Here is a 72,089-nt window from a genome sequence, read left to right as displayed (position 1 = left end):
ACATGGATACAGATATGTATTATGTCCCGTCATAGCATTTTAACCTCTTACAGGTGACCAGAAGAGCAAGAGAAGGATCCGAACCACCTTCACCATGGAGCAACTCCAAGAGCTGGAGAGGATATTCCACTTTACGCATTACCCAGATGTCCAGACACGAGACCATCTGGCTGCAAAGATCAAACTCCCAGAAACACGTGTGCAGGTAACTGGCTTCCGAAAGCTTCACAGTGCCTATAAATGAACTCTTAAAGTCTGCACGTCGCCAGCTCTAGCTCAACAAAGTAACAAGAAATAATCATAAAGGAGGTGTAGCAACATTTTTGCAAAGAAGTATTTTTGGTCTTTGTATGAAGGTTATTGGGACATTAAGTGGACACTTAAAGGAGGAGCAATCCTCCCTAGATGCCTATGAGTTTAACTCATATGTTAGTATCTTGCTTAACCACCCAGTGTTTTTCAACCACGGTGGGTTCCCGGGAAACCCTAAAGGGCTCCCTGTAATTTTCAGGTCATTTTAAAATTGTACCAAATGCAAAAGAGTTTACAATGCTTCTGATCTCAGACGCGCTATTAGAGAGGGTTGAGGTTCCTTACAATGCATCTGATCTCAGACACGCTATTAGACAGGGTTGGGGTTCCTTACAATGCTTCTGATCTCAAACCCACTATTAGAGAGGGTTGGGGTTCCTTACAATGCATCTGATCTCAGACACACTATTAGAGAGGGTTGGGGTTCCTTACAATGCATCTGATCTCAGACGCGCTACTAGAGAAGGTTGCGGTTCCTTACAAAGCATCTGATCTCAGACGCGCTATTAGAGAGGGTTGCGGTTCCTTACAAAGCACCTGATCTGAGACGCGCTATTAGAGAGGGTTGCAGTTCCTTACAAAGCACCTGATCTGAGACACTGTATTATTAGAGGGTTAGTTAGAATTTCACATTGGGTTCCTTAGCCAAAAAAGGTTGGAAACCACTGACCCAGGCACTTCATATTTAAACCACTTAAATCACCTGAACGGAGCATCATAATTTAAAAATAAAAACAACATTGGAAAAGACAAGGAGAGATCTGCTAATGTAAAGAGAGAGCGAGAGCGGATACAAATATTGACTTGTGCAAACTGCTGCTTTAAAGAGGCAATCCAAGTATGCAATTTTGTTTGCATATTTTGTTTACATAGGATTGAAGCAGGGGCGTATCCAAAGCTGAACCACATTAATTTCAGCACTGGGGGACCCCCTGCTTCCAGAGATATAAACCTACATAGGGGGTGCCGGTAGCCGCTCCGCTCGGCTACCAGCGTTCATGTAGTGGCGGAGTTTCAAAGCTCCAATGCCAAGCGGGCCACGAGGGAGCCATGACACGTAAGCTTGATGTCGGTGCCTGTGCACCGAGCCCTGTGCTTACAGAGACCCCCGCGCTCTTCCCCCACAACCATGAAACATGACATAGTGGCGTCCCGCTGCCGTGACATCGCACTGTCATACGAGGCGTGACATCATCAGGTTCGGTTTCCTATTGTCCCACATGACGCGGGAGCTTTAAACTTTGCAGAGATACCGGCGCCCCCCTTTGTAGGTCTGTGCCTCGGGAGGCAGGGGGTCCCCAAAGCTGAAATGAATGGGGTTCAGCTTCGGAGACCCCTGCATCAAACCTATGTTACAAAATAATAAATACAAAAGTGTCATTCTTTAAGTCATTACTCAATATACTAGGAAGCTGCCTTTCCCTTGTGGGCAAGGTTTCACCACTTTCTGGAGCTGATATATTCCCAAGCAAGGGGAAGATGGCTTCACAGCATACTGAATAGGGACCTTTAATCCCGTGTCTCACAGCATCAACGTATCAAAGTACTTTGCACTGACTTTGTCCCATGTGGATCGGTTAGGAAAGAGTTAAGCAACACTCATATTATTAAGGGAATGTTTCCATCTTTCTTCATCCTTCATTCTTCTCAGCATGAAAAAACCCCACCAGGCCAGCGATACAATAATCCTCCCTGTTTAATGATCTGTGTTACAAATAAGCTTCTTACATTTTCTGCAGCTGTGAGGCGAAATTTATTTTTAAAATTGCTGTGTTTAACCCACTTTTTCTTGGTTTCGTGCACAGAACCGGGTTACTGGGTGAAGAATTCAGTAAAAAGCTTGAATTTCATATCCATAAAGAGACAGCCAACAAGAAACACATTCAATAACGTATTCATGTACCATATGTGCCCGATTATAGGGCGACCCTGGATATGTGGCGACTCCTTCATTTCAGTAGTAGCTGGAAAGAAAAATATTTACACACACACACACACACACACACACACACACACACACACACACACACACACACACACACACACACACACACACACACACACACACACACACACACACACACACACTGTGTGTGTGTCTGTCTCTCTCTGTCTCTCTCTGTCTCTCTCTGTCTCTCTCTGTCTCTCTCTGTCTCTCTCTGTCTCTCTGTCTCTCTGTGTTTTTTCTTCCTGTTTTTCTCCCTGTCTCTGTGCCTGTCTCACTCGGTTTGAGCTTCCTGCCACAAGCAACATGGCTGCTTCAAGCCCCCAGGGTGGAGCTTCCTCCGTTTTATCTTCCTACCTTATACATCCGACTGCCGGTTGGCTCACAAAGTGGGCGGGGCCTGATTATAAGTGAGTATGTACTTTTCAACTTAACTATTGAACAAAACCTCATCTTATAAATCGGGCAAAACGGGTCATTGTCTTCTTCTGGACACTTTTAAACGGAAACTTTTATATACTTGTCTCCTGTGAAAATTAAATGGGTTTTGATATTTATTGTGCAATTCTGAGCTTCAAGGATACTTGTTGTTCTGTTCTTCTATATGTTTAACTAATGACTGCATCATTGTACATTACACCAGCGGTGCGCAAACTGGGCCAGGGGGGGAGCAAGACTTTATAGAGGGGCCGCGGCGGTTACAGAGGCCCGGCGCTGAGAGCGTGAGGCTTCTGTAAATTTACTAACCGGCTTCAGTCCACGTGTCTCCATGGCAACATGGTGTCACATGACACCCGTTACCATGGAGACATGACATCAAATGACGCCGCGGGTCACGTTACTTGGAGGTAAGGGGGGGGGCGCGACCGAGTAGGAGAGGGGGTGGGAGGGGGTGCAGTGCAGGAAGTTTGCACACCCCTGCATTACACAATACAACAGAGTGAAAAGTTGCAATTCACAACTTGCCTGCAGAAATATATCTCTAAATAAATTCATAAATTAGGAAAAGAAAATATTTTAAAAATATCCAAAGAATTTGGTTACCACAGAAACACAGAGTTTAAACATGATTTCAAAATACTTATACTGGTCTTGGGTTTTTAATGTGCCAATCACCTACATAACATTCATCAAGCCTTTGCATTAGTCCACTTTGGTCCCAGGAAAGACTGCACATGTTTGCATTATTTTGTGAGGAATGCTGTAGTGTTGAGTCCAAATTTCAGCTCCCTGCGACGTTTAGAGAGACATCAAGCACTGAAATTGGACTGTAAGCTCTCTGTGTTATATTTCAAGTCGAGCGCAGTAGGGAGCTTGAGCCTAGTCTGAAAATGAAAGCATCTCAGATACTTTTTAACACCTGGGCACAGTGAACATACGTCTGGTGGGTGATCTCGGGTGGTAAATGAGGTGTGCTGTAATGAGCAAGCTGCTCCAATTTTTTTTGTATGATTCATGGAGAACTCAATTCCTTGCTGCTTCTTGCCCAGGTTGTAACAACATAACTCTTAATAACATGGTCTAGTACCTTCCAAGCCTATTGTTTAGAGAAAGGCACTTTGGACTATGCTTTAGGAAATGTTATTCGCTGCTCATACTGTTCCCAACGCATGCGCACATCCTATACATGCATTTTTTTATTCTTTAACAAACAAGCTTCTCCTCCCTTCTTTGCTCAATAAATGATTTTTATGCTTATTGCAAATCACACTGTATATCCTGGGATCTGCTCTGTTCACATTCCTTTCTTTCTATCACAGGTGTGGCCATGGGCAGTCCAAAAATTGTTCCTGTGTTGCATTTACACTCGTTTTTTTTTGTTTTTTTTTAATCCTTATTACCTACCAACGTCAATGATATAAAATGATATCTTTAAGAATCTTAATGGTAAAAGTTCCCTGTTGGGAGTTTCCCAAGTGATACTTTGTAACGCATCCTTAATCATTTCTGCAGCATTTGTTATTCATTTAGCTCAGTGGTTTCCAACCTTTTTTCGGTTAAGGAACCCTATGTGAAATTCTGAGGAACCCCAACCGCCTCTAATAGCGCGCCTGAGATCGGATTTATTGTAAGGAACACCAACCCTCTCTAATAGCACATCTGAGATCAGATTCATTGTAAATTCTTCTGTATTTGGTACAATTTTCAAATGACCTGAAAATTGCAGGGAACCCTTTAGTGATGCCTGGGGAACCCAAGGGTTCCTAGGAACCCTGGTTGAAAAAGACTGTATTATAGTGTACATAGCTTTCCAACCCTCACATATGGGCATGTGAAGAAGATAGCTGTAAGGATTCGAAATTTCTGTATATACAGTAATTCGCCTAAAATATTTCATATTAATATATAATTTAATCTAGGATGAAATCTCATGTTGGTTCATTAAAAGGTTCCACAAGATACACTGTGACAAATCTTTTAATGGAATAACATAGGTGCTGTCTATGTTTTGAAGAACGTGAGAGTAATTTTTTAGCGGTGAAGAGTTTGTAGGACATGGAACACTTGTGTATAACTACAGTTTAAAAACTCTCCCAAGTTACTTTATTAAAAGGCATCACAAACATCAACAAAACTGCACTTTGAGGACCAATATGAATCTTAAACCTATAAACAATTGTGTTTTTTTTTTATGTTTTCATCTCTGTTCATTTTTATTTTATTTTCCCAATAAATCCAGATTTGGTTTCAGAATCGACGGGCAAAATGGAGAAAATATGAAAAACTTGGTAATTTTGGAGGCCTGCAGCATCTTACCGCAATAGACATGGTCCCTGCACCAAAGCCAGATGTCATGGTAAGAAGATCTTGAGTCAATGTAGCTCAAATAGATTCACTCTGAGGCTTATGGTCGTCTGACCATCACCATCATACTATTCCCGTGATCTGATTGCTGTTACTGAAGTCAGGAAGGAATTAATTGTTTCTTCTTATAAAACATCACTGGATAATGTTTCACTTGGGGTTTTTTGTTTGCCTTCCACTGGTTCAAAATACTGTAAATACAAATATAGGATAAATATCTATCTTCTAGATTTAATGTAGGTTGAACTCAATGGACATATATCTTTTTTTTACCTCATTTACAATCTAACTGTGTAACTATGATAGAAAATGGTTAGTTTGGACATATCTTGAGGGAGTAGGTATGGATGTGAAGAAGAACAAGAGGAAAAGTTACAGCAGACCCTTGATCTCTTTCAAGTTGTTGTTCTTAGATTATTGTATGTCGTTTTGTTTCAGTGAAAGTCCAGAAAAGGGTATCTGGAGCTCAAGAGTGTTCTAACAACACCAGAAAAAGTGTACAAACAACTTTTCTTAATGAGATCTTCTTAGTAATTAATTGAGAGAGTGTTCCTTTAAATTATCCAAACACAGCATAAGAACCATAACAAGCAAAAGGATATGGGGCTGGTTTTGCATGAAGATAACGGCTACCTGGATTTTCTCTCAATAGAGCATACACCTCCAGGAGGATAGCACAAACATTTCTTCTCAACCTCCTTGAATATAAAGGCTTTGCCCCCCTTAGTTCATGCAAACAATCTACTCAATTAAACTATGTAACGCACTTGTTGCTGCTCTGGCATGTCCTTCATTCGATAAGGTTTGACATTGTAGCAGGAATCCTCGGTGTGCGAATCCGCCGAGTGACAAATGCAGGAAAACTGAAAAAATAGATCATGTATATATTTAAATGGATCATGTGAAAACGAACAAGCTACATGTTTCTAAAGCGCTTAGCGCGAAACATGTAGGTCATTCGTTTTCACATGGTCTATTAAACCTTTTATATTTTTGGAATATTGAGTGGTGGCGCGTCGCAATTTTTTTCCGTTTTCCTATCGTTTTGTTTAATCCTGATTTTTTTTTTTTTTCATACCATAGGATTTCAGTTTGCAGTCCAGGAAGTCACCCATCGCAGACCTACCATTGAGGTATTACTCACCTGTTCAAGGTCACCTTACATCTGTACTGGTGCCCAACATGGTGGCCTTAACTCCACCTCAACCACTGCTATTTCCGATGAAGCTACGTCCGTACTACATTCCTCTTGCCCAGAGAGTCAACTACAGCAGTATCTGTGCTGCTCCCACCTAGCCTAAGAACTGAATTGTTACCAACTATGACCATACTAAAATGGTGTATATATACTGTATTGCCCATGGTGTGCTTTGTATATTTTGTTCAGAGATCCTTCTAAATTGTGCACCAGATGGGAACTGCACTTCAGCAGTAGAAGGAAACCACTCTGAAATTTACAACGGGCGTTAAATCTCCCCCCCTTGAGGATGAGAATAGCTTGCTTGTTATAAGCAGCCATTCGTCTGTTGTTCAAGAATTGCATAGAGACAATCAACATCAAAGCCAAGAACATAATAACAATTAAAATTCCTTATCATTTATTTATGACACTAGCACAGACATAGCCGAAAATGGGAGACGTATGAGCAGATGTTTCTCAAGTCCATTTAACTTGCGTTCATGGGACTACTTAAGAAGAAGAGCTTAGCTGTTGGTACCGTGAATTGATCTGGTTGGGAAGCAGAGCCTGAAATAGAGGACTATCACTACAGAGAGACCACAGTTGGCAAAAAATGAAAAGCGCTTTCCAGAGACAAATTTCCAAGATGTACTGACGCATCGTGTTCTACCTCCAGGCTCCCATCGACTAGGAGGATCACTATTGTTTTATTGGAATGCTGGACGTATTTCTATTTTATATCTTTATGTTAGAGCACCATATCATTAGCAAAGAGTAAGTCGTTGAGAGTTTCCTGTTGCACTGTCAGCATAACCTGTGCAACGAATGAATGGTGACATCCCTGCTGCATTTATAAGTTGTGCTGGTTCAGTAGCATAGTTGGTAGCTGTTGGTTATTTCCATCCCAAAGAATGAGTGAGCTTGTGAAATGAATGAGAAGGTACAGGTGCAGCGGCCGTTATCCGAATATTTCACGAAGCCGTTTTCGTGCTGTATTCCACGCGGCATTCACTCGTTATTCTTCTGTGAATGCCGCCAGTCACACCTATCCCAATCAAGCAATGTGCCAGCGCCGGCACTAGTAAACACGCGTCTTAGCGCGGGAAAGATTGAAGAAATCATGCGGCACAACCTGGGTATGCCCAGGAATACAAATCGTGAAATGTTCGGATAACGGCCGCTGCATCTGTGCAGTATCTTTATTTATACCGGAGACGCTGCCTGGGACGGAATTTCTCCTACATGCTCCCTTTTTGTCTTGTTTAATTCCAGAGCAAACTTATGGATATTTAGCAGACATGCCGCACGCTTACGAGAAAAAGACTGAAATGTATTAAACACACATGCACTAGGTATATTACAGCCAAACATAGATTGTAAGCTCCACGGGGCAGGGAACTGTGCCTGCAAAATGTCTCTGTAAAGTGCTACGTAAAACTAGCAGCGCTATGCAACAACATGCTATTATTAAGGTGCATCTACCGGCAAGGCACAGTGTCTCATGGAAGATTGATACAGTTCTTTCACCATGGTCAGACATGTCATTTAATGTTCTTTATTAACTTATTTATCTAATTGCTAATGCCCAAATCCCACAAACAAAGTTGCAAGTGGTACATACCTTACTCAAAATAAATGCTCCCCGGCTCCAGTAGCAGTGTCTGTGTGCCTGCATCAGCAAGTGCCGCAGCTGCTCTCATATCTACATGTACACAGATGTAGCATACAGTACCAGTCTCATTTGTATTAATAAAAGTTTCTTACTGTATTCAGGTCAACGTTTTGGTGTTCCTTTCACACCTTCATCAGGACTTGATAGACACGGAGGTGTGAAAGGAACACCAAAACATTGACTTGAATAAAGTATGAATCTTTTATTAATACCACGAGACTTGTGTGCTACATATGTGTACACGAAGAATGCTAAAATGCCAGCACATCTTGAGTTGGTCACTTTGTTGTCACGCCACACCAGTACTGTAATTACAATAATGAATACATGCTTAAGACATACAAGGACATACAAGGAGAACCCCACATATTTAGAAAGATGCCTGTGATCAAAAAGTGCGTTACAGTAAATAGACTTTATGAGATCTTATATGGCGCCCGAGGAACAGAATGTAGCCTCTCGCCGGGCAGCTGACACTCAGCGTGAACTAGAAGAAAAACCCACAAGTGCTTTCAAACTAATTGGGACCTTCTCGCTGAATGTGAAGCTTGTTGTGCAGCGGAGGGCAAGAGGTGGGGGAGAATTGGAGTCTCATTAATCACACAGAGGCACTCGCTGAAAACAAATGCACAGGCTGCCTGTGATAAAGTGACCGAAAGTGTTATCATAACAAACACAGGAGCGCTGTGCAGTGACCCCGTACGCTGAAGTTTCTATTCCTCTTGCACAGTGTGTGGAAGATGGAATTTTTCTCTTTGGTTCCCAGGTGGTGACACCTTTAGGTCAAAGATCGTTGGCTTGTTTTATGTTTTCAGAATTTCGCTGGTGAGGCTGGAATAAAAAACTATTACATGAAAGCAAATGTACACTGTGAGAATGATTCGAAAATGCCTGGGTGTTATGCAGCTTTCTGTAACCTAGCACCGGTTATAAAAGTTACGATTTTTTTTAGCCAGAGCCCAACACAACTACCAATAAAATCAACCAGCAAATAGGAATTGCGTTTCCACTAACAGAAATGTTAATCAAGTTTGTCCAAATTATATCACTGAAGTGTAACCGTCCTCGCCCGGCTCTTAAGAAGTTTACATCAGTTGACTATATACATGGCTTTTCTCAGTCTCTCTTACCTTTGTCAGGGTGCTGGATCAGCGCAGGCAGGCCGGAGATATACTGATGGAATAATGAAGGGCGCCAGAAATTTTTACAGTACAAACAGGAGCTTTATTAACAGCCATTGATAATGTTCTTCATTTTTAGACACACCACTCTATTAACATTTACTGATATATTTACAGTGTTTGTACTATTTACTTCTTCCCTAGGTAGCCTCGTCTCAATACGCTAGTGAGGTACTTTGGCTTCTTTCTCTTTGAGTTAGCTGAATCGTTCCACTTCTGTATAGCGTCCGAACTGTCCCATTACTAGTGAGCTCATTGCGGGCATTGGCCGGCATTCTATTTCCTGGGTCTGTGTTGGCTACGGACATTCCGATTAGGGCATTGTCTGATTGGCCCAAAGTTCCTATCTGGGGAACCTCTTTTGGGCATAGGCTTCCTTGTACCTGAATAAATGGGTTCATAATGGCCATTGCTACGGACGCTGTAGGGCACTTTCACTAACAATAAAACAACAAACATGGACAGATCAATCTGGTTCACATATCTATATACAGAAACATTGACATTATTCACAGTGAGGCTCCTCCAACTGTCACTTCCAGGAACCTGGTTCTAGAACATTCAGGGGAGCTATACTGTATATACCCTCCCATCTCCTTATGATGACATCACTGGTCACGAGACCTACTGGCCAGTGACTATCCTTTCTGCATGTCACCCTGCATCATATGATGGGGAGGCGAGTGTCACGGGAGACCAGGACTATAAAAACAAATAAACCGGCGCCTCCAAAAAGAAATATAAATATAGCCTGACCAAATATAAAGTCCAATACGGCTGGGATGAAGTCCAAGGCAGATTCTTCAATGAAATCTCATGGAAAGACAAACAAACAAATAAGACAAAAAGAGAAAAAGATCATAGTGCAAACTAAAGACAACTTAAACAAAAAATCACTGATAAGGTTGACAAGAAAATAATTACAAATTTAATGCCAATGAATTAAAATATATATAAAAACAACAAACACTTGAATGTTAGGCTAGAGACACTCTCGGAAGCTTGTCCTATTACATAAATTGTTGGTCCAAATAAAAAAGGTCTCGCCTAATACTGAAGAACTAATTTATTCTGCACTATGTTTGTATGTAAATCTTTGTATAGCGCCATTAATGTACATAGCGCTTCACAGCAGTAATACACGTGACATAATAATATAACAAATAATACAAACACATAATGGGAAGAAGTGCTTCAGACATAAAAGTAACATTAGGAAAAGGAGTCCCTGCCCTGAAGAGCTTGCAATCTAAGTGATAACTAGGAAGAAAATACAGACACAATAGGAAGGTGTTCTAGTAAGTGTGTCTGCAAGGGGCCAAGGTCGATATATGAAGTGTATAGTATCAGCCACGGAGCTACCCATATACTTCGTTAAGGAGGTGGGTTTTAAGATAGGTCTTAAAGGTGGAGAGAGAGGGTGCTAGTTGGATATTGAGGGGAAGGGTATTCCAGTGGTGTGGGGCAGTTGGTGAGAAAGGTTGAAGGCGGGAGAGGGCTTTAGACACAAAAGGGGTAGAGAGAAGAAATCCTTGAGCAGAACACAAGAGTCGGAATGGTGCACAGCGAGAACTTAGGGCTGAGATGTAAGGAGTATAAAGCTTTAAATGTGCGGAGGAGAATTGAGTGTGTGATACAGGATTAAATAGGAAGCCAGGAGAGGAATTTCAGCAGGGATGATGCGGAGACAGATTTTGGAAAGAGTAAAGTTATTCTGATAGTAGCGTTTAGGATAGATTGTAGGGGAGACAGGTGAGAGGCAGGAAGGCCGGACAGCAGGAGAGAATTAGGGTCTGTGTCAAAGTTTTAGCAGTAGAGCAACAGAGGAAAAGGGCGTATCTTAGCAATATTGTGGAGGAAAAAACTACAGGTGTAGCCAGGTCACCCTTTGCCCCCTGCGACCTCCATCACCTCCGTGTCTAGGACCGATGGCAGGTACTGCTGGAGGCCAGCGGCAGACCCGACAGCCATTCCGGAGGGTGGGGGCCGAGGAGGGAGCGCTCAGGTGTGCAGGAGATCTCCGGCGGCTCTTGTGCAGGGCGCCGCCATGTCACGCTGGTTCGCGCATGCGCAGTAAGCCCCCGGCAGCCCGACAGAGTCGCGCATGCGCAGAAGTAGCTAGGGAGTTCAGACAGCCCTTAGAAAGTCGCGCGAGTGTAGGGACAGCAAGGGAGATGTTGCGGCCGCCATGGAGGATTCGCGCAGGCGCAGTGAGGGCGCGCACGCGGCCCCAATATAAGTGCAGCCTCCACGGGACTATGACTCCCATGAGGCTTAGGGACAAGCATACCAGGTGTATCAGTGTGGCCAATGAGGGCCAAGGATCTCTAGGAGAAGCAAAGGATACATTTCGCGGGCTTGCAGCACGTTGGTCATTGAGAGTCAGGAGCAGCCCAGGGAAGGAGGTAGGGTGCAGGAGTCAGGGACTCCCTGCACTAAGCCAGCGGCCCTAAGGTCCAAGTTAGCCCTGATTCCCCACTAGGTTAGTGAGTGTTGCCAGGGACAGCCCTCAGGTCAGGGACCCTGTCACTTACGTTAGTTAGAGCTGGGGAACAGAAAGGGAAGAAAGGGACAAGTGGGCTGAGTGTTAGTCTGCAGAGCGTTGCTGCAGGAATTAGAGGAGGTAAGCGACGTGAGACAACTGGGGGGGGGTTCATAGCGGTAAGCAATCCGGGGAGCCATAGCCCAGGGCCGCGTTGCGCGTAGTATGAGGCAACTGGGGGGTTCATAGCGGTAACCAATCCGGGGAGCCCAGGGTCCGTGTTACGATTAGGGTGGGTGCAGGGACCTACCTGCATAGGATAGGCAACCCCGCAGGCCCTAGGAGTTTCCTTAAGCCACCTAAGGATGCTGTGCTGTAGGGACGGCCTATAGTACAGTGTGTGTCACGTTGTTATAGTGTTAGATAGGGACTCAGCGGACGCTGCGGTTCCAGTGAAGGAGTTCGGGCTCAAGTCGTGGCCACAGAGAATATCTCCAGGTTGGGATCAGACGGAATCATCACACGTCTGACCCTTTGTGAAGTTGTTGCTGATCCGAGCACCGGAATGCTCGCCAGGTACTATACAGTCATAAGTGCACCAACGGGCCCTAAGTGTAATTGTGACTGCGCAGTCACCCATTGCCTCTCTCTGCAAGAATGCGGGACATTGAGTGGGATACTTGGACACTGGGTGGGATCACCTAGTGTTGGGGAAGCGTCCTGCGCGACGCCGTAGTAAGGGTCTCCTCTAGAGAGGGACATCTGTTATGATGGTATTGTTATGATATGTGTTATCTTACGTTCCTAAGTAAAAGGTATTAGTTATTACCCCTTCAGTTGTATGTGATTATTGTGATTTTCCTGCGAGGAACCACTCCCCCTCTGGTGGGAGCCATCGCAGGTGGAGGCGCTGCACCGATGTAAGTGATTACCCTAGTATAATTGCCCCTGGTTCCCCGTGGTGGAAGCTCAGCCCTCCTGCGAGCCAACAGGTAAAGCACCACACCTGGTAACATTGTATGTTCTCTGCACCCCCACACTATATCTGCGATTGGGGGGGGGAATACCCGTTACACAGGTTTTACTACATATTGAATGTGAGAGGAGAATGTGAGGGAGCAGTTGGGTGTGACCCCAAAGCAGTGTGCTTGTGATACTGGGTGTATGATAGTACTTCCAACAGATGTGGAAGGAGGTGGTAGGGCCAGGTTTAGGAAGAAATACGAGGAGCTCTGTTTTTGACATGTTTAAGTCGGCAGAGGGCCATCCAGGATGATATCGCAGAGAGACATTCAGAAACTTTAGTCTGTGAAGCAGGTGTAAGGTCAGGGGCTGAATAGTAAATTTGTCTGTCATAAGCATAGAGGTGATATTTGAACCCAAGAGATGTGATAAGGTCACCTAGAAAGAGTGTGTGAAGAGAAAAGAGGTCCCAGGACAGAGCCCTGGGGTACCCCCACAGAGTGATCGATAGAGGAGGAGGAGGTGTTAGCAAACGAGACACTGAAAGTACGATGGGAGATGTAAGAGGAAATCCAGGATAGAGCTTTGTTACGGATATCAAAAGAATAGAGTGTGAAGGAGAAGAGGGTGGTCCACAGTATCAAAGGCTGCAGAGAGAGCAGCATTGAGGTCATTAGTTATTTTAGTGAGGGCTGTCTCAGTAGAGTTAACAGTGCAGAAGCAAGATTGTAGAGGATCTAGGAGAGAATAGGTGAGAAAATGGAGCAAGCGAGAGAATACAAGGCGTTCAGAGTTTAGAGACAAAAGACAGGAGGGAGACAGGACGATGGTTAGGGAGACAGGTAGGGTCAAGGTTGCTGTTCATTAACCCCGGCTGTACTGAAAAAGCTATACAATGCGGCATGCATACACTCATAGGAGACCCTGTTAAAAGGGACATGAAGCAAAAGGTGACACTGTGTGCAAATTTGCATGTCATTACCCAGAATCCCTGGCTGCAGTGGAAACATTGTATGCTAAGAGATAATGAGAAAAGGCAGGGTTGCAAACCTGTCTGAGACATATGAATGTGCTCACAAGTGATAATTTTATTTGCTGTGTGTTTGAATAAATAGACATTATGGACAAACTACAGGTTTCTCGAATAATATATATCTGCCATCAAAGTCTCTGTTTTGACATTCTATGCAGATATACGGCAGCGATCATCGTAGATTCAACGGTACATTTTGACAAGCTTCCCAATCCTCCCCATGCTACCGACCAGCACTAAAGCAAGATGAAGGGAAGGGGAATTGAACAAGAGCTCCTTTGTAAAGCTGCTGTCAGTGAGAACTCAGTCGAAATCAAATTAGCACTGTACAGCCGCACAAGTGCAATCTTCAGCAATGAAAGGAGATGGGATAAAAGCTTCCAGACAAATAAATATTGGGTTCCTTGGCTGCTATCTTTTAATTAAACAATTGCCGTCTATCAGAGGCGTGGAGATTGGCCGGTGTAGAGCTGGATCCTGGAACAAGATGTCAGAGGGAGAGGCTTCTTCTGAAGCTCTGACTATCTGCAGATGTGGCGAGATTGTAGCAAAACTTTTCTTGCAGTTGAAGCAGCGCAGGTAGAGATGGACAAACCTGTCCGAATCCGATCCGTGGATTTTCCCCTGGGCTATTCCAGCCAAATCCTACCCGCCTGCTGATGCCCGAAGCTGGATTTCACCACCTTACCCCGCTCGTATTCTTTGAAATCCGTCCGTGGGGGCTCGGATTCTTGGATTTAATCCTCCTCCCCCTGTTATAATTTCGTTCGACGGATTTCGATTCAGTTTGCAGATTCAGATTCCAAATCCGTCAGACAGGATTTTCGGTAATAGGAAAAACAACAAACAAAAAAATCGGCATTTTAACACTAATCTGTGACTCAAAGGAACGGAGCAATTCGTGTCAGAGTCGGACCCAGGCGGAAAATTCTCCCATCTCTAATTGCAGGACACCTTTGGGGTGGGAAGGGTAACAATATCTAGCTGCCATTATTTGTATCTTCGTGCAGTGCAAGGATTTCTTTCTTATTACGGTGTGTGGGAATCACATATAAGAAAACGGCTCCTCACATTTACTGCAAAGTTCATGGCCGATTAGAACCGCCTGGCGCACTCTGTCTGCCTATTATCCTGCCTGCTGTGAAACTTCAGACCCTATTAGAGTCTTTGGCTTTCTTTCATATTTTAAATAGTCTTGTATCTATCTCAAGCGGTTTTGAACTTCATTACAATACAGCCTAAGGCCCGTTCTATAGTGCGGGCGCGCGCCACGCGCGTGCACGGCAAGGGGAGTGGAACCGGTCGACAGGAAGAAAGAAGAAAAAAAAGAAAGAAATCGCGCCGCTACCGCCGCTGAAAATGTGTGTATGAGTGTATATGAGTGTGTATGAGTGTGTATGAGTGTGTATGAGTGTGTATGAGTGTATATGAGTGTGTATGAGTGTGTATGAGTGTGTATGAGTGTGTATGAGTGTGTATGAGTGTGTATGAGTGTGTATGAGTGTGTGTGCATGTTCAACGTTATTAAAAAAATTATTACAGGTTTTATTTATTTATTTAAAAACACACATACACACACACACACACACACACACACACACAGTCGCGCACACAGTATACTCACAAAAAGCATGCGGCACGTACACGCACATTCGCACATGCACACGCGCGCGCACGTCCGCACACAGTATAGAACGGCCCTTAGCTTCCGCCGCCGCGGTTAGAGACTGTCCCACACAGTCTCCACTTGTTCACATTTCCCCGGAGCCTCACACCCTCCAGGTTCAGTGATAATCTCTTGCTTCTGCTCTAGCACAGGGACGGCTAACTCCAGGGCCACCAACAGTCAAGCTTTAAGGATATCCCTGCTTCAGCACAGGTGCTGCAGTAGAAGACTGAGCCACCTGTGCTGAAGCAGGGATAGCCTTTAAAATCTGACCTGTTGGTGGCCCTTGAAGACTGGAGTTGGCCACTCCTGCCCAGGCACTTCACTTTCACTCATGTGCTTCCATCCTGTACCTTGTTGATACTCTTGATATATTTAAAAGTGGAATGATGTAAAGATCTCTTAAGACATTCTACCACAGACTTGGTTGGTTGGAGTTAGAGGTGGTGTATAATACTTCACTATTACTCCTGCCTTAAATACTTCCTTAACCATTATCCGGATCTCTCGTTGACATGAGCATTGCTACAAGTGAATTTAAAAAAAAAAAAAAAAAACTATCTAAAATACTTGTGGAAATTGCCTAGATTTAAGTTCTTAAACATGTCATAGCCCTCTGATTCTAGGAGGGACTGCACTGTGCAAGTTGTGACTCAGCCTGTACATCATGAATACGCAGGTTACTGCTCTGCTGTCCCTGGAAGGCAGTGTTTTTCAACCAGGGTTCCTGGTTGAAACAAGGAACCCTTTGGTTCCCCGGGCATCAATAAAAGGTTTCCCTGTAATTTTCAGGTCATTTTAAAATTGTACCAAATACAGAAGAAGTTGCAACGCATCTGATCTCAGACGTGCTGTTAGAGAGGGTTGGGGGTTCCTCAGAATTTCACATGGGGTTCGTTAACCGATAAAAGGTTGGGAACCACTGCTGTAAGGACTGGGATAGTTTGGTGTGTTGTGAGACAGGCACTATGACCGCGTGCCCTCTCGTTATCATCTCACAGAGCCTCGACCGCTGCTCGACCTCAGCTGCTGTGTGAACGGGGAATGATCCTCCTTATCTTTGGGATACCATAAACCTATCTCACAGTAATTAGAAACCCAACAAATTCAAAGCCATTTACAACTGGCCCCAGCAGTTTCACCTGCCTTATCTCCTACGTACCTGTTGTTTTCTGAGCCCTCATAAAGTGGACAATGTGAAACCAGTCACGTCTCAAGTTGCTGAGCAAAAGCCGGACTGCTCCTGAAAGCATTTTACTCTCAGCTCACCTAACTTTCCAGAAAATGTTATTTCGCTATTTTATCATTCAGACATTTTACCAAGAAAGAGGCAGTATAAATCTCAAAAGCAAAGTGAAATGTACATGCGAGGCCAACAGCTTAAGCACTATGCTGCACCTGCTCCCCAGTCACATTCTTTGGTGCTATTGTTTATCAGATCAATAATTCTTTTTTTTTTTTCCTTACTACAGCGGAATATATATGTCTGATTTCTGTATCCCCAATTAGAAGCAGTAGTTAAGTAGGTCTTTTATACGTTGTCAAAATTAAATGGAAGTACCCTCCTACATGTACTCCAGGAATGTATATACACCAACTCCAGTCCTCAAGGGCCACCAACAGGTAGAAATGGGTGAATCCACCCAAATCCGTTACCCTGACTTTCTCACATTTTCCCCTCAAAATCCGCTTCGGGGTGTAAAATCCTCTTCGCGGTGTAAAATCCGCAAACGGATTTGGACGGTTTTAATCTGCACGGATTAATAAAAAACCTACCGTTGGATACAAAAACCCGTGGCCGGATTTGTAAAATCCAATCCGTGGATTCAGCAAATCCGTTGGCAGATTCATAAGCATTCTGAGGATTCTTAAGTATTGCTGAATCCGCGGATTGGGTTCTATAAATCTGTCCTCGGTTTTGCAGAATCGGGGAATGTATATAAATTATTATTAATAATATTATTAATTAATTATAATAATAATTTCAATTAAAAAAAAAAAAATGGCAAATACATGAATCGCCCTTTTTGACATTGACCCGCTGAAATCCGCAGACCAAGGGAGCCGGTCGATCCGCTGCGGATCCAAATTCCGCCCATCTCTACCAACAGGTCAGTTTTGAAGTTTTATCCTGCTTTAGCACTGGTGACTCAATCAGTGGCTCAGTCAGAATGACTGAAGCCGGGAAATCCTGGCAACCTAACCTGCTGGGGGCCCTTGAGGACTGGAGTTGGCCAACCCTTTCATAGGTGAACTGAATGAGTGCTCAATGCCTGGTAGGGACTGCAGCTGACAACAGCCATGCTTTCTTTGACAGGGGAATGCACCCCGGATTTGTATACATAAAATAAAAAATAAAATGTATTCTAATAGATGGTACTTGAATACGTGTTGGTTCAATGCCTCGCTCCGCATTTTTTACTCTCGTTTGAAGGCTGTTATGTGGATGAGTAGTTGCTGTTTTTTATGTATCTATAATATGTAATAAACATGCACAGTTACAAACAATCTCAAAATTCCAACCCTGATTGCCTCTGGTTTTTGTAACTATAATTCTGCCATGCTTCATTGAACAAGTTACTCAAAGGCAATAAATCAAAGGTTTGTTTTAAAATGGTTATACTTCCCCAATTATTGTTTTTTTAATGGTACTAATAACCTTGTTTTAACCTATTGAACGCACACTATGGTCAATACCTAAACCAGTGGAAGGATACTACTTTGTAACATAAGATTATGTTAAGTGGATGCAAAGTGCACATGTACAGACTCATTTGCACTTTTCAGACACCCTGTCCTGTTTGTAGCCCTGCAGGCTTGAGTTGTCAGTGATGTGTTATAGTTCTGAGGTTGGAGGTGAGTGGTCTGGAGAGACTGTAAGACAGAAATCCCTGGATCTGTAAAGAAGGGGCAACATGACCTAAGGTTCAATGGGCCCCACCGAAGGAGCCGTGAGGTCAGGCCAGGGGGAGGGGTTAAGAGAGGGGTACTTCAGGAAATGGGGAGGGATCTCGTCTTCCTCTTTCCTCTAGGACAGGGGTGCGCAAACTATTCCCCCTGTCTGCTCTCCCCCCGCGCCCCTTTCCCCCCTCTGGCTCGCTCCAGCATCAAATGACGACACGGGGTCATGTGTCGTCATGTTGCCATGGCGACGTGTTGCCCGACACAAAGGTAAGTGAAGTTACAGAGGCCTCGTGCGGTCCCCCGGCATTTAATTGAAACGCCTTCGGTGCAGCACGGGGGATCTGTAACTGCCGCATCCACCGCCCCCCCCCCCCAGAAAATCTCACGCCCCCGTTTGCGCACCCCTGTTCTAGGATCTACTGAAGCGAAGTCCCACCCACACGCCCCGTTTTAGGCATTACTGAATCTATCTCTTTCTTAATGCCCCTTTGTTTTTGCCAAGTTACCAGCAACAATCCCTCATGTCAGAGACCATATTGGGGTGGGAAGCAGTATAGGGTGTCAGTCATTTACTAATCCTGTCTTTCAGCATCTGCACATGGATGAAACACTAGTGTGCTACACAGTATCTGAGGCCAGTCTCTCACACAGGAGAGGCTTACTCCAGCTCAGACCAATTGATTGGTCTCCTTACCTACTGTAACAGTGTATGTTAATGTTTGACATTTTATCGTTTTTGTCCTCCAACCCTATTGTACTGCGCTACACAATATGTTAGTGCGTTATAAATGTAGCAGGCTTCCCCCTAGCCCCCTTGCCACCGCGGTAGCCATTACAGGATCGCGCGTGCGCAGTAAAGATAGCGCACGCGGTCCCAATGCTAAAGAGGTCCTGAGTGGACTACAATTCCCAGCAGCCTCTGGGGATTGCCCTTTCACCCACATCACGTGCTGCCAGCCAGCAAATAGGGTTTTGCAGCTTCTCCTGTGGAGGAAGGCTACAATGTTGCGGGGACCACGTTTGGCAGTTGGAGCTGGGAGCAGGAAGGGGGAGGAAGTGTGTAAGGAGCAAGGTTCTTACACTAGGCCAGGTTACCCCCAGGTCCCAGGTAGGTCCCACTCCCCACTAGGTTAGTGGGTAAGTTCTTAGGGAAGGCCCCTTAGATAGGGACCCTGCCCTTAGGTGTGTGTAAGTCTAGTCAGTGGCACAGCTGCCGTGCTGTGTGCTCTGACTAGAATATACAGTGTGGCTTTGAAGTGCAACCACAGCAGTTACTTGGCTGTGTCAGTGAGAGGCCCCTCATAGGAAGAAGGGGGGTTGCTTTCTAGTTGTTCAGTGTGTGTTATATCACCAGTGCCAGTTGCATGTGGTGAGCTGCCAGAGTCTGGGATCAGACAGAAGCTACAGGGAGAGTTCTTCTGCGTGCAGGGACTAGGGTAGAGGTATACCCCAGGGCCCAGTTAGTCCCCTATGACACCAGAGGAAGCTGTATGGTATAGGGTCGGCCTTAGGACAGGAACTCCTTCACCATAAATAGAGAGCAAGAGGATTTGCTGTCTGACAGTACCTGACTGTCAGTACAGCACGTTCAGAGACCGTGTTAAAGGATCATTCCGGCTGGAGATTCCTTTCCTGCAGAGAGCAGCGCAGCACGCCGTGGGATCACTGTGCGGTGTTGCTGAGTCAAGGATTTTCCTGACCAGGACTGGTCAGGGAGGTAGTATACATTAAGTGCACCACCGGGCCCCAACACAGGGAAGCGCTATCCCTCACACTCACACTTTCTTTACTGTTGTGGTCACTCAAGAGACTGAGGGGAATGTGATGATGGACATGTGGGTGAGAGGATGGTATGCATTCAGAGTGATGCACTGTTATTCCTATATTGTTTGATGTTATGCAAAGAGAGTGTTATTGAAGTTACAGCTCATGCTCAGTAAATACTGTTTATTCACACAATGTGTATTTACTGTATGTGGGTTCTGGTGAGGGCACACTCCCACCCCGTTGGGAATCCCTCATCAGTGGAGGTGCTGCACCGAGTGTAAGTATATACCCAAGGTTCCCCATGGCCGAAGCTCAGCTCTCCTGGTTGCCAAACAGGTACCGCACCACACTGAGAAGTAGTCAGATACACCTACCCACCCCAATCTCACTTAAGGGGGGGGGGGGGAAAAGAGGGCTACATAAATAATAATAACATATCTGCAACACCTCTTACACTAAAACGTACCAAAATACATTGTACTGGGCAACACCCCACCCTTTTCGATATACCGGAACCAGGTATTACATTAGCAACAGCAAACGGTTCCTACGCCAAATCAGCAAACATAAAGTTCTGATTTCACTCATATTTTCAAACTGGCCACTTGCAACATCATGCTGGCGGAACATCAATACAATCAGTACAATGCTCAAATTATGTTTATTATTACTATTATTAGGACTCTATTATTATACAGATACAACCATGTATGCATGTCGGTCAAGATATTGGCAAAGGTCAGTGTGCGTGACCGAAACATCGATCTGTATGGATTAAAATGTCTTCTTTTATGTATGAAGACCTGTGGAGTGTGGGTTCCTTCTTGATTTAGGAGGATGAGTCCTGTACTATAGGTCTCCCTGCGGGGGGTGATCTCTGTGTACCTGAGGCAGTTACATAAATCCAGTGAGCGCATCCAACTTCTTTCTTCCCCACGTAGGTAAGAGCAGAAAAACACCAACATTGACAGTGTTTGAATGTGAACTTGGACATCCTACAGTGCACTACGCTGCAAAATATCTGTGTGTTAAGGCACAAGGGACATACCCGTGTTTTTGACCCTGTGCCCGCATCTTGACCTCATAACTTTTAATTTCACTATATTACGGGGCTGCTCTCTGCTGTAACCACATCTCCCAGGCATTTTGTAGTGGGGGTTTATTGCCCTCTCGATGTGTGGATGTTTTCCAGCGATCTCCCGCCAACCTCCCGACGCACACAGCGAGAGCTGAACTTCTACACTTCGCTCACCTGTAGCTGAACCCGGCTAAATTGTTTTACAATTCTTATCCTTTTAACCGCCCTGGTTATAAATTCTTCCCACATAACATTTTATTACGATACAGATGAACAAAAATAAAGAAAAAACGTTCCTCTCATTGGCCGTGATGTAAACATTTCATTTCACACTCACAAGTGTCCTTCCTACATTGTTTTCCAAGAAACATGTATACAGCACAAATACATTGTAATTGTAAACCACTAATACACACTTTAAATCAGTGGTGTCCAACCTTTTTTTTGGATAAGGAACCCTTTCATTACTGTATATTGCGAAATTCATCGGAGCCCCAACCCTCTCTAATTAGATTGTAAGCTCTTCGGAGCAGGGACTCCATTTCCTAAATGTTACTTTTATGTCTGAAGCACTTCTCCCCTTTATGTGTTATCTATATTATATATTATTGATATGATTGTTACGTATATTACTGCTGTGAAGCACTATGTACATTAATGGCACTATATAAATAAAGACATACAGTATATACATACATATAATAGCATGTCAGAGATCAGATACATTGTAAGGAACCCCAACCCTCTCTAATAGCGTGTCTGAGATTAGTTGCATTGTGACGAACCCTAACTCTCTCTAATAGTGTGTCTGAGATCAGTTGCATTGTGAGGAACCCCAACCCCCTTAGCCTGGAGAACTAACCTAAAGCTGCATACAGTAAGTGTGATAAAGCCATTTTCACCTATCTGAGAAAGTGTATTTAAATATGTAGATGTAAATATGTATAATGTTTATATGTATATAATATAAAGTTCTATATAGAGATAGATAGCCCCTCTTGGATGGCTACTGGTTTCTTGTAATGGTTAATTACTTTAATAGTAGAATCCTCGGTGGAGAGATATGGAACTCTGACGCGTTTCGGGCACAAAATGCCCTTTGTCAAAAAGTACTACTCTTTGACAAAGGGCATTTTGCGCCCAAAACGCGTCAGAGTTCTTTTTACCCTACCATGTTTTTGTCTGTCTCCCATGTTTAGCCTAATAAATTGATTTTTTAACTGTGCTTGTGGGTGTGCCGTACCCCTCATTCCCCCCCCCCCCCCGCATGCAGTGCTCCACATCTCCCCACCGAGGATTCTACTATCAATACTATTCCATGCTGGATGCACGCACCTGGAACCAACAGTACTTCAACGCGTGAGTAATGTTACCATATGGAGGTGTTTTTACCTGTGCTTTATACACAATTATTACCACTATACTCTAAGTAGTTTTCTCCTATAAGTGGTGTGGTCAAAGGGTTAGAATAGCTCTACAGGCTTGATCTTTCCCAATTACGCCATAAATCCCACTTAGAGATTCAAGCCCTTATGTTGGCAACCACTATCATTTGAGTTATATGTTTGGTAATCAGTGTTAATTATGATTGCACATGGTATTTACTACATGCTCCAATTACTCCATTCTGTGGTTGGCTCCAATTAAGAGTCATCAAGATATGCTTTATGATATCATGTTCAATGATCTGCTGCACTGATCCAGGACTTGACTGTTCAAACTTTTCTCTGTTAATTATTTTAAGGGGTTAACTGTGCGGGCTCACTCAAGTTCCACCCCTCCTCCTTGTGATCTATGATGTCAGACTTAGGGTATTAATAGCCACACCCTTTGTTCCAGAAGCAGGTTCTTCACAGTTCTGACTGGGGACCTCAATCTAAGTCCTGTATATATGTCTAGTCTGCAGCTAGCTATGTCTTGTCACCATTTATTGTTTTACAGTTTAGTAACCTGCCCGATCATTAGCCAGCGCCTGTTAGAGGCTCAGGAATGCCTGTTTGTAGGAGAAGGTTGCAGCACTGTTCAGTCTCATAGGGCTGCCCCCAGAGCCACCCATACTCATTGAATCAGCACAACTGGCAGGTTTTTCTCACATCACTGTCTCCCTGCAATCTATTCCACTTCATCCTTTTTGCAACGGATAACTAAGCCAAGTACCTCCTCTGGATAAGACCGGAACATACCTTACTAAAATATGATTGCTGCCTTCCCTCTCATTCTAGCCACACAGTGGTGTTTTTAGTAGTTACTGTTGCATATATGTTCAATAAATATGATTTTAAATTTGTTTATGTATGGCTATGGGGGTAACTACAAGGATTGAATCTTTCCTAGCCTAGCATTTGGAAATAGTGAGTGCAAATAGGATTCTTTTAGGCCACTGCTGTGACCTTTCCCCGTACTCTAGAATTGTTTATTCCCTTATGCACCCTATTTCCCACACCCCTTTACCTACATACATTAGGTGAGCGGCAGCCACTTCTCTCACTCTGTAAAATATGATTGCCCTAAAGCTTTGCTACATGTATCGTGTTGTGCATATCTATGTGAACTGTTTCTGGACCTGGTGACATTTAGATGCTAAATTTTCATATAGATCATACCTCCCACTATATAGATAGATACTGTAGATAGATAGATAGATAGATAGATACTGAGCAAACGCTTTATGGAGGTAGCTGATGTGAAACCCTTCGGAGCCTGGGAAGGGGGGTTACAAATACAACAGTGGTTTTCAATCTTTTTTGAATAGGGGGGAACCCTGCATAATTTTTAGAAACTCGGGGCACTCCTGCCCATCTGGCCTCATTCATCCCCTCCTCGCTGGAATGCAGCACACTCACCCTCCCTCTCACACGCTCACCTACTACACTCACCGACCTCCTTCCCACACACAGCCCATTCACCCCTACATCTCACACATCATACTCATCCTTTATTTCAACACACACGCCACATTCAGCCCCCCCCCCCCCCCTTTTCACGCAGCACACTGACACTTTTTGGAAGCACACTCCACATGCACCCCCCTCTCCCATACTCCACACACATTTACATTCCCCGCACACATGCACCCCCCTCTCCCATACTCCACACACATTTACATTCCCCGCACACATGCACCCCCCTCTCCCATACTCCACACACATTTACATTCCCCGCACACATGCACACACCATTAACTTCCCCCCTCACACCGAGACACCACACAATTACCATAGCCCCCCTTTTTTCACACACCCCATTTCTTACACACCACACACCTTCCCCATCCCCACATAAAGCCCTCCTCCCTTCTCTGCAGAAACCACTCACCTCCTGCCCCTTCCCACTGAAAGCCTTCAGCACAAATGCCCTTAACCATTGTCCCACACAAAGGCCTAAACTCCCTTCCTCCTAACACAAACTCTTACCTCCCTCCCCGCACACAGTTCTCACCTCTCCCCATTCCCACACACAGTCTCACCTTATCCCCTCCCCACACACAGTTCTCACCTCCCTCCCCCTCCCCACACAGAGTTCTCACCTCTCCCCCTCCCCACACACAGTTCTCACCTCCCTCCCCCTCCCCACACAGAGTTCTCACCTCTCCCCCTCCCCACACACAGTTCTCACCTTTTCCCTCCCCACACACAGTTCTCACTCTCCCCATTCCCACACACAGTCTCACCTTGTCCCCTCCCCACACACAGTTCTCACCTCCCTCCCCCTTATCTCCCCACACACAGTTCTCACCTCTCCTCATTCCCACATACAGTCTCACCTCCCTCCCCACACACAGTTCTCACCTCTTCCCTCCCCACACACAGTTGTCACCTCCCTACCCCCTCCATGCACAGTTCTCACCTCTCCCCCTCCCCATACACTGTTCTAACCTCCCTTCCCCCTCCCCACACACAGGTCTCACCTCTCCCCCTCCCCATACACAGGTCTCACCTTTCCCCTGTCCGCATACAGTTCACACCTCCCTCCCCCTCCACACACACAGGTCTCCCCTCTCCCCCTCCCCACACACAGGTCTCCCCTCTGTCCCCCTCCCCACACACAATTCTCTACCCTCCCATCTTTCCTCCTATTTAACACATCAGCTGCCCTTTGGGCGCATTGCACGTAGACGTGCCGGCTGCGATCTGCCTTTTCCCCCTCCCCACACACAGGTCTCACCTCTCCCCCCCTTTTCCCTCTCCTCTGTACCGGGCTGAGAAAGTCCAGAGAGAGCGCAACGCGCCAGCTGAGCAGCCAGCATAGGGTTTCCCCCAGGGTCTGCAGTGCCCTTGACACAAGGTCACGTCGCTCCAGTTGATAAAAAAGGAGATAGATAATAGATAGATGATAAAGAGAGAAAGATAGTATGATAGATAGATAGAGAGAAATAGGATAGATAGAGAGAAATAGGATAGATAGATAGAGGGATAAAGATGATATATAGATCAATGATAGATAGATAAAGAGAGAAATAGGATAGATAGATAGTGCCACGGTAGAACAGGACAATTACACGGGATTGCAAACACCAGACAGAATGAAGGAGTTAAATAAGGCAAGTTTATTTCTGCCGGAGACAACAGGAGCAACACAATACATAGCTTCATGGTTACACTCAGCAAAAACAGGGGTGATCGGGGGAATCCTAGCTTGCTAGGTGCTGCGTGTCACTTCGATAGGCCTACCCAGGATGTGTTTCACACACTGATCAGTACTGTAGGGATGCTAGCCGCCTGGATCTGTGTGTCACCGGAGTGTTCTCAAACCTCAGAGTAACACACCATCTTTCTGTGGAACTCTGATCGGAAGGGATATACATAGTGTCTCCATCTAAAACCATGGAAGACAGGGTTTCCGACCAATCAGAACATGAGATGCTACGTGCTTGCCAATCACAGTGAGGGCTCGCCTGTGATGGACCAATTCAGGTCATAAGTGGGGACAGTGCTCTAAGATAGCCCACAAAGGAAGGCTTAAGAGGAGTGGGATATTCAAACCGACCAATGGAAATCATGCCAACAAGGATAAGACTAAGCAATGGTTCCCAGTACCAGCCTGATACCTCCCATTCAGATAGCTGCCTCAGATTCTGGGATGAACAATGGCTCCGCTTTTGGAGTGATTTTTCCCCCGGCCTGAGTAAACACCCCTCCCACTCCTTCAGTGTCCCAAGCACTTTACCCAGACCATATTTGGATAACAGGCCCAGAGTCCATTGTGTGCTTGCTGGCTAAGCGAATTACCAGCCCAGCACACAATAGAGGCATACAAATACATTCACAATACTTTTACATGGGGGGAATAACCAGGTTCAAGGGACAACACAATACAGTACAGTTACATTGTCATGGCGACGAGGCATCATGTGAGGAGATTCTGGCTCAGGAGAGAAGGCCTCTGTAAGTGCGGGGCTCGGTGCAGCGGCACCGGTAGCAGCACCATCACGTCGGCCCTGGATAGATAGAGAGAAAGATGATAGCTAGAGATAGATAGATGGCTAGATAAAGAGATGGATGGACAGAGGGTCAGACTTGAGTGGCCTGTACAATTTTAGCTTTTTTTTGTCAGGGCTTCTGCTTTACAGAGGGACAAGATTTGACCTGGTTTCCTCTTTTAAAGGTTCCAAACAGTACAGAGACCATGGGCCCCGAAGCGATCACAAATTAAACAATGAACTGCTGTTCTTTAAAAGGAACCGTTCCTCCTGCATGCATATTTTTATTTTCTCCTGACCATACTGTACAATACTTATCTACATTCACCTCTCTAGTTTTTTCTCTGCTCGCTGAGGTTTTACCCTGTATGTTTTCCCCTTAAAATACAAGCCCAGCCATGACCTAAGTGAAAACATTATGTCTACAAATCCCTTCTCACTAATGGAATCAGAAGACCTCAAAGAACCTCATCTGCTTTAAGATAAAAGTGATCAAATTCAAGTGCAAATTGCACTTTACATGAAAGAAATTTCTAAAGAGAATTATTATTCAAAAAATAAAAACGAGGCAAGTCAGTGAAAATATGTTGTGAAACACAAAGAAAAAGAAAATTGACCACAATATTTTTTTTTAGTGCTGCACCAATATGATAAGACATTTTATATCATCCTACATGCATATGAAAAACAGAGTACATAGTATAAATTGTCCCAGGGTGTATACTGTATGTAAAAAAAAAAATGGACAGCGAAATATAGTGCAACGCTGCACAAAACTTATATTAATAAAAAACAATGTTGCCCCACTCACGTGGCATCGGATAAAAATAGGCAGATTGAAAATAAACATCCTGAAGAGGGCAGTAGATTGTCATCAGTCTTCCCTGAGGAAGTTTGTGAAAGGCGAAACGCGTAGGGCATTGACATGCAAGTGACTGCACAGTCTGCACCCGATACACCAGATCTGATACCCAGCTCTGTGTAATCCGGCAGCGGCTTCCCTTTCGGAAGTGACGTTGCCGTCCAGTTCGGAGGAAGGAGGGGATCGATGTGTATTCCTACACGGCCCCAGCACTGCTCTCGGAACCCTTGGTGATCTCACTGCTTATTTTAGCCAACGTTTGAGAGTGTTGTTTCACTTATCATGTTTTCACATAGTAATAAGCATCTTTGCACTATGTTCTGTTTTCTCTTGCTTTTAGGAGGTGCAACCTTGACGATCCTGCTATCTGACATCCGGATCACCGGCTGACAATCTACTGCCATTTTTTATCCGATACCACGTGAGTGGGCAGCATTGTTTTTTTTTATTTTTGATTAATATCATTTTATTTTTTTTACATGATTGCACTGTAGTTCCCTGTCCTCTTTTTTACATATACATCCTGGGACTATTTGCGCTCCATACCTTGGCTTTGGGCCTTTTAAAGTTAAAATTTAAATAAAATTAAAAAAACAGCTAGGAAAAAGTCAAAATAATGTTGGTAATATTCTCTAAAACAGGGGTCACCAACTCCAGTTCTCAAGGGCCACCAACAGGTGAGGTTTTCGTGATATCCCTGTTTCAGCACAGGGGGCTCAATCAGTGGTTCAGTCGAAGGCTGAGCCACTGATTGAGCCACCTGTGCTGGAGTAGTGATATCCTGAAAACCTGTCCTGTTGGTGGCCCTTGGTGGCCCTTGAGGATGGGAGTTCTATGGGGCATTACAAAAAAGCTTACTTTCAAAGTAGGTTTAATGAATGAAGGCAAAGCGAATGTTACCCAGCACTTGTATCCATCCAGATACGCGGTGTATTGTCTTTCATAGACAAGCTGTGCTTCCTTTATTGTTGCATAAAGAGCAAAGTGTTGAACCTTCCTCTACAGTATGTTGATACAGTTTAATTGTTCAATTTATTGCAGCTCCAGCAGCTGGCAGAATTCCGTTGGCGACAGTGAGAACAGATACATTCCATTCCCAACCGTGGATCACCATTCAGGAAAAATAATGGCTTATAAAACACTGTCATAATAAAAACTAAATGTCAATACAATAGATACTGTAGCTGTAGTCATTTGCTTCCTTAAAGATACCAACAGAAGCTGTGGAGTTTGTTACCGGCCTCTCTGGTAGTGAAAGGGTAAAATCTTATATGGGTTTTTGTTCAAATAAATCAGTTCTGTAGTATTAGATTAGTGACGTTTTTTAATATATATATTCAACTCTTGATGCCATTTTTAATTAGTTTTAAGGCATCCTTTGATTTCTATAGCAGGTTATAGCCCATCTCCCAAACAGTGCGTGATCTTTGCAACACTTTCCTGTTTGTGATAATTTGTTGCCAATGTTGTCAGCAGTGAGCTGTAAACTGTAACAATATATCCTCTTACCTTAGTAGTAGGAGGATACATTGTAGCTGCTGAGTCACACTGACTGAAGAATTGATTGAAACTGAAAGGCGGCCATTATGTTAGGCACACAATCAAGATTTGAACAGATTAATAAACAGGAGCCCCAAACGATGGCCAGCTTATGTAAGAATGTAGAATTGTACATTGTCACATGCTTTACATATACAAATAAGAACAAAAAAAGGGGGGAAATAGTATTGTTGCTTTAAAGGGATATTTCCGATATGTGGTGTGAAATTTTACAGCCTCTCTCCTTTAAAAATGATCAACCGTATAATGATGTCGAGTATTGCTGTATGCCTCTCAGCCCCTTCTTATAATAATAAAAAATAACTTAAGGATGGCGTCCCACATTGCAGCGATTTGCTTGATTGGTTGAATCCTGGTAACATGAGGCTCTGAGCAAATACAGTGTATGAAAGTAATAGTTTTTTTCAACCATGTCTTGAAAAAGTTGGCAAATATGATAAAATGCTAATTTGTGAGAATGTTGTTAAACGGCCATAATGTTTTTTTTATACCTACATAGTAAAAGCTTTTTGACTATTAGAATTGTGCAGTTGTAATTAATGTCACTATACACCGCAGTATTATCGTTTTTGTTACCCAGTGAGTAATGTTTTCTTTACAGCCCTGAAAGCAAAAGTTTATGGGGGATTCCACTGGTTCGGTGACATGCTGTGGACGGCCGCCACGAGGTTCCATTGAAGAGGTTCCATTGGACTGTGCACATCTACGTGGCCCAGGGTGGTCCCACTGCCTACAAAAGCACTCTGTGAGTTTTACTGTTTTTAATACTACAGGCAGTCCTCTCTTATAAACAAAAAAAGAACAGGGCGCACAACGCACATAGTGAAGCACAATTAAAAAAGTTAGTTTTACTAAAGGAAAATAAGTTCTGCGTACATCAGAGTAGATAAAATCAGACAATGGATTAGTGGGGTTACCACACAGGGGGACAGCTGGAATCGTCACTCTTCACCCGATGTAGAGGGGGAAACAGGAGACCAACGATCATCAGACCAGACAGGAGGGCCCTCTGGATCCGTGGAGTATACTCGCTCCGTTTCTGGATGATGGGATGGTATGTCCACATGTGGACACTCCTCTGGGCACTGCACTAGAGGAGAAGCCAGTGACGTCATCAGCGGGCGCCCTACGAGGCGAAGCGGCGTGCTTTCGACGTTTGGCAGCGGTGATACTGACGGAGGCTGCTGTACTCGGTTACGGGACTTGTGTGTGGGACTTCCTACTGTGGACATACCATCCCATCATCCAGAAACGGAGCGAGTATACTCCACGGATCCAGAGGGCCCTCCTGTCTGGTCTGATGATCGTTGGTCTCCTGTTTCCCCCTCTACATCGGGTGAAGTGTGATGATTCCAGCTGTCCCCCTGTGTGGTAACCCCACTAATCCATTGCCTGATTTTATCTACTCTGATGTACGCAGAACTTATTTTCCTTTAGTAAAACTAACTTTTTTAATTGTGCTTCACTATCTGCCTTGTGCGCCCTGTTCTTTTTTCGTTTCTCCAGTTCTAGGGGTGTCGAGCCACCCCCCAAGAAAGGCTGCAGATGCATTACTAGTGTACTCACACTTACAAGGTCGACAATATTGTTTATTCCACGTTGTATTCACTTTGTGTGTCCTACCACGCATTAGCTGCGCACTTTCACTTTTTTGTATAGTCCTCTGTTATCCAGCGGAACCCAGTCTGTAAGTAGCGTTGGATAGTGAAACCGTTGTAAAGTGAGTCCCATGTTAATCTGTGACGGTGAGCGTTGGATAACGCATTCAGGCGTCGGAGGACTACCTGTATGTTTATATAAACCTATCTGCACTATCCTCGGCGTCCTCTCCTCTATTTTTTGGGAGCTTTCTGTCTACCCTGCTGCTGATGATCTACAGTACAAACCTGAGTTGGTTCCTCATAATAACCGAGAGGCCCATACTACTCGCCCTAAGTGTGAGTAAGATTACTGTGATATATAGTATCGGGATTATATATATATATATATATTTACTCTATTGCACTATTGTGTGTTTTTTCTTTCTTTTATTTTTTAACGTACACCTACCTGGATGCGATTGAACTTTTGCTTTAATCACACTTGTGGATTTGGACTGATTCCATCTCAGAAGCGGCGGCCAACGCAGGGCAGTAATCATTTTATTTATTATTTTTTCAACTTCATTATGTATTAACTACAGTATTTGCGGTCGAATCCCTGTTCTTATCTTCTTTACAGACCTGCCTGCGGATTTAGGGCAATCATTTAGTTCTTGATTTAAACAGGACAATAGGGTTATGAGCCGTTACCACAATACATTTTCCATGAGATAGACAGAGTACTTGTTACTGGATCCTTACCCTCTCCTGCCAGAGCTGTTACAGTTACTTTGGTAAGTAAACTTTTCACCTCTCTACCTTTTCACCCCTGAGCATTTTTTTCCCCCTCACTATCTCTGAATTTATTGTACTTAAGATAAACCTTTCTCAGGATGAGGTCTGACAGCCACTCACCTTATTCATAGGATTGCCAGGTGTTCCGTATTGAACCGGACTGTTCTGTACTTGGACTCTGTCCAGTAAAAAACGAGAGGTAATACTGGACATGTATGTGTCCGGTATTACCTCTCTGGACATAGTGACCTAACCGGCTTGGTGGCCGCGGGATTTCCCAGAGCAGGGAGAGAGCAGGGCTGTTGATTGGTGGCTGTGCAGCTTCCTCCATCCTGATTGGGTGCAGCTGGGTAATGCAGCCAATCAGTAGGAGGTTTCAAGAGGCTGGGGCCAAGGAGAGGAGGAAACAGCATGAAGCAGAGACAGGTGAGAGGAGTGTATGTATGTGTGTGTCTCGAGCGCGTCCCACTTTTCACCATTGTGTCCAGTATTTTTGGACCCTACTTATTCACTACGCAGCGAAGATACTTCCCAGTGCTGGAGAAGATTTAAATCCCATTCATAAGAATGGAGATGACCTATTCTGTTCTGCGAAGCAGCTCCACAGTATATCGTAGAGGGGGATTATTATTATTATTGTTTATTTGTAAAGTGCCAACATATTCCGCAGCACGGTACAATGGGGTACAGAGATTTGATCATTACATAAACAGGGGTACGTACAAATACAAGTGAGTACACACATGCACAAACAGATACAGGGATGGAATGAGGACCCTGCTCGTGAGAGATTACAATATAGAGGGAATGAGGGACAATGTTGAAACAAAAGGTAAAGTTTCTGCTCGTTGTAGGAAGGTTGGAGTATGGTCCAGCAAGATAGCAGATCCTATGAAGGTTTGTGGGTGGGATGTTATGGGGTGGTACATAGCGTGGAGATTGGTCCAGCAAGACAGCAGATCCTACTAAAGTTTGAGGGTGGGATGTTATGGGGTGGTACATAGCGTGGAGATCGGTCCAGCAAGACAGCAGATCCTATGAAGGTTTGTGGGTGGGATGTTATGGGGTGGTACATAGCGTGGAGATCAGTCCAGCAAGACAGCAGATCCTACTAAAGTTTGAGGGTGGAATGTTATGGGGTGGTACATAGCGTGGAGATCAGTCCAGCAAGACAGAAGATCCTATTAAGGTTTGTGGGTGGGATGTTATGGGGTGGTTCATAGCTGGAGATTGGTCCAGCCGCACAACTGGTCCCAATGAAGTTGGATAGGGGGGGTTGGATGTTAGAGGTATACCAGATGAGGTGAGTTTTCAGGGAGTTTTAAATGTCTGAAAGCTGGGGAGAGTCTGATGGTGTGTGCTAGGGAAATCCAGAGGAGGGAGGCAGGGCTGAGTTGATGGCGGTGCCATCAGTGCTGTCACACCTAGCCCCGCGCTTACAGACGCCCCTCGCTCTTCCCCACAACATTTAAACTGATTGCCAGGGGAGAGCGCAGGGCCTCTGTAAGCTTCAGCATCCAATCCTGCTCATCCCCGTCGCCTTCTCATTGTGATGATGCATCGCCATGACATCATATGATGCCGCAACGTCACATGGCAATGCAATCGCCATGACGCTGCAACGTCACACAACGTGACATCACATGACGTCACGACAATGCAACGTAGCTGGAGGAGATGCCGGAGATGAGGCACAGGAGGAGATGCCGAAGTAGGTAAGAGGCCCCGTGCTTTCCCCCGGCATCGAGCCCCAGCAAACTCCCAGCATACCCTGGAGGGGGAAACACAGGAGAAGTCTTGTGAGAGGAGCAAAGGCGGATGTCGTGGGCAGAACGTGGGGGGGGGGGGAAGGCATTTTTGGGAATATATTTGGGGATTAGGAATGAGATGGAAAGGGGGGGGGGAGAGTTGTTGAGAGATTTATAAGCCAGAACTAGGGTTTAAACTTTAATTCTAGAAGATATTGGCAGCCAGTGTAGGGACTTGCGTAGTGAAGAAGCAGAAGTGTAATGGTGAATGAGGTAGATGAGTCTGGCGGCAGCATTTTGGAACGATTGGAGACAAAGGGTAGGGTGCAGTAGTCAAGGCGGGACACGATGAGTGAATTAGGATTTTAGTTGCATCATTATGGGTTACTTCTATACACCGAAGAACCCGTTTACGACGGTTTTGGACAAAAATCCCCATTGAACTCAATGAGGATATTCATTCAGAATGGCCGCTTTGGTCTCTATAGCATAAAGCCCTTAGTATTGCCACCTGCTCCAAAATGCTAGGACAGGGCAGATATTTTCAACATGGGGACTGAAACTGAGGCTTTACAAAGTACACAGTTACATAGTTAGATAGTAGATGAGGTTGAAAAAGATATATGCCCATCAAGTTCAATCTATGCTAAATCTAGACGACAGATACTTTATCCTATATTAGTATTTACAGTATATTGATCTAGAAGAAGGTAAACAAAAAAAACAGTGAAATATCATCCAATGATGTCTCATAAAGGGAAAAATAAATTCTTTCCTGACTTCAAATATTGGCAATCAGATTTCTCCCTGGATCAATATCCTTCCGATGTTAACTTATTAGGAATATCCCTGTATACATTTCCTTTCTAAAAAGATGTCCAACCTTTTTTTGAAGATATCTATTGTATCTGCCATCCCAGTCTCCATGGGTAATGAATGCCACATTGCAACTGCCCTTACTGTAAAGAACCCTTTCCTTTGTGCAGTGTACCTGCGTCTACCGGTTTTCCATGCTGCTGCACTGCGCACTCGCTTTCTCGTTGCAACAAAGGACCAACCAGAATCACAACTCAGGAGGGTGCCGTGCAGGAACGAGAACATTTGTTGGGACCAGGGCAAATATAAAATCAGGGGTCTATCAAGGGTGTCTTAGGTGTGTATGTGTACCTTTATATCATCTGTGAAATGTTGGAGGGTATGGTGTATATGTAGGTTGGTTATAATGGCAGTTCAAGCTAGTTCAGGTTTTTACATAGCTATTTTATTTATTTTTAATGGAGTGGAAGACACCAAAGCAATTTTACTGTAAAATTAACCCCTCGGTTCAGAGGTGCCCTCCTGTTCATCGGCCATATTTATCCAGCAGGACCATCTGATGATTACGATGTTCCCTACATGTCACAAGGGCCTGTACTCTCAGGAAACATCATATTCATTGTGCCCATCAGCGGGTGTTTCACTTCTGTTTGCGTTATGGGGGGGGGGAGGGCCGCCCCCATGTCATCACTATCCTCAGTGCCGTCAGTCTTCCGACATCGAAAGGGTTAATGTTTGAATTCTGCTTCTTAACGGAACAATTTATTTGCCTCCAGTTTAGCCCTGGGATTATCCCATGATTTGGGGAGGGTAAGAAGATATTATTATTGTTATGTGACGCACATATTTTACTTGTGTAGAAGTTTAATTATTTTGTAGCATGGAGAAAACACAACATCGATATTTTCAGCGTCAGACGTTTCCATGATAGAGACATTTTGACAATATGCTGTATAATCCCTGATCCTGCCACCCTCCTCCACTCCCATCTTTATCATTTGTCTGGATAAGAAAGGAACTTTGTAACAGTTTCACGTCATTTCACTGGGGCCTATTCTCGTAGTTCCGAAGTTTTCGTTTCCAAACCGCACGGTTTAGCATGTTCAGAAGTAGCAGAATAAATGCTCTATTCTCTACTGCAAACCGCATCTTCTAAGCCACAACTATAAAAAGTGACAAGCCGCCCGGTTTAACAACCAACCCGCCCGGACTGTACGCGCTTTAGAAGCGGAATGACCTGAGGTGCTGCTAACGCCATCCCCAGTCGGACTTATGGGTATTGCTCTCTTAGCCAAACCCATATTTCTGGCTCTGGGTGTAACTCGCGGTACCAATCTCGCCGACCTTGAGGGGGTGTGGAGAATGGGAGTTTTTAGAAGTGGTTTGTATAACGGAGCTACGACAATAGAAGTTGTTATAATAAAAAAAAAATGTTTGTTGGAGGCTTTTTTGACACACCGATCGGATTGGCAGTGCCGGAGTACGTATGTATGTGTGTATATATGTGTGTATATCTTTATTTATATAGTATGTGTGTATATCTTTATTTATATAGCGCCATTAATGTGCATAGCGCTTGACAGCAGTAATACACGTGACAATCATATATATAGCAAATAATACAAAGAAAAAGTGCTTCAGAAATAAAAGTAACATTTAGGAAAAGGAGTCCCTGCTCCGAAGAGCTTACAATCTACTAATTGGTAGTTAGGAAGAACGTAGAGAGACAGTAAAAGGGCGTTCTGGTAAGTGCGTCTGCAAGGGGCCAAGGTTTATGTATAAGGGGTAAAGTACCAGCCACGGAGCTACTCATATGCTTCGTTAAGCAGGTGTGTTTTTACGTGGAAGAAAGAAAAATAGTTGCGCCAATCGTAATTAAGATGAAATGTAAAGTTCAGTCCCACATAAAAGATGGAGTCCTGCTGCCAGAGTTTCTTAGAGGTGATTCACCAACCTCTATAGTTAACAGTCATAAAAGAAAAGGATTCCCCGGCGCGTGGTTCCACTTTAATTCCGGGACACATGAAAACAAAAAAGGAAAAACCACAATCAGAAGTATTTAAAATACAATCAAAAACCTTGATTGAACTTGATAGGAAATACACTTACATGAAATAATGTCTCTTCAATAGGGATAGGGGAGACTTCCTGGTGATACAAACAGCCAGCAGTTTAAGGCATTGAGAAGGATGCATTCAGAATCCACAAACCGTCCTCCAGAATCCCTGGTTGTCAGTGTGGATCCTGCTCCAGCAGTCAGAGTAGTTCTTTGCAGGGATATACCAGCATTGGTTGATTACCGGGTGCTTGTGCACAGACCAGGTCTCTCCCGCCGCTGTTCTCCTTGCTGCAGCTTCAGTGCTGCCTCCAAACTGGATGAAGCTGCAATTTCCTCAATACGGTGGCCTGTGATGCCCAAAATTTGTCAGACCGGTTTCGCCCTTGGCTTGGTCAGTGACAATAATCCACATGGGTGGGTCTTAAAGGTGGACAGAGAGGGCGCTAGTTTGATATTGAGGGGAAGGGCATTCCAGAGGTGCGGGCAGTCAGAGAGAAAGGTTTAAGACGGGAGAGGGCCTTAGATACAAAGGGGGCAGAGAGAAGGCATCCTTGAGCGGAACGCAAGAGTCGGGATGGTGCATAGCGAGAAATTAGGGCTGAGCTGTAAGGAGGGGCAGAAGAGTGTAAAGCTTTAAAAGTGAGGAGAAGAATGGAGTGTGAGATGCGGGATTTGATAGGAAGCCAGGAGATGGATTTTAGCAGGGGAGACGCGGAGACAGATTTAGGAAAGAGTAGAGTGAGTCTGGCAGCAGCGTTTAGGAAAGATTGTAGGGGAGACAGGTGAGAGGCAGGAAGGCTGGACAGCAGGAGGTTACAGTAGTCGAGACAAGAGAGAATTAAGGCCTGTGTCAGAGTTACAGCAGTGGAGCAACAGAGGATAGGGCATATATTTGTAATATTGCGGAGGAAAAAAGCGACAGGTTTTAGATACGTTTTGAATGTGAGAGGAGAATGTGAGAGAGAAGTTGAGTGTGATCCCTAGGCAGCGTGCTTGTGCTACTGGGTGTATGACAGTACTTCCAACAGTAATGTGGAAGGAGGTAGTAGGGCCAGGTTTAGGATGAGATATGAGGAGCTCTGTATTTGCCATTTTAAGTTTAAGTTGGCCGAGGGCCATCCAGGATGATATAGCAGAGAGACATTCAGAAACTTTGGTCTGTGCAACAGGTATAAAGTCAGTGATTGAAAAGTAAATTTGTGTGTCGTTAGCATAGAGGGGATATTTGAACCCAAGAGATGTGATTAGGTCACCTAGAGAGAGTGTGTAAATAAAAAAGAGAAGAGGTCCCAATACAGAGCCCTTGGGTACCCCCACATAGAGATTGATAGAGGAGGAGGAGGTGTTAGCAAAAGAGACACTGATAGTACGATGGGAGAGGTAAAAGAGATCCTTTCCTTCCTGGGGGAACTCGGCCCGAAGTGAGCTCAGAGAAACTCTCCTCTGTAAATGCCACTGTCAAGAACAGGACATCCCCGCTTCAGCATGGTCTGTCATCCTTTCCTTCTTCCCTCTGGGTTTCAAACCGAGGCAGTCCCACCAGGCTCCGCAACCAGCATCCACCAGGCCTGGGGGTCTGTGCCAGCTTCACTTGCTGGGGAGCACTTCTCTGTCCCCCTATCTGGGACAGCAATCTCTCACTCTGTGACTCAGCATTGCAGCTCTCTGTGTTTGCCTTAAACACTTCCTTGTTCACTCAAGGAGTCCATTCTGATTAATTAGGCAGCAGCTGCATTAGCCATTCCAGGGAGGATTAACTCTCTGTGAGCTGGAAAAGTACACTTACTGTACTGTTCCAGCACCTAGGGAAACCTGATGGTATCACAATATATATATCTCAAACGGCAAATAAATATGTTTATGTTATTTATATCAAGAAAGTTTATGGAGAAGCAGTGACACTGCCCAGACCAGGCTCCCAGCAGGCAAGAGACAAAGGCTGAATTGTGAGTGAAGGTTTCATAAGATGGATTGTATTTCACATGATATTTTTTGGCATCAAAAAGGGAAGGTTCGTGTGAATGGAACAAGTGGGAATCAATTAACTTTATCTTCTACAATAAATTTGTAGGTAAATAAAGGCAAAGTTCTCATGGGTACTTTTTTCTTTAATTTTGATCCCAACACATGGCAAAGCAAGAGGCTCATGAGCTAACATTAACAATTCAAACGATAGTTTGCCAAATGTTTGTTTAATCGTTTAAAAGACGTGTTTAGCAGCTTTGTACATTTCGATACACAAATCTAACTCTGAAAATCCCAATAGCCAATATCTCTGTATATTACCAACATAATTCCTTTCGTTAGGTGCTTCCTAGGGGTTCATTGGGAGGAAGGAATAGGTCATTATTACAATAATAATAATAAATAAAAAAATAAAGCGTTCGCAGCACTCAAACTAAAAAGAAGATATCAAGACAAAAAGGTATGGTCAGAAAAAACGGTATTTAGTGAAAGAATAAGAAATCTTTATATAACAGGACTAGTGCCAAAAAAACCCCAATATAATACAAATAAAATCGAAATAATAGACAAAGTAAAAAATAAGATAATAATACTTATCCACAAACACGATGATGGGGAATACACTGCAAGGAGGAGCCAAATAAATGGATATGGGGGAGGGGGGAGCGGGGGAGACTGTGGACACCTGGAAACAATGGGAAAAACAAAAAAAAGAGGAGAGCGACAAAATAAGGGTAACAAAAGTAATTGAATAAGGGGGGCAATGTTTCGGGGGTGAACCCCGACTTCAGGCCCATTCCCACAGGACAAGCGCCAGTGGTACTTCCCTAAAGCTCCTCACACAAAAAGCTCCCAAAATATACTTAGGGTTAATGAAAGATGACTTGGTGATGATATAAAAGCGCAAACTGATCATTCAACTTACAAGTGCAATACAAAACCAACTTAGTGCAGCCTACAATAACGGTCACTAGTACCATGCAAACAGTTAATAACACCACAGTGAAGGCGCAAAAACTGTTGTGTTATTAATGAAAGACCAAGCGTTTTCCAACAAGCTCCAAGATGGTAATCCCGATATGCAGTCGTCCAACAGGAAGTTGATCAGCAGAAGAGTAACACGCCTGTTCGAATGTTGCAGTGATATGGTCTGCATAGGCTCAGGTTATTACCTCTGTGATGCAGGGGAGTTTAACCTCCTGGAAGTATTGGGCAGCACCTTCTCTGGTAAGAATCTTGGGAAGCAAGGGGTCCCCAGAGCTGAAATGAACGTGGTTTGGCTCTGTAGACACCCTGCTTCGTACACATGTTTAAGAAACGTGAGGTGTCTGGGTGGAAGTGCTCCTTTAATTTAGACAATGTCACTGATTTTTAAGAATCTGTGTTTCCAAATATAGTCCAACAAAGTGAATAAGAAAGGTAACACTATCCTGAAAACATGTTCTGTTTAGGTGAGCAAGGATTAGAAGGAGCACACAAAAGACTGAGGTAGAGTGAAACGTTTTTTTAGGTGTTTGGTCTGAGGAAAGGGCATTGAGCCCTTAAACGTTGCCTTGTTCACTGGCTCTGATGAACTGAATTCTAATAGAAGTTATTGGACTCTACCTCAGTCTTTTGTGTGCTCCTTCTAATCCTTGCTTACCATTAGTTCATGGGTCCAGCTTTGAGACGCCTGGATCAGCAGAAGGTGAGCACCAAAAGGGAATACTTATTCACTCAGTTTTATTAACAGTGGTGTGCCACCTATCCCTACCCTTCCATTAGTTTATTCATGTTCTCTTTAGATTAGATTTTTAAAAGAAGACAGATGACACCCAAAGGAGCTAAATAAAAGTAGATCTAAATAATACCATTGAGATACCCTTAACTCCTAAAAGAGCCAGGGTACAAGTGCGGAAAATATTCAGTCTCATTCACAATTTTGGGAAGATACGACATTGGCAATCCACGGAATCTTCTGGACAATTGTAACGTTTCCCCAAACTTTGTGCAAAATGGACCTTAATTTCGTTAGTTTCATTTGAATGCAAATAGGGCACTTGCAATGGTCAACAGTGTTAGAATGATGATCCAGGCCGATCCTTCTTTACCTCCTACACTACCACGCCTGCTAACAGACTTGCGGGAAATGATCCGGGACGGAAGGCCTCCTTGGGTTTTTTGGGGGTTTTTTTTGAGGAAGAATCCCTTGTGTCCTACTTATTATTGTATTGTGCATTGTAGAGATATTAGGAATTGTTACATTAACACATTTTCACATCAATTTATTAAGCAATACACACAGCAACAAAAAGGTTTGTGCATTTTGTTTTCTTTATCAGACATTCCCCAGCATTTTAAAAATCCCATCAATAATGTAAGGGGGGTGGGGGATGAGGGGGGGAAACACCCCAATTCACAAAAGTTGTTGCAAAAACCGCTGGATTTCAAGTGTTTTATAGGACACTAGCTGAGAGCCCCGGCGTTGCCCGGGATGTTTGTGGTGTGGGTGTGGCATTTGGGTGGGGAGTGGTCCACGCGGCCCATGTGCGGTGGTAGTGCTGCTGTGGCTGTACTGATGGTGATTGTATTGGTGTGCTGATTTGGGAGGGTTTGGTGCTGATGTGGGTGTGCCGATGGGGGAGGTGCAAAGGTGGCGATGTGTGGGTGCTGATGGTGTTGATGGGGGCTGGGAATGGTGGGGAGCCGAGAATGCCAGTGTGCTGGGGGGGCATGGGATACCGGTGTGCTGATGTGGTGGTGCTGGGGTGTGTGTGTGTATACATGTTTGTGTGTATACATTGTATGTGTGTATACACGTGTGTGTGTATGTGTATACACGTGTGTGTGTATACACGTGTGTGTGTGTATACACGTATGTGTATGTATACACGTATGTGTGTGTATACACGTATGTGTGTGTATACACATGTGTGTATACACGTGTGTGTGTATACACGTGTGTGTGTGTGTATACACGTGTGTGTGTATACATTGTGTGTATGTATATATTGTGTGTGTGTATACGTGTGTGTGTGTGTATACACATGTGTGTATACACGTGTATACATGTTTGTGTGTGTGTATACATGTTTGTGTGTATACATTGTATGTGTGTGTGTGTGTGTGTACATTTGTGTGTGTGTACACATGTGTGTGTATACACATGTGTGTGTGTATACGTGTGTGTGTGTATACATGTGTGTGTGTGTATACATGTGTATGTGTATACATGTGTGTGTATATACATGTGTGTGTATACACATGTGTGTGTGTACACATGTGTGTGTGTACACATGTGTTGTATACACATGTGTTGTATACACATGTGTGTGTGTATACACATGTGTGTGTGTATACACATGTGTGTGTGTATACACATGTGTGTGTGTGTATACATGTGTGTGTGTATACATGTGTGTGTGTGTATACATGTGTGTGTGTATACATGTGTGTGTATACATGTGTGTGTGTGTATACATTATGTGTATGTATACCTGTGTGTATACGTGTGTGAGTGTATACGTGTGTGTGTGTGTGTGTACATGTGTGTGTGTGTATGTCTCTGTGTGTGTGTGTATGTCTCCATGTGTGTGTGTGTATGTCTCCATGTGTGTGTGTACGTGTACATGTGTGTGAGTATACGTGTACATGTGTGTGTGTGTACGTGTCTACGTGTACATGTGTGTGTGTGTGTGTACGTGTACATGTGTGTGTGTGTGTGTACGTGTCTACGTGTACATGTGTGTGTGTGTCTACGTGTACAAGTGTGTGTGTCTACGTGTACGTGCGTGTGTGTACATGTGTGTGTACGTGTGTGTGTGTGTGTGTGTCTACGTGTGTGTGTGTCTAAGTGTGTGTGTTTGTGTATACGTGTGTGTGTTTGTGTCTACGTGTGTGTGTTTGTGTATACGTGTGTGTGTGTGTATACGTGTGTGTGTATACACATGTGTGTGTGTACACGTGTGTGTGTGTACACATGTGTGTGTGTGTGTACACATGTGTGTGTATACACATGTGTGTGTGTGTATACATGTGTGTGTGTGTATACACGTGTGTGTGTGTGTATACATGTGTGTGTGTATACATGTGTGTGTGTGTATACATGTGTGTGTGTGTATACATTATGTGTATGTATACCTGTGTGTATACGTGTGTGAGTGTATACGTGTGTGTGTATGTGTACATGTGTGTGTGTGTGTATGTCTCCATGTGTGTGTGTGTATGTCTCCATGTGTGTGTGTGTATGTCTCCATGTGTGTGTGTACGTGTACATGTGTGTGAGTATACGTGTACATGTGTGTGTGTGTGTACGTGTCTACGTGTACATGTGTGTGTGTGTACGTGTCTACGTGTACATGTGTGTGTGTGTCTACGTGTACATGTGTGTGTGTCTACGTGTACGTGTGTGTGTGTCTACGTGTACGTGTGTGTGTGTCTACGTGCGTGTGTGTACGTGTGTGTGTGTGTGTACGTGTGTGTGTACGTGTGTGTCTACGTGTGTGTCTACGTGTGTGTGTGTCTACGTGTGTGTGTTTGTGTATACGTGTGTGTGTTTGTGTCTACGTGTGTGTGTTTGTGTATACGTGTGTGTGTGTGTGTGTATACGTGTGTGTGTGTCTACGTCTGTGTGTGTGTGTGTGTGTGTCTACGTGTGTGTGTGTGTGTGTCTGTGTCCCTGTGTGTCCTTTGGCCCGTGACTCCGCCTCAGGGAAGGGGGGGGGGTGGGGGGGGAGGTGGTGGGAAGGGGGGGGAGGTGGTGGGAAGGAGGGGGGTGGGGGGGAAGGGGAGGGGGGGGAGGGAAGGGGGGGGGTGGGGGGGAGGTGGTGGGAAGGGGGGGGAGGTGGTGGGGAGTTGGTAAGGGGGGTGGGGGAGGTGGGAAGGGGGGTGGAGGTGGTGAGGAGGTGGTGGGAGGTTGTAAGGGGGGAGTGAAGGGAAGGTGAAGGTGGGGGTGGAGGGGAGGTGGAGGGGAGGTGAAGGGGGGGGGGTGGAGGGGAGGTGAAGGGTGGGGGTGGAGGGGAGGTGAAGGGGGGGGTGGAGGGGAGGTGAAGGGGGGGGTGGAGGGGAGGTGAAGGGGGGGGGGGTGGAGGGGAGGTGAAGGGGGGGGTGGAGGGGAGGTGAAGGGGGGGTGGAGGGGAGGTGGGGGGGAGGTGGAGGGGAGGTGGGGGGGGTGAAGGGGAGTTGGGGGGTGAAGGGGAGGTGGGGGGGGTGAAGGGGAGGTGGGGGGGGTGAAGGGGAGGTGGGGGGGGGTGAAGGGGAGGTGGGGGGGGTGAAGGGGAGGTGGGGGGGGTGAAGGGGAGGTGGGGGGGGTGAAGGGGAGGTGGGGGGGGTGGAGGGGAGGTGAAGGGGGGTGGAGGGGAGGTGAAGGGGGGGTGGAGGGAGGTGGAAGGGAAGGGAAGTGGAGTGAGGGGAGGTGAGGGGTGGGTGAGGGGAGGTGAGGTGAAGGGGGGTGAGGGGAGGTGAAGGGGGGTGAGGGGAGGTGAAGGCCGCTCCCTCACCCGTCCGGCCGCTCACTCACCCATCCGGCAGCTCCCTCACCCGTCCGGCCGCTCCCACGTGTATCTGAGGCGGGAGGCAGCTTGTTGTGGCCGCTCCCCCGCTGTGTCCCGGGCGCTCGCTCGCTCCGCTGACTGTAGCGGCGCCGGGGGGGGGGGGGGTGGAGGGGAGGTGATTTGAAGGGGGGTGAGGGGTGGGTGAAGGCCGCTCACTCACCCGTCCGGCCGCTCCCACGTGGATCTGAGGCGGGAGGCAGCTTGTTGTGGCCGCTCCCCCGCTGTGTCCCGGGCACTCGCTCCTCCGCTGACTGTAGCGGCGCCGGGGGGGGGGGGGTGAAGGGGAGGTGATTTGAAGGGGGGTGAGGGGAGGTGAAGGCCGCTCACTCACCCGTCCGGCCGCTCCCACGTGTATCTGAGGCGGGAGGCAGCGTGTTGTGGCCGCTCCCCCGCTGTGTCCCGGGCACTCGCTCCTCCGCTGACTGTAGCGGCGCCGGGGGAGGGGGGGGGGGGGTTGAAAGCGCGGGAGACACGGGGAGAGGAGGAGGTGCGCGCGGGTTTGGAGGCTGATTTCGTGGAGAAAGAGGCGGAGTCTCCGGCGGGTATGTGAGCCCCCCCCCCCGGGTTATACATGCTGCTAATGTACACCCCCCCCTACTGTGTGTGTGTGTGTCCCTGTGTGTGTGTCCCTGTGTGTGTGTGTGTGTGTGTGTGTGTGTGTGTGTGTGTGTGTGTGTGTGTGTGTGTGTGTGTGTGTGTGTGTGTGTGTCCCTGTGTGTGTGTTTGTGTCCCTGTGTGTCCTTTGGGCCGTCACTCCGCCTCAGGCCAATGAGAGGTGTGCGGGGGCGGCCCAAGGGACCAATGAGATTTCCCCTAGGGACACCGGACATCCAGCAGGCAGGCATGCATGCATGCAGGCAGGCATACAGTGCTTTCACTAATATAGTATAAGATGAATATCCACATTTGACAGTATAAGATGAATATCCACATTTGACAATGTGTGAGTGTGCAAATGTTTCACACATTTTTTTTTGATACTGCAGTAGTTTACTGCATAGCTGAAGAAAACAAATATCTGTGTAGCCCCGGTGCCCTGCGGCTCCCAGAGACCCCCCTCCTTTGTGGCAGTGCGGTCGCGGGTGCCGCCGAAGCCAGCGACGGACCCGCCAGCTGCTTCCAAAGGTGAGGGCCGGAGCAGGGAGCGTTCTGAGCCTCGGGAGGCTCTGCGGCGCACCTGGCTAGCGGGGGCCACCATTGTAAATGCTCGCGCATGCGCAGTTAGTCTCTGCAGCCGGCGGCCCAGGGGGAGCTTTGCGCATGCGCAGACGAGGTGCGCGCGAGGCGGCCAATGGGAGAATAGCTCCCAACAAGACTACAACCCCCAGGATGCACAGGGGCTAGGTCAAGTGGCGTTAGGGAGCCAATAGGGTGGCCGAATCCCCTGCTCAGAGAATTGGATACTTTTCGCGTGCTGGGGACCACGCTAGTCAGTCAGGACCAGGAAGAGCCAGGGGAAGGAGGTGAGTGCAGGGGTCTGTGACCCACTGCATTAGGCCAGCAGCCCCCTAGGCCTCAGTTAGGTCCTGAGACCCTCTCAGCTTGTGGTGCTACAGGGACAGGCCCTGGGTTAGGGACCCTGTCACATTAGTACCAGTGTTAGATAGGGACACAGCGCTCCCCGAGAAGAGGCTTGGGCTCAAGCCTACGCCCCAAAGAGACAAAGACTATCTCCAGGGTGGGATCGCCCCTGGTGGACCCTCGTGCAAGGAAGCACCGGATCACAGACGGGATCACCAAGTGGCAGATCCTTTTCGAAGTTGCTTGCAGGCCCGAGTGCAGGAGCGCTCGGCAGGTACCTTAATAAGTGCACCAACAAATCACCTATCCATATATATTCACATAGTGGCAGCGCTGACCACGGGACAAAGGGGTTAACTGTGGACACGGTGTGGGGTACACGGTGGTGGGTGGAAGGTACACTCCTAGTGGAGTGAAAGACACGTTGGACTGCATTATATGTTGTGGAGTTACCCCCTAGGGGAAGTAGTATTATAAGTACATAGTGGTCACTGATAAGTAAAGTGTGTGATTATTCCTGCATATATATATAAACTGGTTATATACATTCCTGTGTATGTGGTTATTGTATATGCGGGTCCTGTGTAGGCAACCTTCTACATTCCTAGAACCCTACACAGGTGGAGGCGCTGCAAACCAGATCGAGCCGAAGGACTCACCCCAGGTTCCCAACAAGTGGAGGCTCAGGCCTCTTGTGAACCTACAGGTATATGTACCACACCTGGTAACACATAGGTTTCCACCCACACACACTATATCTGTGCTTGGGAAAGAAGGAATACCCGTTACACCTGTATGACTAGTTTGTGCCAGACAGTGAGGTTGTGTGTGTACTTTTCCTAATATTAGCATGTGGACATATGAAGGAACCTGAGAGTAGAAGCAGCGGGACTACAGAATGTATTTTAGGAGTTGGGCATTGCTGCTGCTGTGCACTGACATCATGCTTCTGCCCCTCTGTTGTGCCTCTTCTGAAACAGCACAAACCTGCTTTACGTCTTGTGTCTTACACTGTAGGACGTTGTACAAGTATAAAAAGGTTAAGTGGCACTCCAGTCATTGGTGTAGGTAGACATGGGCGGGCCCCCGGGCAAAATTTGTCTATTGCGTTGGTCTCAATCGACACTTGGCATTGCGCATACGCACGGGCAGCCGGCAAGTGCCGATCAGTCAGACAAATATGGATTGGTCACCCTAGAGAGTGGGCTCCCAAGTGGACAGGCTTCCGGGCTTTAGCTACACCACTGACTGCAGTGGTCTTGTGCTAAATGTGAGAATTTATTGAGAAGCTATCTTTTCTAAATACATTCTCACAATTAGCACAAGACCTCTGGTATGCCGCTTACCTCTCCAAGTACCCTTGTGCACCCTGTGCCAATAACTTGTGACTGGATGTGTGAGCGCTCCTTTCTTTGCATATTGTTACACTGTAGGGCGGACACGTTCTGATCCATTAACATTGCAAGCCAAGGAACAGCATGTTACCAGTGCTATAAGTCATCAGTCCGAGTGGGATGGATGTAAAGTTAAGATCTTTGTCACCGAACTGCCCTCAAGTAGGGCAGGGGTGCTCATCTTCAGTCCTCAAGACCCCTCCCTCCCCCCCCCCCCCAAACAGGTCAGGTTAAGCATATCCCAGCTTCCGCACAGGGGGCTCAATAAGTGGCTGAGTAACCTGTGCTGAAGCAGAGACTGATTAAGCCACCTGTGCTAAAGGAGGGATATCCAGAAAACCTGACCTGCTTGGTGGGAGGACTAGAGTTGAGCACCACTGAGAAGGGTATCCTCCTACGACGCTATTGTACCTACTGATCCAAAAGTGGCCAAGTAGGTGTCATTGCTGCTTGGTGAAGAGCAGATGGCAGAGAATGCACCAAAGATCTCACTAAATTGAAAGAACTCCCAGTTGTGAAGCAGACAAGCTGTCTGACGGTGTCCAACATGAAGACCACATTCCAGAGATGCGCAGACAGATGGAAGGTCCATAGGCTGTAAAAATGTTGTTGTTTTTTTCATTTTATTACACCACAAGACCCAATTTCCGATGTTATGCAGGAAATATAGTCCCTCGATGCCTTTACTGCAGATGCATTTATTTGTTTAGAAATAGTTTATCAGGAAAGATTTTGACGCTTCAAAGCATTATGATAAATAGAGCTGTCATTTGAAAATTGTATTAATTTTCTCTCCCTATTCATTCTCTCTCTCTTTTTTTACAGAGCAGTACAATGGGGGTTGTGAAGGCAATAACAGAAATGCAATAACACTGGTACAGTAGATAATCATTTAATATGACCTATGATATGGTAGATTGCATTAAAGCAGCAGTCCGCCCTGATTGTAACTTCTTGCCCTTCCCAAAGCTGTTTTTGATTTGTCAAAAGCAGATGCTTTATTCAAGAGATAAGCATTATAAATGTGTCCGGGAGATTAAAATGAAGTTCTTCATAGAGTCCATTGCAGTGTATAGGTGTCCATAGTAACCTTAAAAGCTAGACATGGGGGGGAAACCCCCCAAACATTTTGGAACACTAGAAAAACCACAAATATTGGAACACTAGAAAAACCACAAATATTGCAGGACATGCTTGGGGGCGAGATACCATCATTATGTGCCAGATCCTCAGAGCTCCAGTAACTCGAGGCTTATAATGTCCTTATCAAACTCAGTAACGGATGTTATGTTCCCTGTGGTTAAAGCGAATCCACAAAGCTAATTATATGAAATATCCACGGTCCTTAGTGATCTCATTAGCATAGGCTTAACACCATGGGATACGCTTCAAATAACATGGCGTTAACCCCGTCTTACCCAAAGGTGGCATTACTCCCATCAAGACCCTGAATACGGGTTTCATTAAAGTTAGAGGAGACAGGAGAGAAGCGGTCTAGGACCAAATGACCATCGACGCATCGCCGTGACTCACCCCACCGCTGAGACCCGTTTCCGCCACCCGCTTCGCCTCTAAGGTAAGTGCCTAAGTTTAACCCTTAACCTAAAACCCCCTTCCCCATGCCCTTACCCTAAAAACGTCCTACCCTAACCCCTAAAGTTGACCCTACTACCCTAATCTTACTAAACCCCCTAAAACTAACCCCATACCCCAACTTCTAAAATGTACCTTGTCCTGGAAGCGGTCGGGGTTCCAGTGGCAGATCGGCTGCAGTGGAAGGTCCATCTGTGGCCAAACGTCGGCAGTCATTTGGTCGCCGCAGAACAGCACCGACCAAATGTCTCATTTCTATAACTATAACGGAGTTCTATGGATATGAGTTGTTGCATAGACTTAGCACTAATGTACGTTATACGAACACAACAGCCCAAAGAGCATTTACGGCTGAAACCATCACTTAATACTGCGTTAATGACCTATGAAGATATCCGTTAGCACTTAACGAGGCATTAACAATACCTTATTAGGTCAATAACAGTGCATCTTCTGGGGGGGGAGGTGGAACAGGTGGAACCCAACCCAGCAATACTAGGGATCACATCCTTCTCCTCCCCAATAGTGATCCCTTGAGCCTCGAAGGCTGGCAGCACTCCTTTTAAGATTACGGCCAGGCGCCTCGACCGCGCCTCCCTCCCCTTGCTCCATAGGCCACACCCCCTGTGCCGACCCCGAAGGCCCAATACCTCTGGGCCTGCCTGCAGCTGTAACACAGCCTGGCCTCCATAACCCCTTGCCTGCTTTCCCACTCCCCCCAGGCACTGGTCAAGCCCTTCCCATTGGGGATACATGTGCCCTTGATCCAGAGCCTACTGCTTGTGGAGCAGCCACAGGGGCAATAGAAAACCTTTGGGGAGCTGGGGAGACAGAAGCCAACGCCTTCCTCTTACTCTCAGCCATTCTCCGTGCTGCAGCACTCCTGCTTCTTGGGCCATCTGCACTCTCCTACCACTGGACAGCACCCTCCGAGCTGATTGAGCAGCTCCCCTCTACATCCCAACATTTTACAGTTGAACCATCTGGGGAACTCTTCCCATACCTTTTAGGTCTGCCCTCAGCGCTTTTGTAATTCGGATGCGGTGTTGGGGCTTTTATATCCCAGCAGCAGTACTCTCTAGCATACGGTTAAAGATTCTACCTATGGGAATTACTGTACAGGTGAAATTCAGGAAACCCAGCAGCAACCGCATCTGTTTTAGGGTCACTTTTCTAGCTTCCCTGAACTAACATAGGCTAGCGCTTGGCTTCCCAACATAATCTGTGGGCAAGTTTGATTCATTAGTGTCACGCTTGTGCTCTCCACACAAGCGCCAGGGAAAGGGAAGGACCGTTAGCGAGATGGGGAGGCTGCAGGGGATACGAAGGGAGTAAGTTACCACGCAGCTGGGGATCGGCGCACGTAGTCATGTGACCGCGCCGTGCGCATGAGAATGCGCGACACGTCCGAAGGTGCGGTGCCTGGGTCAGAGACTCGAGTGATCCAGCTGCATGTGCGCGCATGCTCTGACAGCAGAGCGGGAGTGCGCGCGTTTTCAGGCACCAACGCGGGGGTTGCTGGAAGCCAACGCTTCAGCACAGGAGTCTGGAACGGGAACCAGGAACTAGAAACATGGACAGGAACATGGGAGGTAGAGTCCAGAGCACAAGGTAACATCCACAAGGGAATTGCTTCTTGGAGGACATCCAGCCTCCTTAAAGGCATAGTGCCAGAAACAGCAAGGTGCAGCGAAACTAAATATAACATAAGGGTTCTTAGTCTAATCCATTGGCCAAGGAATTATAAGCCTGCTACCACGTCAAGGTGAACCCTGCTAAGCAGGTACCTACACTACCCGACGGTAAACTAACCTTAGTAGTATATGAGTGACTGTCCCAGTCTTCCGGAATCCAAAGGAGATGAGTAAAGGTCCCAAGGCGGTCCAGGCAGGAACAGCATACAATGGTAGTACTTGCAGGAACCCAGGCAGGTAGCCACTGAGTGCTATTTAAAGGAAGCAGCAGCTGTAAGCAATGAAAAAGTCAGAGAGAGGCTTACTTCCTGTCAGGAGGAGGAGGGTAGGATTTGCCAGGAAGCAAGATGGCGTCGTTTGCTTCAGAATCCTTAAAGACACAGGATCTTGACTCGCAGCTAGAGGGTGGCGATCAGAAGAAAACAGGTAAGGAAGGAACACGCCGCAGGGGGCGTGTTCCACGCATCGTTACAATTAGGCACTGTGTCAATTTCAAGGCTCAGAAATAATATTTCTACTGGCTCTTCCATTTTGTCTTTAGCTATGGAGACCCCTATCTCTTGGATGAGCCCCTCAGCACATTCAAGTAGCCTCTTGCATAAGGGAGAATTGAGGGGGGGGAGGCCTAGCTAATTAGCAGGAAATCATCTAAGTATTGGATTACTTCGTGTTTTGCCAACTATGCAAAAAGCTGCTGAATGCTTTGAAATATGCGCATGATATGGCGCATCCCATAGTGAGACATTTGTCAATGTAATCAGCCCCCTCGAAATTTGCAACCCGTTAATCTGAAATTGCTTGGGGCCAGGCGTGAGAGACATAGCGCTGATTCTACATCAGTGTTCCATTCCCGTAAGTTTTTATGATACATGTGGGGGCGTATCGACTGGTATTCGCCCCGGCATAGGTCCTGGTTTATGGCACCGTTTACAGAACCACCTTTTGGATAGGAGAAGTGCTGTATGAGCCTGAATTTACCTGATTCTTTTCTGGGAACACAGAGGGGCGGGAGGGGGGGAAATGATCAAGTGTCTGGTGAAGGTGCTTGCCATGCGCCCCAAATGTAACTCCTTGTTGAATTTTCTCACTACGTAAGTTGTAGCTTATTTTAAGTTACGATTAACTTGCTCAGCCTGTTTCTCACATTGTACAGGAAGGATAAAACCCTCTTCCAGAAATGTTGCTTTTTTGCGGACCGGGTAAGCTTGCAACCATGGGATCTGTTTGGGCCCTTGTAAGAGATGTTGTTCCCCGCCAGATAGTAGGCGCCTGGTTGCCTAAAGCAATTTTTTTTTTGCGGATGGTGTCCGCCACACTGATTGCATTCCTCATTGTATTTGCATCCTCCCCCCCCCATGGGCACTACTTATCATTGAATGCCCAGTATTCTCCTTTTTCACTTCTGCACTGTGGTTGACTCCCTGGCTGCCCACCCGCCCAAACCTTTCAGCTGTGGCCAAGCTTAGCCACACTGTAGGTCAATATCGTTGGACCCAAAGTTTGAGATGTTGTTCCCTTGCATTTGACACCTAAATTGCTTGTCTGATTCCTGCGACACTGAACCCTGTATTATGCATGTTATAAACCAACTCCATGTATTTCGTAAGGTTGACCCATTGCGTCTCTAATATACCACTTCCAAATACAAAGAAGCCTGAGTCAGTTATCCATGGTCTTATATCTACTCTCACCTGCTGACCTGCTTTCACCCGTCATCAGTGCTAGCTTTTTATCAGCCAGGCCCTCTTTATACATCTCAAACATGTCGATATATTTCCCTTTCATTATGGCTCACCTGCTTCTACTGGACAGGTGTGTGCAAAGGGAGCTACTTGCACACGCATGTGTCATTACAGCTGCAGGCTGCAATTACCCCCTTGTCCCGTCTCCGCCTGCCTTTTTCTGGATGTCACTGCACGTCTTTGTTGGCTTTTAGTGTTTTTACTGACTGATTAATGGACGTTAATTGATTTCTCATTAACCTAAACATTTGGGGTATCTTCACTGTCTGATATGCTCTCTAACTCAGACTCTGAGCTCTCGCTATCACTCGACCTCTGTGACACGGAATCATACATTGCATTTATATCGCTTATGTCATTTACATGCTCACCTGATACGGCCGGCGGGAGAGCTGGCTGATTGCTCCAACCTCCTGTTCTGCTGTGTTATGTGGGGTCTGGCCGTCGCTGTTGCGTAGCTCTGTGCAGATGTGTTGTTGCTCTGTCAAGGGAGGAAAATGGGACTTGGAGGACTCCTCTTCTGTTTCTGGGTCACGGGATGTCACGTGGTAGCGGTTTGGCGGAGGGGCTGTGGCACTCTTGTGCCGTGGTCCCTCTGGTAACCAAACGGTTCACATAAAGACTTGAAAGCTTGACTCCAAGCAGCACAATGACAAAGACACAATACAGTGTTTTTTAGGCTAGGTCCATGGTGACCGCGCGCTCGCTTCCATGCGCCTGAAGTCACCCGAGTTTAGCGGGAGCGTTTTGTGGCCAGGCTAGACGAGATGGGGAGGTGTTTCTGGGGACGTGTCGAGGGGGGGGGGCGTGGCCGTGACGTCACGGAGCTGGTTTGCCCTTATTGGGCGCTCCACTCACATGACCTGGCCATCGCGCCGTGGAATCAAACTGATCTGATTCCTTGCGCACCGCGCGCCCCCTCGTGCTTTCGCACACACGCTCACAGTCTATGGGTGCGATCATTGCCTTAAGGCATTGTGACCACGACACGTGCGCACTCCACAGCGCTGTGTCGCCGGCCATGGACGCGGCCTGAGAAGATTGTTGGGGTCTCACTACAAACGGAGCAATGAATGTCGCAGGAATTGTGAAGTTACATTGAATGTGGATCAGTCATGAAACAGTGAACAGAATAACTGGAAACAAACCCTTAATCAATCCATATCTCTGTAGTAGGGTGCGCACATGGGGATACGTTATACATAGAACCCTAAAAAAGACAGGAACCGTGGAGGTGTGACACTCCAAACTAATGATGTCAAAACTATAACGTCCACACTAAAATTGAACTTTTAATAAACATCTTAAAATATAGCTTTGGGAGCATTAAGAGAGAAAACGATCACAGTATTATCTTTTTCGTCATGGTATTATTCCTTCCCATTTAAGGCCGCGTCCAGGTCCATGCGACGTCACGCGTGGCGCGAACAAAAGGCCGTACCTCAATGAGGAAGGCCATCAAGTGCGCTGAAGCGAGACCAAGGGCGCCATTCCCGGGCACACAAAATTATTTGATTTTGTTGCACGGCGGCAGGGTCACGTGAGTGGTTCAGCCTATGAAGGCGAACCGCTCACATAAAGCCACGGGCACGCCTCTGACACGCCTCCCCGTCGCGTCTCCCCCTCCCCATCCCATAGGCCATGGATCGCCTCTGGGGCAGCCGTGTGCGACTCCACGTGCTCCGTCGCACGCCTACTATATCCGCAGCCTTATTGGGTCTTTAATGGAATCAGGAAGATATATTTGAATACATTTGTGATTGACAAACACCCCCCTCCCTCCCGGTCAGGGTGAATGTAACAGGGGCAATTCCCTGTCACTGAATCATGCAGGGAATCAGACTTTCAGAGCCTGAGGCAGCACTGAGCAGCTTAAAGCCAGAGGCCTGTCTTAATTGGCCTGCTCAGTTGCGTCATTAAAAGCCTGTAAAAAAAAGTCTGCAGTAGGCAAGGTAGAGAGCTCTCTAGTCCAGGAAGCTACACCTGGACCGTGCAAGAGAGACCACCCTGAGTCAGTCACTCTCTCAGTCAGTCTCACAGTCTCTGTCAGTCTCACAGACACAGTCAGTCTCTCAGTCAGTCTCAGTCTTGCAGTCTCTGAGGCCTGGGACATAGTGATTTTATCAGTGCGGTGGCGCGCTGAGGCTCAGGGAAAGCGGTGCCTTCCCCAAGCGTGCGGAAAGCGGTGCTTTCCCTGGCCTTACACAACGCGCCATCCGTGGGCGTGTCGGGGGCAGGCCAGTGACGTCAAGGAGCTGGTTTGCCCTCATTGGGCGAACCGCTCACGTGACCGGCCCTGCGCTCGGCGAGTGCCAAATTTGAAATCTTGGTGAGACACACGCTTCCCCAAGCGTGCGGACGCGTGCGCGAGCCCCTGCTAAAGCCGCTCTCATTGCGGCTGCAGGGGCTCAGTGCCGAGTGTGAGCGCGGCTCAGCAAGGCTCAGCCTTGCTCACACCACTATGTCCCAGGCCACAGTAAGACGTCTGTCAGTCAGATCCCCTGGACCACTGTGGAGGATACCCTGCCCTTGGTCTTTCCAACCCCTATCCCAGCCCAGAGGAAGCCGGGGGCCCGAAGGTAAACCTTACCCCACACTGAATTGATGTTATTGTTGGTAAGGGGCTTAGCCCTCCCACCCACAGATAGGGACTACGTTCTTGTGTTAGTCAGTGCCCCACACAGGGCTAGGTATGTTTCTTTTGTCTTCTCCTTTTTGTTGGCTGACATAAGCTGCATTTTTTTAAATAGTTTTTTTATTGGGTTTACAAGCATTAAACAACATTACAACACCAAAAAAAACAATAACAAACAGAGAAAAACATACTTTTATGCTCATCATACTTATAATTTAAAAATTCAACACATTAATACAAATAATAATTATAAAAAAAAACCAGATAATAGCATTTTCAAAGATTAACATCTAAGCTCTCACCACACATCTCCTAACAGAATCTGGCATAATATTCCCCATTCACCATCTTCCCCATCAACAATATACTATCATATGTCATCAAGGGTGAAATTATCTGTGACCCATCGCAATCAGCCTGAGGAGACCCCAAGAGGTGTGCTCAAATGGCTGTATAATTGAATCCCTATCTTCTTGTGACATAGTATCAATAAACTTTGCCCAAACTGTATTTTTCTTGTCAAAAGCCTATTAAATATGATGTTTCCCTTAAAAATCGGCTCCTGCTTTAAAACCTCTGCATTAACCGCCTACAGTCTTCAATGAAAAGAAAAAAACACTTTCCAAAGAAAACAATAGTAATGTTGCTTTTTAAAATGTTGTTTTTTTTTTTTTTTGCAAACTAGCAGAAATTGCACTTTTAAAAAAAAAAAAATGATACAAGTCAGTATCCCACGTCCGGATAGATATTTTCCCTTAGACCTGTGATCATGCCGGTCTTGCTGGCTCAGCAATCTTTTAAAATAAATGATTCTTTTGGAAGTAACACACGAGACTCTCCAGAGAAGGAGTTCATAAGAACCCCCAGAACGCACCTCTGGAGCCTTGGCAAGCGTGTGTGTTTGATCCTGAGAGTTTATACCCTGTTAAGTGTAATCAGTCCAGTGATAAGGGGCAATTTCAGGTGTAATTATATTATAAACTTGACATTACACACAGGGCAAGGAGAGGTGAAAAGGTAATTTGAGAGTAGTTCCAGCGATGCTGGCTGACTCGTTATTTAAAAGCGCTGTCCCGTGTACACACTCATTTTTTTTTATTTTTACAACTTTTGTTGTTGACGTAGCCATTTAACCGAGATCATTGTGCTTATTATTGTGATATTTTCCTTTATTTAATTGTATCTGTTGCAACCCCGTGATATCAGCCTCCAAAATCCTAGACTTTGGACTAAAATTTAGATGGCTGCCATTTGCCCCCCTCCCCTCCAGAAGTCAATGGGACGAGGTTTGGGTGGTAAAACCTTATTTTAGCATTTCTAGCAATGATTGAAAATAAATAATAACAGGATGTTGTTGTATATTTTTAGGAGTACTTCAATATTATATGCTTTTTTTCTTTAACCTGGGATTGCCACTGCGAACAAAAGGAGGAGTTAACCCATTACCCTACAATCTGACGTATGATGAAATCCTTGTTTTTGTCTGGAAAAATCACCCTCGATCTTCCCTTTTTATGTTGATCACAGATGTTCTTGCAGTTTTCCATTTTTCTTCAGAAATATTCCTTGGTGCAATTTATATTTTGGGGCCATATTGCATTTGAATGTGAACTGGTTTATAAGTGTCTCTTAAGAAGACAGAACCCCAAGAGGCGCTTCAACCGAACGGTTTGAAAATGATAACATCTACACTAAAATGTTAATGAAAATCTTAACGAACTTTCAGAGAAGTAGTGGCCTGCACATTATGCCCGTGCTGTTGGGAGAGCGCGTTTCACGAAGGAGTTCCTCTAATTACCTCTTTGTATGTGTTTGCATGTTTGTCCTTATTTGTATGTAACTCTGTTTATGTAATTATCAAATCTCTGTACCCCTGTTGCACCACGTTGCAGAATATATTGGCACTTTACAAATAAACAATAATATACCTTGTGCTTCTCCCACACTCAGGACCATATAGGACCACTCAGGACCATTTAACAGTTGTGTTCTTAGACTTAGGGGACAGACGGTGTTTCTGGATGGTCCTTGCACCTTGCTTTCCTCTCCTTCGCTATGTGTTTGAAAGCGGCTTTTAGGTTCCCACGTGTGGCGGTCCCTGGACAGCTACAGGGAAAATCTAGCACATTCTTAGGTTGGACACACAAAGCAGGGAGCTATTACCATCATTATAGTCTTATGATGTATGACTGTATATCCTATCAATAATTCATCCGTATGAGTCCATACCCCTGAAATTTGGCTGCTAATAGATATTGAATGAGTCATAGCCTATTTCCTATTGCAATTCACGAGTAAATGAGGAGGGGGTGTTTACAGGGGTTTTTTTTATTCACCTGGGTAAAAAAGGAAGGCGCCAGCAGCGCAAATCACACTTCTTCCAAATCTCAGCTACACATGTTTACAAATTAACGTTAAATATTGATTTTAAAAAAAGTTACAGGTGTCTGATTTAAGGGGGGGAAAAAACAAGCTGTCCATCCCGTAACCCTTTGAGTGCCGGAGGGTCTTCGGCCCCAGTGTGCGCCAGTAACTCCCAACAAGTTGCCATCAGTTGACTGCTCCTCAGAGCAATCACGTCTTCACTTAATCTGGAAATAGATTAGGAGTCCCCCTTTACCATTTCCCTGTGTGTCAGATTGCGTTCTGCGCACCGTGGAAGGGCGGAACGCGATCTCCCCTGGAAAACCAGCACATACACACTTGCAGCTGAAGTTACGAGGTTTAAATCTCCCTCGGGGGAAACAAAATGGCTGTCAAATCTCAGGCCAACAGAAAGCTGCCACGTCATCAGATCTAGCTTCGTATTGGACGGTCATTTAAATTCCCTTTAAAACTTGCAAAGTGATGCCGATAACTTCTCAGGAACTGTGGGTCCCCGGAGCTGAAAAATAGTGCTGTTCAGATCTGGAGGTCCCCCTGGTCCCAATCCTCTCACACAACATTTAAGTTACTGTAGTTAGGGTGGATATTTCCTGTAACTCATTGTCATTGGTTCATGTTTGTCCTATGAGAGACTGCACCTAAATCTGTTATTCTAGGGGGCAGAGGTTCCCAGCGTCAGTCCTCGAGGAGCACTAACAGTGCACGTTTAAAGGATACCCCGTGGCGTGAGCACAGGCGGTTCAGTTAAAATGATTGGAGCACCTGTGCTAATGATAGGATAGCCATATCCTGCACGGTTAGGGGTCCTTGAGGACTGGAGTTGGGAACCTCTGTTCTAGGGAATCAAAGGGGAGTTGGATACAACTGAATGTATTGCTCACAGTGTGACAGCGAAGAGGTTGGATCTGTGGCGCTCACTTTGAAAAATAATATGTAGTTTTTTTGCTGATGCCAACATTAAAAACTATATTATACTGTCCACAGTTATTATTTCCTTCACGTTTTAAGCACTTAACTAGATAGTTTGTTTTGGGTAGTAAAAATGGTTACCATAGAAAATAATTGTTTTGGTATAACCTGAAGAAGGGACTTCTGTTTCCCGGAAACATTGTACACCAAGTCTCTCATCAAGTACTAATAAATGATCTAAATCAGGAGCGGCCAACTCCAGTCCTCAAGCGCCCCCAACCAGTCAGGTATTAGGGATATCCCTGCTTCAGCACAGGTGGCTCAAGCAGCGACTCAGTCATTCTGATTGAGTCACCTGTACTGAAGCAGGGATATCCTTAAAACCAGACCTGGTGTTGGCCTTTGACGACTGGAGTTAGCCACCCCTGGTCTAAATAAACCTCTGCTCTTCACGTGTGCGTCCACCCTCTCTCGCTTGTGACATACAGGACTTCAAATGATAACACAGATTGCATATACAGCGCTGCACTACAGTCTGGGATTACAGGGGGAAAACAGCCAAAACTGTGCAGGTTTTTCTTTGCAATTATTTCCATACTGGGTGTCATAGAGAAGATTAATTGAGAATTATGGTTAAGGCTTCACAATGAATAACCTGCCATCTGTTCTATCCTTTTTTTTCTTCTTCTTCTGTAATTTATGTATTTTCCCTCAAAAAAGCAGTGCAGCTGTTTCTTGGTTGAGGCACATGTAGGGATATTGGAAAACTGCAAGCTGAACTCGTACAGTAATCTCCAAGTGCTACACTAATCCGGGAGACAGCCGTCACGCTCCTTACTTGCCCATCCAAAATCAAAGCATCAGTCCCCTCCAACTTGTAATTTGGGGGGCAAGGGGGTAAGGGTGTCATTACCAGAACCAGGGCAGGGGGTCCCTCAGAGCTGATACATGGTCCCCTGACCTCTGAGGAGCCCTCGGTTCCAAAGATATTTATAGTTTTACAATATGACCACTGGGCAGCCAATAGGAAGCTGCAGTGTCATCTCATGATTACGTTGTGACGAGGTTGCAGATTCCTATTGGATAGAGCATGACTAGTAAGTTATTTTCGGTCCAGACAAAAAGGAGTGAAATCTGGTGAACTGAGGGGGGAGTGTCCGGAAGTCACAGGGACCCCCTGGTTCAGATGATTGAAAAGAAAACGCCAACGCAGACTGCTGCTTTAAGATCCAGAGAGAGGTACTGCCCAAAAAATGTAGCCCAATGTAAGACCAAAGAGAATTTGTAGTAGGGTTTTGCTTAACGGCTGAAATTGGGGTATGTTTAATGGGTAAAGGTTTTGTATGTTTAACCCTTTCGATGCAACGCAATGCGTCGAAGACCCCTCAGCAGCTAAACAGTTAATGGATTTAATGTTGGACTGTTAAATGGGTTACATCTTGGTCTGTTTAATGATGAAAGTTTTAGCATGTTTAACGGGTTATTCGAGATTGATAACTTAACATTTTTTTTCTTTTATATAGCCATTTTGCAAGTATTTTAGGATCATTTTTGAAGGTTGTTTTGGAAATGTTTGTAAGCAATGAAGAATATAGACTTTGAATTGATATTTTCTTATATGTTGCCTTTTGTCCCCCAATACCTCCTCCCTTATCTCTCTCTCTTAGTTGATCGTATGACAAGGAGTTTATAAATACGGTTATTTGTACATTAGGATGCAGGAAAGAATGTGCACAAATAACCCCTTCCCCCTGACTGTCCTCACTTTAAATCAAAACATATAAAAAATAATACATATATAAACATAAGAAACAGACAGCTACATTTGACACGTATTGTTACCTAGACTTTTACCTAACACCTGGCTCGGTTTTTGACACAGAAATTAATCCTTTCTCTGGTGGAAGACTGGTGGCACCTAAGTGGTGTAGCGATCATGTGGCGGCAACTGCTCCCCGGTGATGTCAAGGGAAGTTCCCGTCGCGTCCGCTGCTCTAATGGAGCTGGAAAACAAGCCAAAATAGCATTATGTTCCTTGTACATCATAAGGGCAGGCGAAGGGTTAAGAATTGTATATATCTCATTAGAAAATGTGTACAGTTATCTTGTAACTCCTCCTGTTGACATCTCTGGAATCTCAAGCTGACTCAAACAGTGCAAAGTGCCTTGATATACTTGTAGCACAGCATAGAACGACGTCTCATTGGCTCCTCTTCAATATGATGTGAAGCCGACTTCCCTTTGCTTAGAAGTACTTCAGCTCACAATCTGGTGCAATAAGAGGAGTGAGTGATCCTGCAGCATCAAATGTGTCCCTGTTTGGCATATGAAGAGAAAAACTCTCAGTGATTCAGTATAAGTACAGTACAAAAAAAAGTATATTTTAGCATTTCACAAGTCAAACTGTAAAATAAAATCTCAATATTACAATACAAATAGTGCAATATAATATGAAAAACATCTAAAAAAGGGCCAACACACCAACATTTTGAGATACAACCCTTTGTCAAGAAGAGATCTAAACAGACCTCAATCCGTTGTGCTTAAACAGCCATCATGGCTGCCTGGTGTCTTCCCACAGTCCCCCAGGGGGCGGCTGCCACCATATCACGTGTGACATCATGGTGATAGACCGTTCCTATGGTAACCCTAATCAGGCTAGATTCTGTACCCACCCCACATAAACCCTTCAAACACCAAGATAAACATCCACCGTCAAAACGTTTTACAATAATAAAATACAATGTCACTTACAGATTAAAATGTTTTCACCATAACAAAAAGCCATACACTACAGTGTACATACACTACAATGTACACTACAGTGTACATACACTACACACACTACAGTGTACATACACTACACACACTACAGTGTACATACACTACACACTACATACACTAGTGTGCATACACTACACAACATACACTACACTACAGTGTACATACTCTACACACTACATATACTACAGTGTACATACACTACACTACGTACACTACAGTGTAGATACACAACAGACATTTTTCCGTTCAACCAACTTAACATTTCTGTATTGTATCTACTGTACACTATAGTGTATGCTATTTTGTTATGGTGAACATATACAATTTTTATAACTGTATGACTGAGTGCAGACTCTGTTTTTTGCTTACTATTTTGTTACTAGTGAGTTGGACTCCTTTTGGGGGCCCTGTCTGTTTTCTAGTGATTGGAGTATTTAATTTGAATGCAGTGTTACCTCTTTTTGAGTATCCCGTTCTGCATATGACACATTTCTATTTGTTCCCAGTGCACTCCCACACCCTCCAAAATTTGGAAACTGGAAAAGAATACAACTCAGGTCATCAGTCAATCCCGGACAGAGGTTCTTCCGATAGATTGAGGTATGAATAATTTACCAATAAAAAGTGTATTTGGGGATTTACTTAGTTATACTTACATGCACACACTAAAGAAGTGGTGATATATTCCATTTAACTAGCTGATAACTTTTGAAATCAAAAAGAGAGAAAATAGGCACACCCATTGTTTTAAATAACTATATTAAGCACTAGCTGATATACCCGGCATTGCCCGTGATGTAATGTTCTGCCTACCTCATCCTCCCTCTCAACTCCCTTCCCCCCCTCTTCACAGCTGTTCAGGCTTCTCTCCTGACTCCCCCCCCTCTCTTGACTCCCTCTCCCCCCCTTCCTGACTCCCTCTCCCCCCCTCTCTCTTGACTCCTCCCCCCCTCTCCTGACTCCCTCCCCCCCTCTCTCCTGACTCCCTCCCCCCCCTCTCTCCTGACTCCCTCCCCCCCCTCTCTCCTGACTAACTCCCCCCCTCTCTCCTGACTGAATACCACCCCCCGCCTGTCCGCTGTGCGCCGCCATCTTACCGGGGGCATCTGCAGGAGGAAGGGGGTCCTTCCGGAGGCTGCCTGCCCGCTGCCTGTCCCCCCGCTGGGGAGGGAGGGAAGTGAGCGTTGGCGGCTGGGGCAGGAGGGCCGTGCCGCACTTCCCCTCCGTCCGGGAGCTGGGGAGGGAGAGAGAGAGAGTTGGGTGACGTCATAGAGCCACCAATCTGATTGGCCAGAGGCTGAGGACCAATCAGATTCACCGCAGCTAGTACCAACCTTTCGATTTTATATATTAAGATGGAAAAAATGGACCAATGTTTCAACGTCTTCAGGGTGGTTTAAAGAGGCATAATTACATATTGTAGTTACATAGGTACATACTGTAGTTACATACTGTAGTTACATAGTTGCATACTGTAGTTACATAGGTACATACTGTAGTTATACAGTTACAAAGTTACATACTGTAGTTATATAGTTACATACTGTAGGTACATAGTTACATAATGACACCCTGTAGTTACATAGTTAAACGCTGTAGTTACATAGTTACATTGTAGATGAGGTTGAAGAAAGACATACAGTATGTCCATCAAGTTCAACCTATGCTAAATTCAGATGACAGCCTACTTATAGTAATGTACAAGTTGTTGTTTTCCTAAATGGGTATTTCATTTCATATTTTAAGTTCTGAATTCAGTTATTATCTTCAAGCTGCTGCGGTAGTTGAAGGTTTTCAAAACTATGAGAAAGAAACTACTGGTTCACCCGATGTGTAATAGGTACAGGACGGACATATTGGTACAGTACTTGCTAAATAGGTACAGAGAGAGTTATAGAAGCAATAGTGAGAGAAAGAACAAGGAGAGGGGTTATTCCTTAAGCTGTGATCGTGTTGATCAGGGTACTAATGCATGAGAATACGCCCATTAAAGTCCCGGGAAGGGAGTCAGGCGCAGTGGCACTGTGCTCCGGAGCGTTGCGGCCTAATCCTGCGGTCCCAGTACAGGAGCGCACGTTCCGGCTGCTGGGACAGTGTGTGTGTGTTTTCCTAAGGCCCGCATGTTGCTGATGCGGCTGTACATGCGCTGAGTACCGTGAATGTTTGTGCGCATGCGCGAAATTCCAGCAATGCTTCTACACATGCGCAGTCGGTTCCATTATTTTTTTTTATGGACAGTCTGCAGGTTTTTTCCCTAGGAGATTTTTTTAGATGGCACTGTCACGAAAGAAGTGTCACTTAAAAAAAAAATAATCTATAGAGGGAGAGTAGGGGAGGTAGAGAGCATGATTGTGAAGAAAGGCTGCCACATCGTAGATACATCCTGACACTCATACCAATTTTGATGTTATTGTTTTAAAAATATACAAATACTAAAAAAAAAAAATATATATATATAAATGTTTTGTAGAACTCAACGGATGTAAGTTAATTTATAAGAAAAAGAAGACAATAAGAGTATTATTTATGTTGTAATATAATGTTTAATATGTTTTTTCTTTTTATACACTGTGAAGCTGCAACAGATGTATGTTGAAACCTGTTATTTGATGTCATTCTCTCAAAAAACAATAAAAAAAATTGAAACAAAAAAAAAAATATGCAAATACTAAAAACCAGCTGACATAAGAGAAAACAAGATAGGGTGTAATGCAGAGAAATGCTCCCCCTCTTTCAGGCTGATCCCTTGGAGATGTGGAGGTTTCACTGTCTACACGCAGCACTTAAGCTGCTAGGCGCATCTAGGCTGAACAAACAAGTGATCTGTGCAGGGACCCTACATGTTCAGTCTGTCTGAGGGATCTCAGCGGAGGCCGCCCGGTGCTTCGTGCTTTGCTGCTTCTCTGGAGAGCTCAGACAGCACAGACATGCATGAGAGAAGTGTGGCACACAGGAGGCTGCCTGGAGCTGCCAGACTCTGCTATGACACCAACTTCCTGTTAAAAGAGTCGCTTTAGCCGTGGCGGCCTCTTGGAAGAAGATAGCTCCCCCCCCACAAGACAAACTGTAGAGAAAAGAATAAACGAGGTGATGCTGGTGGAAAAATTGACAGCCTTCTTGAACCAGTCAACTGGCGAATTCTATAAAACGTGGAGCCGCGGCTGGGGCGATGAACGGACATAGCCCGAGGTAGGTAACGGCGACCTTGAAATCAATACACCTTTCGTAGTAACTGCCAATGAAGCGAAGATAACGATGAGGTGTTATGAAATAATAACAAATCTACGTAAGTACCAGCACTCACTGTCTAATAGCTAAATGATGAAAACAGTTGTAATGCAGAATAAACATTTAATAATAAAATGAACCAGAAATAAATCAAATGTGTTTGCAGAAACCAGTATCACAAATGGGCATGTCACAAACACTATATGTTTACTATCTATTTTCAGGGGTGTCTGATTTGACCAGGTATAGGGGAAGGGAGGCTTAGGGAAGTACCTCTCTGTCCTTTTGGACCAGGGGGAATGGGCCAGATGAAGAGGTAGTCCCTCGAAACGTCGCCCCCCCTAGCATAATTTCCGTTCTCCGTTTTTTGTGTATATTCCTTGTGTTTCATGTTTTTTTCCCTTTTCCTCCCCCCCCCCCCCCACCCCTCACTTTATGACATGCCCATTTGTGATACTGGTTTCTGCAAACACATTTGATTTATTTCTGGTTCATTTTATTATTAAATGTTTATTCTGCATTACAACTGTTTTCATCATTTAGCTATTAGACAGTGAGTGCTGGTACTTACGTAGATTTGTTAGTACTATACAGGGGAATAAGGGTCCCCTTTTGTTCCGTGCGTCCTGCAATTGCATATATTTAACACTAACAGAGTGCTGTCTATCGTCCCCTTTTACCCTGTTATTAAATAATATTCACTGTTTTCTCTATTTCCTTATATTCATTGTAAAAAATATTGGTGTGTTATTATTATTTTTTTTATCAAGGTTTTGTTTATTTTATGTTTGCCCAATAAAAGTATCTGAAACGAAAGAGTCATTTTAAACATGCGCCGCTCCACCCTTTCAGCGCCATTGCTTTGCAATTTGTTGCAGGCTCCTTGTTGGCCTAACTCAGGGCTCCTCAACTGGTGGCCCAAGGGTCAAATGCGACCAGCACAGGGCCTTGATGTGGCCCGTGAACTCTCTGCTCTTGCAGCCAAGTGCAATTTGTAACACTGAAACGCACTTGTAAGTTTAGGTCATGTAAATATATATGGTACAGAAAGTCTAAAAATGCTTGCAACATGTTGGAAGATAACACATTTCAAGCCCTTAAATGTATGTCAAATTACATTGTAATAAGCTTGTGGCCCTAAATGTCCTAAATCAGGGGCACGCAAACTTTGTGCTGAACCCCCCCCCCCCCCACCCGCCTGCTCCTCTCCATTCTGCGCAGCGTCACTTGACGCATGTCTAACATAACGTGTGTAGCACATGTTTCGCCACCCTCTGGGAGGTATGGCGGCTACCATGTGTGTGCTGCGTTACTTGTGGTTCACAGGAGGGCCGAGACAACGCTGCTGGGAGCCTGGGGTGTGACTGATCCGTCAGGTGCAAGTGCCTCCACCTGTAGCGGGACCTGACCATGTGGGGTCACCCCCTTTCAGGACCCAAATAATAATATACACGTAGTGATAGACAACAGTTTACTGTAGGCAAGCGAACAGAATAACAGTACCACACCAATGAGGGCCATGCACAGCCGTTTCCCCACAAGGCCCATCAACCCAACTCCCACACCCCGATGGAATGTCCCCTCAAAGTACTGAGGTGCACCTGAGCACCTAACCTCCACAGTGTCCACAAGAGATAGCCCACCCAAATGTGTGACACAGTGCTGCCCCACTAGAACTGAAGGTGTGCAGTTGGTGCACTTGGTGGGGTGAGGTACCTGCCGGGTGCTCCAACACCCTGTAGCACTGATACGGTACGGAGGGATCCACTGATCCAGCGATGTAATCCGCGAAGGTTCTGCCTCTTCGCTGGGTGTTATCCCGCGTGTTCGGTTCACCATGAAGATGCCTCTGTACATATGATTATGATGATCTGGTCCCAGATGACCAAGGGCGCAGGTCGCAGCCGCATCCTGGCTTTCCCTCACACTAGTGCTACAGGACAGGGTCCCTATCTATGGGGGGTCCCTGCAGCAGCCACAAGCTTTCACATTGAGTCGGGCCTAGCTGGGGCCTAGGAACATGGCCCCCGCAGCCCCTGTGCATTATGGGGCTTGTAGTCCTTGCTGAGCCTTTCTGATAATGGCCACCCTGCAGCTACTCTCTGCGCATGCGCGACTGCACTGCGCATGCGCGACCATATTCAAGAGTCTCCGGCGATCCGATCGCCTCTGCTAGCTGCCTGACACTGCCGGCACCTGGCCCCTGCCTCCGCTGCCTAGCGCACCTACACCGGGAGGTAAGGGACTTATGGGGGACCAAGGGGACCCGGGCTACATATGTTTGGTTCTGCGCCATTTATATGGAACAATGGACGGTTTGTGGGTTGTGATACATTTTAGGGGACCAGCATTAGAGTTTTTCATAGATACAATTATAGTGAGCATAGCTTTCCAAATCTCATAGGTCTCTTCATCATGTGTACAGTACAGGCACAGGCACCTGAAGAATGTGGAGCGACTCAGTAAAGACACTGACTCAGAAAATAATGACACTGAGTGTGAATGAGGGGAACCTGGCTCATAATCCCGATGTCAGCTCCTTGTGACCTCCGCAGGGGGTACCGGCAGCTGCTCTGCTAGCAGGGTTCATGTAATAGCGGAGTTTCAAACCTCCCGCGCCTTGTGGGCCAATAGGAAGCAGTCCCAGGTGACGCGAGAGTTTGAAACTTTGCTGAGGTACCGGCACCCCCCTTTGGGGCTCTGTATCTCGGGAAGCGGGGCTTAAATGAACGGGGTTCAGCAGCTCCAGCGACCCCCTGCTTCAATCCCATGTAAAAAAAAACAGTAATTAAAACATGAATTGCTCCTTTAAGAGTTAAACCTTTTCGTAAATATGGCAGTAAAAATAACTCATATTTTTGACGATTAACAGCGATATCTGGTTAGTAAATCTAGGCCAGCGTGTCTTGCTGCTTCCTCATTCATATTACACACACCAGCGCCACCTAGAGGTTCCTTGGTTTTCTCATGATTCTAACCGTTCTAACACGTTCTATGGGTTTCCAGTTGTCTGGCGCTTAAAGTTTCCCCTCTGTGTAGTTAGACCCCTCTGTGCGCATTCTGCATGACTGAAGGAGCAGCTCAGTGGTAATGTCACTGATTTGTCACTGCCTTTGGAGTGGGCGAGCCAGTTACTAAGCCCCATGTCAGCTCTCCTTGTGACCTTGGGCAACTCTCTTTATCTCCCTGTGTACCTACCAAAAGATGTTCACTATGTGGGGGCCTTATTTATGTAAAAATACAGTTGTCATAATTCGGGTGACCAGATGTCCTGGTTTATCCGGCACAGTCCCATTTTTTTAAGTTCTCTTTCGCTGCCCCGAGATTCTTTAAAATGTCTCGTTTTTTGCTTATTGTCCTGGTTTTGAAAGTCGTGAGTGAGGAGGGCAGCAGAGAACCGAGGATGCCAGCGGGGAAAAGAGTGGAGGATGCCGGCGGGGAGGAGAGCGGATTATGACGACGGGAAGGAGAGTAGAGGATGCCGGCAGGGAGGAGAGCGGATTATGCCAGCGGGAAGGAGAGTGGAGGATGCCGGCAGGGAGGACCGCAGAGGATGCTGGCGGGAGGAGAGCGGAGGGTGCCAATGGGGGGGAGAGCGAAGGATGCTAGTAGTGAGGATAGCGGAGACGATGGCGGGGAGGAGAGTGGAGGAGAGCAGAGGAAACCAGTGGGGAGGAGAGCAGAGCATGCTGGTGGGGAGGAGATCGGAGGATGCCAGTGAGGAGGAGAACAGAGGCTTGACCTGGATGGGGCAGGGCCAGCTTCAGAGGAGAGTGAGGGCTGGTAATCTTCAGAGGAGCCCCAGCAGTAAGACCCAAAAGTCAGTGATAACGTCCGGTGTCCGCTGCCAGGGCCCAAGATGGGGGGGGGGAGAGACAGAATGAAGGGATTGGGGGGACAGAGATAATGGAGAAAAGGGGAAAGGGGACAGAGAGAATGGAGGGGTTTGGGAGACATAGAGTGGAGCGAAGGGGGAAGAGAGAGAATGGAGGGATTGGAGGGGAGAGAGAATGGAGGGATTGGGGGAGAGAGATAATGAAGGGATGAGGGGAATAGAATGGAGTGATGGGCAGAGATAATGGAGGGATAGGGGGTTGTGAGAGAATGGAGGGATGGGGGAGAGAGAATGGAGGAGAGGGAAGATGGGGATGGAGAGAAGGAAGTAATGGGGGAGAGAATGGAGGGACGGAGGTAGAGAATGGAGGGATAGGGGGAGAGAGAGAATGAAGGAGAAGGAGAGAATGGAGGGATGGGGCGAGAGAATGAATGAGGGATGGGGCGAGAGAATGAATGAGGGATGCGGGAGAGAGAATAGAGGGATTGGAGGGGGAAAGAGAATGGAGGTATTGGGGGAGAGAGAGAATGGAGGGATGGGGGAGAGAATGGAGTGATAATGAGAGAGAAAATTGGGGAGAGTGTTTGTGTGAAGGGGGGACAGAGAGGGGAGGAGAGACAAAGGGGAGGGGCGCAGTTGGTGTCATTTGTTTTATGAATATTTTTTTTAATGTGTCCCAGTTTTTACTTTTGTAAATCTGCTCACCCTAGTCACAAGACACAAGGAGGGTTATTCATTGAGCTATGACAGTGCTGATTGCGGCTCTGTGGCACAGAACATTTCAAGTGAAAGGGAGTTTCCATGACATAGCTCCCTGATTGACACTATCATATTTAATGAATAACCTCCAAAGTCTCAATTACAGACGCCTCGCAACCCACTGCCAACGTGGGCTGTATTAATCAGTTGTCATAAACAACATTAGTGTCAGCTTCTTAAAAGGTCAGCCTCATACACACATTACTCACCACAACAGAGATCCCACTCATACAGACATGAATGAATTACCATCAAATATCACCCTCTCACTTGCATTACTTGGCACTGTAGACATTTTAAATCAGGGTCCCTCTTTAACACAGATTAGCTAGTCCCACCCTTTTAAAGCTGCAGTTCAAGTTGCCGTTTTGGAAAAATATATATATATATATATATATTTCCATTTAATAGGTGCATCAATACAATCTGCACACTGGCAAGTGATTAGCTAAGCTGCAGATCGATCCGGTCTCCGGTAATCGACTGTAATCAATCGCTTGCTCAGGGTTATTTAATTCAGTTCTTGCACAGCATTTTGGGCAATATAGTTCCTGGAATATGATTGACTGGGCAGTTACTAGATACAATTGGTTCACTGCTAGAGAGAGGGCGGGGCTCAAGAGCCCTAGCCCAGCAGTGCGCAAACTGGGGGACGCAGGATTATTTAGGGGGGGCGCAGGCGGCGTGCCTGCAGACGCTGAGCGCGGGCGATTGAACAAGCTCCTTGCTGCTTCTCTGCTTCTCTGCTCTCTGCTTTTTGCGGGTCCTTGCTGCTTCTCTGAGCTCTGCGGGGCCTTCCCTGCACACAGACAGCCCCTCCTCCTCCTGTCTGTTTCACCCACACGGGGGACCGGAGCATGCGAGTACTATCCCCCCAGGTAAAATTGTGAGAGTGTGCAGTGTGAGAGTGTGTAGTGTGAGAGTGTGTAGTGTGAGAGTGTGCAGTGTGAGAGTGTGCAGTGTGAGAGTGTGCAGTGTGAGAGTGTGCAGTGTGAGAGTGTGTAGTGTGAGAGTGTGCAGTGTGAGAGTGTGCAGTGTGAGTGTGCAGTGTGAGAGTGTGCAGTGTGAGAGTGTGCAGTGTGAGAGTGTGCAGTGTGTAGAGTGTGTAGAGTGTGTAGAGTGTGTAGAGTGTGTGCAGTGTGTGTGTGAGAGTTGGTGATGTCACCGCTCTCAGAGGCAGCGTGGACGCAGCCTAATTTTGCAAGCGCGAGCTGTTGAAATAAGTATTTAGACATATTAGTATTTATATTGTATACCGTTTAATAAAGGTTTTTTTTTATTTTTCATGTGATTTTGATGGCAGGGGGGGCCCGAGAAGGGGGGCTCAGCATGAAAAGTTTGCTTACCCCTGCCCTAGCCTATCAGAAGGGGAAGGGGGCTGTCACTTTGGAAATGCTTCCAACATTAGAAACATTAAAAATATCTTTAACACATTTTTTTTTTTAAATGCTACAAGTATTTTCTTATAGTACAGAGCTGATTTATTAAAAAAAAAAATACATGTAGGATATTGACTGAACTGCTACTTTAACCATCAGTAATCCCACTGATAACTGTATGAGTAAATGGAGATTTTTACCAGGTTCCCTAAACTCCGATAAGGGTTATCGGAGTTCCAGTTCGTGTTTGCTGCCGTTGACCTGAATATCAGCTAATCCGTGATCGACCTCCAATAAGCCTTATCAGAGTTTAGTGAATCTTCCCCTTGATTTACAATAAACCAGAGAACTAGTGGTGTACCGAGTACCCGGAATTACCCAGTACCCGGCGTTACTCGGCACATTTCCAGCTACCCGGACATTACCCGGACCCGGCAAATGAGAAGTGGGCCCGGCGCCGGGTAATGTCAGGATAGCTGAAAATAATCTTATTACTTACTTTTCAGCCAGCGACGGACGACATCTAGGACCAGCAGCGCAGTCCTGTGGCGGTGGCAGCATCGGAAGTGTCTTCAGCCGGCGTGGAACAGCAGGAATCCATTCCGCAGCACCGCAGCAGGTAAGCAGTGTGTGTGTGAGCCGCCGGTTAACCATGTGACTGGAGCAGGAGAGTTTCTATTGGACAGACGTCTGCCCAATAGGAACACTCCGTCTCCTGCTCTGGCCATGTGGTTCCCCGGCGGCTCACACACACACTGCTTACCTGCTGCGGTGCTGCTGAATGGATTCCTGCAGCTCCCCCGCTGGCTGAAGACACTTGCGATGCTGCCACCGCCACAGGACTGCGCTGCTGGTCCTAGCTGTCGCCGCCTCCCTGCAGGTAAGTGAAAAATGGGTAACCGGGTACCTGGCCGGGTAGAACTATTTATTTTGGCCGGGTACCCGTTACCCGTTTTATTCAAAACTCACTACCCGGTACAACACTACAGAGAACCAAGGTTGGTATAGCCTGAAATGTACTGTTAAGTAATAGCTGCATGTAAAGAAGAAACTAACAAAGTAGAAATGTAGATTTTTATTTTAAATTAATTTGTTCATTTTCTTTGACTTCACAACCTACGGGAGAAAACACATTACAAATACTGTATTAACATAGCCAAAACATATATGTTACCTGCGTCATAATGTAACAGTTCGGCAAGCACAATGATTTTCCATAAAGGCTATTGTGCTCTATAGGAAAGTCTGCTACAATGTATCACTCATGTCCAGTCTCCCATTACAATGGCGTGAAGGACCATATGTTGTGTTTGAAGGGCTCAATTACTTATTCTCTGTTCTGCATAGAACAGTTTAAAAAGGAATTTAGCATATCTAAGCTCTGTATTCAACGTCGCATCAATACCTCTCGCAATAAAAATACAGTCTCTCCTAACACTACAAAGGGAACCAATAGTGATATGTTTGGTGAGTTAGATCCTCATTATTAATGCCTTAAATAGGCAGCTAAAAATGTTATCTTCTTTTTTAATGTTATATTATGCACGTGGATTGGAGGGTTTAGTTCTTTTAGAGTTAGACTCTCCTTTTTTATGTCAATGGGTCATTGCCAGTACAAATACTGTATGGTGGCAGGGTGACCCAATAGGAAGCAATGTCATTTTGTGATGTCGACTGGTCACCAGAGCGAGGGTGACCCCTGTGGCCCTTTAATTTCTACCAGACAAGAATTCTTGTAAGGGAATCTAAAACAATTATTTTTCTTTACCATGTTCAAATAAGCACGCCCTTGTACGCTGAAGAGGACACCGATAGTAAACATATTTAGTGGGGGCGCATGGACATGTGAAGAGGTAGCTCCGTGGGCATTCATCGTAATTCAGCGGATATTCCGTCCAGAACGGGATACAAATTAAACTCAAATACGCATAACATCAGCTTGGAGGCTGCTGAGGAATAAAAAAAGGTCTCCCGAATGTTTTACAAAGGCAGATTGCCCGTGGCAGAGCCTGAAAACGCAACCCCTCGCTCCGTTCCTCTCACGTCTCCTCAGACTCCGATATGGAGAAAGAAGAAGTGGAAATACTGCAGGCGTTACTAGGCAGGACCTGGAGGAACTACTAGAACAAGCTCGTTTCAAACAGAACTCCATAAGGCAGTTGTGGAGTTTCAATCTGAACTGATTACCTTTGACGAAAGAACAGCTGAACTGGAACAGAAAAGGCAGGGATCTCTTTAGCTGCAAGTGAATACGGATGATGAGGTCACGAAACGAAATGAAGAAATAAATGTCTTGAAAGACACTGCAGTCGATTTGGAAAATAGAGAAAAGAGAATCTCCAAGTCAGGAATGTGTGGGAGTCTGTAATGCCGGGTGTCCTTCAGGATGACCTCAAATGGCTATTCTCATGTATTGATACCTCTGTAGACCATGGGTGCTCAACTACAGTCCTCAAGACCCACCAACAGGTCAGATTTTAAGGATATCCCAGCTTCCGCACAGGTGGCTCAATCAGTCTCTGCTTCAGCACAGGGGGGCTCAATGAATGGCTCAGTCCCTCTTACAAACACTGTAGATCAGGGGTACGCAAACCTCTGGTGTAGCGCCCCCCTGCCTGCTCTCCCACGGTTCTCGCACCCCCCCCCCTCTTACCTTACTGCCGTCGTCAAATGATGCAGCGGGGTCATGTGACGCCGCGTTGCCATGGCGACACGTCGCCTGAAGCCGGCTGAATCACGGTGAGTTACAGAGGCCTTGCGTGGTCCCCTGGGACTTATTTTAAATGCCTTGGGGAAGAGCGCGGAGCCTCTGTAACCACCGCGCCACACTAAAAAAAAAATCTGCCGCACCCCTGCTTGTAGATAATATTGTGGTCAAAATGCATTATTAGAGAGCAAAAGAGAAAAT

The 72,089-nt window shown here is 45.7% G+C and overlaps 1 protein-coding gene and 2 long non-coding RNA genes across 6 annotated transcripts in view; 2 read left to right on the top strand and 1 right to left on the bottom strand.

The window, feature by feature from the left end:
* The window catches only part of ISX (intestine specific homeobox), a 22,909-nt gene extending 13,943 nt beyond the window's left edge, over nucleotides 1-8,966 (top strand). For 2 of the 3 annotated variants that reach the window (XM_075602519.1, XM_075602521.1), the window contains exons 3-5: nucleotides 54-205; nucleotides 4,938-5,054; nucleotides 6,146-8,964. In XM_075602519.1, the coding sequence (XP_075458634.1) occupies nucleotides 54-205; nucleotides 4,938-5,054; nucleotides 6,146-6,358 (482 nt within the window). In that variant the 3' untranslated portion in view covers nucleotides 6,359-8,964. Of the gene's footprint in view, nucleotides 1-53; nucleotides 206-4,937; nucleotides 5,055-6,145 lie in introns of all 3 variants that reach the window. The other variant, XM_075602520.1, reaches the window with a different exon arrangement.
* Nucleotides 8,967-22,261: 13,295 nt separating this feature from the next.
* On the top strand, nucleotides 22,262-28,714 carry LOC142494600 (uncharacterized). Its single transcript, XR_012801555.1, has 3 exons — nucleotides 22,262-22,347; nucleotides 27,610-27,690; nucleotides 28,311-28,714. It is a non-coding gene; the product is annotated as an uncharacterized LOC142494600 (long non-coding RNA).
* Nucleotides 25,533-52,036, bottom strand: LOC142494599 (uncharacterized). 2 transcript variants are annotated; one of them, XR_012801554.1, is made up of 4 exons: nucleotides 51,639-52,036; nucleotides 49,644-49,796; nucleotides 30,879-31,055; nucleotides 25,533-26,425 (listed from the first exon to the last, which is right to left on the bottom strand). It is a non-coding gene; the product is annotated as an uncharacterized LOC142494599 (long non-coding RNA). The 2 variants fall into 2 exon arrangements; XR_012801553.1 differs by lacking the exon at nucleotides 30,879-31,055.
* Nucleotides 52,037-72,089: the final 20,053 nt, after the last annotated feature.

This window comes from Ascaphus truei, chromosome 5, assembly GCF_040206685.1.
Source record: "Ascaphus truei isolate aAscTru1 chromosome 5, aAscTru1.hap1, whole genome shotgun sequence".
NCBI classification, from domain to species: Eukaryota; Metazoa; Chordata; class Amphibia; order Anura; family Ascaphidae; genus Ascaphus; species Ascaphus truei.
This window is presented reverse-complemented; position numbering and strand designations above follow the sequence as displayed.